Source organism: Solanum lycopersicum, chromosome 7 (genome assembly GCF_036512215.1).
Source record: "Solanum lycopersicum chromosome 7, SLM_r2.1".
NCBI lineage: Eukaryota > Viridiplantae > Streptophyta > Magnoliopsida > Solanales > Solanaceae > Solanum > Solanum lycopersicum.
In genome coordinates this window covers 13389901-13461989 of record NC_090806.1, presented here as the reverse complement: position 1 = coordinate 13461989, position 72089 = coordinate 13389901, and positions in this window count along the sequence as shown.

Below are 72089 nucleotides of genomic sequence, written 5' to 3'. Positions count from 1 at the left end.
ACTCTCGTTTTAGCCTATGTATGGGCTTTGTGATTTGATTTTATGTAAATCGAATTGTGATTGAATTATGTTTAAATTCTTATATCTACTGCATAGTATTTTTATTGATGGTGAAGTGTTGGTGAGTGATCCATTTGCATCAAGGTTTGAATGTTTGAATAAGATTAGCCTATAATGTGGTATTCACTGTCATCTCGACTCTATACTACATGAATGTAGGATTTTATTTGTGTAAATAACTAGTAGATACTGCCCTATATTGTATTTTGATGAATTATGAAGGTTGATAATTGATGATCAATGTAAGGGAGAATTTGTAAGTGATCTATTTTCCTTCACATTCTATGGATTGATGATGTAGTGTACTTGATATGATTTTGATCTTGTTATGATTAATGCATGATTTCGATTATGTTAGTGCACCTTTAGCTACTGCCATAGATAATGGCCCTTCCCTTCTACTTTTCTATAGAACTGTTAGTTAATGAAACCTTCTATGGAATTGTGTGGTATGGTCCACTTATGGTTGCGGTGTTTACTCAATTTTTATTAGATATATGATGTGATCATTTTCTTAAAGACAATTGTGTTATGAATATGTGATGGTGATGATCACCCAATGTGAAGTCTCATGCATAGCCTTCTATTCTAGTTGTGATCTAGGTTGTATGGCTATTGTATATGCATGTGTATATCTTTGTTAGGGATAGGTTTGGGTGTTGTCACTGATGAGTTTTGATAATTGATGTCTCCTTACCTATGTTCCTCCATATGAATGTGTGATTAGCTATGTTTAGGAGTCTTGAATGCAAGTATTGAAGTTAGCTCGTCTCCTATGCTAATATGTGTTGTGTGGTCTATGTTTGAGGCGCATTGTGGTCCTAAGTGGATGGATGCCTCAATGTGTTGTTGATAGACATTAGGTTATCATGTTGACCAATGTACACACACTCACTCTTCATGCATGCTTACAATTAGTATAGGTTCATGGTGACTAATGAAAGGGTATTCTCATATGCACCAATGTCTACTACTATGCATGTAAAGTATATGTATCTATAAAGTATCTAATGTATCATTAACTATGATTTCTTGAAAGGTGTATAGTATTGGCAAGAATATTGGGCCTTGTCTATGTATTGCAGATGTGTGCCTTGATAGGATAGTTCCTAGGTTTGGTTTTCTAGGTACATGAATGTTATGCATAATTATGTTAATGTATTAACATATGTGGTCTTAATGTGTTGTGTGAAAGGATTGCTGACATATATGTATACACATATATGTATGATGATGTTTTCAATCGTGGGGCGCTTGGAAGGTGTTCCCATGAGTACCCTAAACTAGATGGTGCTTGGATATGCCATGTTCATGTGAAAGGGTTTCTCACATGACTTAGTTGATGAACTCTCTTATATGACCTATGAGCTAAGCATATGAGGATTTAAATCTCCTAAGCCTACATTTTATAAAGTAATGATAATAATGACTTTTCAATAAAGGGAATTTAGCTTAGAACCGAGTAAACTTGAAATGAGGGGTGTCCCTTCCCATTGTAGCAAGGTGGGTCACCATAGTCCTCACGAGGTGGTTAGACTCCTAGACCAAAGGGCATAGAGTGATATTAGCTATCTTTTCACAAAATTTCATATATTTCCGACTTCTAAAAGTTAGTCGAATAGGCTAAGGTACACAAACATCCCTTTGAACCAACTTCCCGAATGTTATTGATGTTTTTGGACGTTTGTATTTTAAACCTTCTAAATGTCCTATATTTATTTTAAATGGACTTAGAAATAGTACTTAGACCTTATGACACTTATGTTAGGCGTTACAATATGTCTTGGATTTTCAAGGTGTTACATTATGCCCCTCTTAGGAACATTCGTCCCCGAATGATACTAAAAATTTTTTGAAGGAAAAAATAGACTCAAGACTAGCAACCCAACCAATTAACAATATCAAATAAACATAAATCATATCATTTCCACAAGGCAAATATTAAAACTAATATTACCACACTTAAGGCTCAACCACTTCATCATGAGGCATTTCCTTCTCACAACACTTATGAGCTCAACATACATTAAATGAGTCAATTAGCACAAATTTTAACTAAACAACATGCTATTTATCATTTCATAAAGAATCACCATATCAAAATGCACAACATAACTCAAAACAAGCAAAAATCAAAATTTCATGTTTTCAAAAGAAATACTATAGTAACCTCATTGAAGTTTTTCGAAACTGCAAATTGTGCAAATTTTCACTCAAAAATGAAGAAACTTCAATTTCTAGTAATATTTATACTATTAAAACGAATGAATAACCTTAATTCTCAAAAAAGATGAGGGTAACGGGACTTCATGTCGGCCTTGGCCTCCCATGTTGCACCCTCAACTAGATGATTTTTCCATAACAACTTAACGGAAACTACCTCTTTATTCCTCAACTTCTTGACTTGCCTATCAAAAATTTGAACCTGAACTTCCTCAAAAAAGAGGTTATCCTTGACTCCAAGATCGTCAATAAGAAGAATGGACTCGGGATCAACGATACACTTTTTCAACATAGAAACATGGAAAATCAGATGAACCGAAGCCAATTCAGTAGGAAGTTTCAATTAATAGGCAACCTTACCAACCCTTTATAAGATTTCACAGGGACCCACATAACGAGGACTCAATTTCCCCTACTTGCAAAATCTAACCACCCCTTTCCTTGGTGAAATTTCCAAATACACCTTATCACCTTCTTAAAACTCTAAATCCCTTCTCCAATGATCGGCATAAGACTTTTGCCGACTATAGGATGTTCGCAACCGATTCTTTATGATATGAACCTTTTCCAAAGTCTTATAAATCAACTCAGGACAAAGAAGTGATGGCTCACCCACTTCAAACCATCCAATAGGAGACACACACCTCCTACCATACTAGGCTTCATAGGGAGACATGGAAATGGATGATGAAAAATATTGTTGTAGGAAAACTCAACCAAAGGTAAATGTCTATCCCAATTCCCTTTAAAATCAATAATGCATGCCCTAAGCATATCTCAGAAGGTTTTGTATCATACGCTCCGCTTGACCATCTTTTTGGGGATGAAAAGCGGTGCTCAACTTCACCGTAGTACCTAAACCTTTATGGAACGACCTCCAAAATCTAGATGTATATTGTGAACCCCGATCCAATATGATGGATAACGGAATGCCATGGCGGTGCACAATCTCATCTAGGAAAATTCTTACATAATCCTTCGCCAAATAAGTAGACTTCACAGGAATAAAGTGAGCAGATTTAGTCAATCGCTCCAAAACCACCCATATAGAATCATATGACTTTTGAGTCCGAGTTAAACCTACCACAAAGTCCTTATTGGTGTCTTCCCCCTTCCAAGTACGAATTTAGATCTCTTGTAGTAAGCCACCCGACTTAAGGTGTTCGGACACTTAGCGACAAACATCGCTATGTCTCTTTTTAGACCTTCCCACCAATATATCTCCCTTTGGTCATGGTACATTTTCATCGACCCCAGATGAATTGAGTAGTAGGACCCATGTGCTTCTTCTAGGATCCGATCCCTCAACCTATCTACATTGGGAACACATAATCGCCCTTGGTACCTTAACACACCATTCCCCCTAAGGATAATGATTCATTCAACTTGCCGAGAACCGATTCTTTCAACTCCATCAATGCTAAATCAAGGTGTTGTTTGGACTTCACCTAGCCCACTAGAGATGACTCGGAGTTATGATGAACTATAGCACCCCCATCCGGATTACTCTCCAACCTCACCCTAAACCTAGCCAACCTATGTACTGCCCTTGCTAGGTCCTTCTTGGCTTCGTCAAGATGGATACACTTCCCATAGTCATAAGACATAGGGCATCCGTGAAAACATTGGCCTTTCTGGAGTGATAAAGGATATATCATAATCTTTCAACAACTCTAGCCACCTGCTTTGTCATATATTCAACTCCTTTTGGGTAAACACATATTGGAGACTCTTATGATCGGTAAAGACATTAACATGAACCCCATACAAGTAAATTTTCAAAAAAAACACCACGACTGCTAATTCAAGGTCATGAGTGGGGTAATTTCTCCTATGTACCTATAGTTTCCTAGAGGCGTAGGCTATCACCTTCTTCTGTTGCATAAGCATACACCATAAACCCACTCAGGATGCGTCACAATACACCACAAAACCCTTTGTAAACTCCTGTAAGGTCAACATCAGAGCGGAAGTAAGCCTATCTTTCAAAACTTGGAAGCTTTCTCACATGCCTCGAACCACTCAAACTTCTTACTTTTTTGAATCAGAGTTAGTCAAAGGGAATGCAATGTATGCGAAACCATGCACGCACCTCTGAACCCGCTAAACCCAAGAAACTCCTAATGTTAGTCGGAGTCTATGGTCTAGGATAGTTTGTGACCTCTTCCGTTTTACTTGGCTCTACCTCAACTCCCTCACTAGATATGATGTGCCCAAGAAATGTCACCGACCTCCACAAAAACTCGCACTTACTATATTTGGCATACAATTGATGTTCTTTAAGGATTTGCAATACTACCCTCAAATGACCCATATGATCATCCTCATTCTTTGAATATACCAAGATATCGTTAATGAAGACAATGACAAATGAATCTAGGTATTTTCTAAATACTCTATTCATTAGGTCCATAAATACCGCAGGAGCATTAGTGAGACATAAAGACATGACCAAGAACTCATAATGCCCATACCTAGCCCGAAAGGCTGTCTTAGGTATATCCTCCCCTCTCACTATAAGTTGATGATACCCCGAACTCAAGTCTATCATTGAAAAGTAACTCCCCCCTTGAAATTGGTCAAATAAGTCATCAATCTGAGGGAGAGGGTACTTATTCGTAGTGGTAACCTTGTCGAGTTGGCGGTAATCAATACACAGTCTCAAGGACCCATCTTTATTTTTCACGAACAAAATCGAAGCACCCCACGGAGAAATATTAGGCCTTATAAAACCCTTATATAGTAAATCCTTGAGTTGAGCTTTTAACTACTTCAACTTGGTCGGAGCTGTCCGATAAGGATTAATTGATATGGGATTTGTATCCGGTATCAAATCAATGCCAAAGTCAATTTGTCATTCGGGAGGAATACTGGGAAGGTCATTAGGAAAGACCTCCGGAAACTCACTCACTATGGGTACCAACTTGATGGGAGGGACTTCGGAGTCTAGATCCTTGAATCTTACTATATGATATAGACAACCTTTTGAGATCATTTTGCATTCTTTTAGAAAAGAAATAATGCGACCGATAGGAATAAAATTTCCCCTCTTCCACTCTACACCGGGTTCATTTTGGAAGTTAAACCCCACTACTCGTGTCCTACAATCAATGGATACAAAACATGCATGCAACCAATCCATACCCAATATAATATCCAAATCAAGCATATTGAGTTCTACTATATGAACATAAGAAACTCTATTGGGCAACATTATTGGATAATTTTCTATACACCATTTTGCAATAACTTACTTACCCACCGGAGTAGACTAAGGCATCAACTAAGGCATATAAATCAAGAGAGAAAACTTTCAACATACCGGTCACCACATTGGGAGAGGTCTATTGTTCACCCCTAGAGTGGAGAGCATAAAAGAGGTTCTTGTTTGGAGCATCAGTAGAACCACTTGCTTGAGCTTGACCACTACCCTTGTCTTGACTCTTCAAGTTTGGGAAATCTCTCATATTTTGACCACTCTTGGCACAACTAAAGCAATTATTCGTCCCCTTAAGGCAATCACCATGGTGCTTTACCACACATTCCATAAGTTGGCTTCTCATTTAGTACTTTTTCCCTTCTTGAATTTAGGTTAGACACCCTATCACCACTAGCCTTTTGGAATTTTGAAGGGATTTGATTAGAAACCCGCTTCTTAAATCTAGGCTTGTCTTGTATCTCAAGCCTATTCTTTGAAGAACCTCCATCAAATGACCTTTCTCTCTTAGCATCTCTACTTTTTCGCTTAGCTCTTACCTCCTCAACTCTTCTTTCATAAAACATAAGACGGAAAATGTTCATGTTGTCATGTAGCATGACGATTGGAACTCCTCTTGTAATTCCTCAAATACCCTTGTCATAAAATGGCTCATTTGGTCTCTAAGATCGGAGACCAAAGAAGGTTCATATTTGGAGAATATAATGAATTCCAAAGAGTACTCATGGACACTCTTTCCTCCTTGGCGAAGATTGGTGAACACCGTCACTTTATTCTCCCTCATCTCCCTAGGGAAGAAACAATCTAGAAAAGTTGCCCTAATGATCTCCCAAGTCAGCGGACCACCGCTCAACGAACTATTATCCACCATTAAACATAACAAGTTTGAGCCACATCCTTGATTGGTATGTGGACAACTCGACCTTCTCATTGAAGACACCCCCATAGCATATAGTATCTTTTAGACCTCATCGATAAATTCTTGGTGGTACTCAACAAACTTAGACCCATAGAAAGTAGGAGGGTTCTTTCGAGAGAAGTCCTTTAGATGGGAAGCCATAGTAGTGACTTGTTCATAAGGACGGGGAGTAATATCCCAATTGGATTTAGCCGTCATAGCTTGGGCATGAACCGTTTCGTTTGTGCTTTGGTAGTCATGGCTTGTGCCATTTGAGAAAGAACAGAAAATATCTCAGCCTCCGTCATAGGTGGAGGATTAGCTGAGGCTTGATCAACATTAGCATTTTCCTCAAGTTGAGGAACTTGGTCATCATGGGAAGGAGCTCCAGCATTTGCAACTTCCTCCTCAAGTCTTCGAGCCGCATTCCTTCTAGTGTTCATGCTTCCTATAAGTGCAACAATAGGATTAGATGCAAAAGCATTCCATAAGTAAACTCTATTGGCACGATATAAGATTTCCAAGAAAGAGAGAGATTCCTAAGCATCATATAGGTTCCTACTCCTAAGTGTGGCACTCTTAACAATTATGAATACAAACCTACATAGATGTGGTAGAGAGAGAGAGACATATCTCAACTATATTCAACCTCATGCTCTGATACCAAGTTTGTCACATCCGAGTTTACCCACTAAACAACCGCCATCGTCGTCATTTTCAAGGATTAAGACTAGCCTGTTGTCTCATGTCATTACATTCATAGGTTGAAAAATGCGGAAAAATTTAGAACTTTCATTATGACTACTTGGAGGTTTACATAGACCTCTACATACACATAATATATATTCATATCGAGTATACATAGACCGCTCGTATAGGAAAGTTATGTAGACTTCTACTTTTATTGCACATATATTTACGTAAATGTAGAAATAGTCTCAACGATTGTCTCATCTCATACAATCTAAACAATTATCACAATATGGGAATAACCCTTACATCAATTCAACAAGACCATGTATAGGTCATACGAAAATACAATATTCAATAAAAAGAAAGGAATGATAGAGACAATAAGCTCATAACAAAATCTAAAGCTAGAGGATGGCATTGTCCTCGAAAGTTAAGGACCTACCCTACATAGATGAAAGGAAGAATCCAATCCTTCAACAATGTCATCTTCCAAAACTCTTCAATGATCGAAATCTAAAATGTTTGGGAAAAAGGGAAGAAATTGGGGTTATTACTCTACATGTACTAAGTGTGGGATATTATGCACATACATAATCAAACATTCTAAAAGGGATATTTTTATCAAAACATGCCATTCTACCCCTTTAGGAACTTAATGCAAAGTCAAGTAAGTCATATCAACCAACCAAACATGCTTACTATATCAACAAGTAATAATTACCCCAACATTCTTTAAAACATGATTTACTATGACCCTAGTATCAAGGAATAATATAACAAGAATGAATAAGAGTCAAACATATCATAATAAGCAAGACAACTAATCACAAGTCCTTATCAAGTTAATGAGTGCAATGATCAAGCAACGGCCCATAACCTTACTCAATTAAGTATCCTCAACAAGAAAACATGACCAATGTCCAACTTTACATATCAAGGCATTTAGGTTTACATTTCATCATATATTAACATTATAACCCAAGGCATACTCATAAATGAGCTAATCAACATATAGTATCAACAAATTACCATGGTCATCATATATACATCATATATTATCATAACATAAACATATGTATGAATATCCTCCTAAGACTTCCCTCAAGGATAACTAGTGCAATGATTAGATACAATCCTATACCCCTACCTAGACTAAGCTAGACCCCTTAGGTTATCCAAGTTAGAGTTCAAGTCCTTTAATTCATTTTACTTTTTGAGAACATCTTTCCCTAACCGACATAGACTAAATGATCTAGTGTAGAAACCGGTGTCATAAAACCCTACACCGAAAAAGGTGGACTACTTGCCAAGGTAGTACCAAAACATGAAACATAGCAACTACGTGGATCCTCTAGCTAGTATTCCCAAGGGGGCTACATAGTTCAAGAACTAGGAGAATTAGTTGGGACCCTCTTTATGTGCCATGCATTATAGTCTCCAATCTCAAGAGTGATGTAGCGTTCCTACCTTCCCCATGTGGAAAGGGACACTCCTCAATCTAGTTCACTCGATGCTAAGCTAGAGTCCCTTTTTGAAATGTCTTTAAGCCTTTAATTATCAATCATAGCTTAATTTAGGCCATAGGGTCTACCCCTTATATAATCATCATCATCAATGCCTCTATAATAATTGCATGACTATAATTCCTTTCATCACAGTTCATATAAATAAGGTCAACACTTTAGCATTTCATAGCATATTAAGGCACATTGTTAGTTTTCACCGTCCTTTTATCACATACACCTTAATCAACCTCACAACATAGTAAAGACATTTCAATTCAACATCATACCACCTTATAACCCTAGTATAAGGTATACTCCAACGTAATATCATGACTTAGCAACAATTAATCATAATTGGAAAATAAAGATAGAGATTCTAAGACTTACCAAGTCTTCCTCATAGTATATCATCAAGGTCTTACCATCAACCCATAACTCAACCCAATTTGGGAGTAACATCATAACATAATGATAACCAATAAGATAACAAGTCCAATTGCATCTCTATAACACAGTTCAACTCTAGATCACAACTTGAGACAAGTTGCATAGGCCAATTTCACATTATAATTCATAACCTAAATCACATATCAAGAAATAGTATGATAGGCCTATAATTCATCTTAATTTAATCATAATAACACCATAGGATAGTAATCAAATTAACAACCAGCTTAATTGAATGATCACAATAAAATATAGGTCAAGATCAATACCTAGGGTTAGGGATGTAAGATCATAGTCTTCAATTAAGACCAAACCATAAAAATTACAATAAACAAGTTGAATGATATGTTAATCTACTCAATATAACCTAAATAAATCATCAACAAATCAATTCATAACTTCAATTTCGTAATTGAATGAAACCCATAAGAAAACTCAACTTTTGAAATCTATGAAGGAACCCTTTGAGGAAAGAGTCTCAAAAGTGAATAGAACCCATACCTTAACATTTGTAAAAAAAATTATGGTGTATGCATCCCTTTCCATCCCCAAAACCCTAATCCTTGCTAGTCTTCAATGGTGAGTTCATGTAGAGAGAGAAATTAGAGAGAATGAAGAGAGTTTATTTGAGAGTTGTCTTTAGGTTAATGAGGCTTAAGGGTATCTATAGTGGGACTTAATCAACATAATTAGTCTCCCTTTAACCCCTAATCAAACCACCTAACAACCAATATACTTAAATGAGACCAACATAAATTATGTAGGAAACTCAGCCCTCACAGACGAAACCCCGATCGACGGTCCGTCTATGAGTCGACGGACAGCCCCCCTCCATCCTGCACTCTGTCATCTTGGTTAGAGACTGTGCATGCAAGGGCTTCCTCCAATTGTCTAAGTGTGGGATGACGGTGGCATTAATACCCCGTCGATCCACACACGGACCGTAGCCTGCACCTCTGCAATCCATTGATGATCAGAGGTTGTGCAGGTGAAGGGACCTTCTCCACCAGCATAAGTGTCGGACGACGGTAGCATCTACGCCTCGTCTATGCACGCACGGGCTAACTTCTGTCAAATCGATGTACACTGCCAGGAAGTGTTACATCAAATTTTAAGGGTCCTCCTCAAGGGTCCTTGGTTGGTCCTTGGGGAGTCGTACGCAGACGTTTCAACAATGAAACCTTTCAAACACGTATTAGCTCCCTTTCCACCATTTTTGTACATTTACAACTCCTAAAAGTTAATCAAATAGGCTAAGGTACAATATCATCCATTTGAACTAACTTCCCGAGCGTTATGGACGTTCTTGAACGTTTTGGTTGTTAAACCTCCTAAACATATTAAATTCATTTAAAATGGAATTAGAAACAGTACTTAGTCCTCGTGACACCTATGTTAGGCTTACAATATGTCTTTGATTTTCAAGGAGTTACACCTCCATTGGAGATGAAGTTCAAGAACAGCTTGAAGGTTGGATTCCCATGGGTTATTCGTCAAGTTTCAGTGGTTTTCTTCTACAATGAGGTATAGTAATCTTTCATACTTAGTCAACCATACTTTTAAGGAGTTCCTTTTAATGTTTTTAATGCATGTTCAGGATCAAATCTCCAATCTTCCAATCTTGCCATGGGTTCTCTGTCAAAATGTTTCAAGGGCTTCCTTATGATGAATTAATGTTAATTAATTGATTATAACATGAATTTCAATCCAATTGCATGATGATAATGCATGTTCAGGATCAAATCTTCCAATCTTGCCATGGGTTCTTTGTCAAAATGTTTCAAGGGCTTCCTTATGATGAATTAATGTTAATTAATTGATTATAACATGAATTTCAATCCAATTGCATGATGAATCCATGCTCCTTCGAACTCTTGTTTTAGCCTATGTATGGACTTTGTTATTTGATATTATGTAAATTCTTATATCTACTGCCTAGTATGTGTATTGATTGTGAATTCTTGGTGAGTGATCCATATGCATCAAGGTTTGAAGGTTTAAAAAAGATTAGTCTATAATGTGGTATTCACTGTTATCTCTACTCTATAGTACATGAATATAGGATTTTGTTTGTGTAAATATACTTGTAGATACTTTCCTATATTGTATTTTGATGAATTATGAAGGTTGATAATTGATGATCAACGTAAGGGAGAATTTGTAAGTGATCCATTTTCCTTCACATTCTATGGATTGATGATTTAGTGTACTTCATATGATCTTGATCTTGTTATGATTAAGGCATGATAACGATTATGTTAGTGAACCTTTAGCTACTGCCCTATATATGAATTTATGATGAAATATGGGTATTGATGAATTATGGTCAAGGCCTTGATAATTTGGTAAGAATGGCCCTTTCCTTCTACTTTTCTATGATTTGTTAGTTGATAAAGCCTTCTATGGAATTGTGTGGTATGGTCCACTTATGGTGGCGGTGTTTACTCAATTGTTATTATGTATGTGATGTGATCATGGACTTAAAGGCAATTGTTTTATGAATATGTGATGGTGATGATCACCCAATGTGAAGTCTCATGCCTAGCCTTCTATTCTAGTTGTGATCTACGTTGTGTGAATATTGTATAAGCATGCGCATAACTATGTTAGGGATAGGTTTAGGTTCTGCCACTGATGAGTTTTGATAATGTTCCTGGACCTATGTACCTCTACATGAATGTGTGATTATCTATGTTTCGGACTCGTGAATGCAAGCATTGAAGTTAGCTTGTCTCCTATGCTAATATGCATTGTGTGGTCTATGTTTGAGGCGTATTGTGGTCCTAATAGGGTGGCTGCCTCAATGTGTTGTTGATATCAATTAGGTTATCATGTTAACCAATGTACACATACTCACTCTTCATGCATGCTTACAAGTAGTATAGGTTCATGGTGTCTAATGAGAGGGTATTCTCGTATGCACTAATGTCTACAACTATGCATGTAAAGTATATGTATCTATGAAGTATGTGATGTATCATTTACTAGCATTACTTGATAGGTGCAGTAGTATTGGCAAGCATATGGGGCCTTGCCTATGAATTGCACATGTGTGCCTTGATAGGATAGCTCCTAAGTTTGGTTTTCTAGGTACATGAATGTTAATGCATGATTATATTAATGTATCAACATGTGTGTTCTTAATGTGTTTTGTGAAAGGATTGATCACATATATGTATACACACACATGTATGATGATCTATTCAATCGAGGGGAGCTTGGAAGGTTTTTCCAAGAGTACCCTAAACTAGATTGTGGTTGGATGCTATGTCCATGTGAAAGGGTTTCTCACATGACTTAGGTTGATGAACTCTCATATATGACCTATGAGCTAAGCATATGAGTATTTAACTATCCTAAGCATATATTTTATAAAGTAATGATAATAATGACTTTTCAATTAAGGAACTTAGCTTAGCACCAAGTGAACTTGAAAATAAGGGGTGTCCCTTCCCATTGTAGGAAGGTCGGTCATATTAACCCTCACGAGGTGGTTAGCCTCTTAGACCAAAGGCCATAGAGTGATATTTCTGTAAGTGGATAATTACAACGCCTGAATTGGCATAAAGAGGGTTTCCAGATGTATGCTTGCCGCATAGGATCTAGCAAGTGATATCATTTAGTATGCTAGAATGGTGTTAATTTTATACTTTGGCTAAGTAGAGCAACATCATTAGTGAAAGGCTCTACAACAAAAAATTCCATGTTTAGCACCCATGGTCTTAAACTTAGTATGCTAGCATTAGAGTCGTCAATATTGGCTAGGCCCGTTGGGCCGGTCTGGCCTAACCCGAGATTTAATAGGGTTTGGCTTAGATTTTTGGTGCCCATTTAAGAAAAGGGCTTTTTAGCCCGGCCTGAATAAGCCTGCTCATTTGGGGGGCTTCAGAAATATCGGTAGGTCCGGCCCGTGGGCCAATAAAAATTAAATAAAAATATAATATAATATTAAAATTTAAAAATAAAGAGAGTCCAAACTCAAAACAATTAGTTTAATATTTCTATTTACATATTTATACTTTTAGTTGAAAAGAAAATTAATAAATATCAAGGAAAATGCATATGTACCCCCTAAAATATGACCAAAATCCCAGAAAAACACCTTAATTAAACAAAGGTACTATTTCCCCTTGAACTTTTTTTTTATTTTTGTAATTTATACACCTTTTGTCTTATGTGAAACTCTATGTGACTCCACGCAATTGAGGAGCATCAGAGATATTTGGATGCCACGTAAGCCAAAGAGGTACACAAAATTACAATAAAAAAAAGTTCAGGGGGGTAATACGACCTTAGTAAGGTGTGCCTTTGTGATTTCGGTCATAGTCTTGGGGTTACTTATGCATTTTCTCTAAATATTATAAAGATAATTTTATTTGTGAATTTGATTAACAAGAAGTGACATTAAGGTCTCATTTGTTTCCATTAAGATTAAGACGTTTGAATTTGAATACGCGCTTAAATATTAAGATGTGCATTAAGATCTAGATGTGTAAATCTGAATAAACATTTGAATATTAAAATATTATCTCTAAATCTGAACACTAAATTATTGGGACAGTTTGTTTTTAATATATGAATACACATATGAAATTAAACATTATATCAACAAAATATTATCAAAACCTTGTTAGTAAAATAGTTTTTTTCATATAAAATAATATTTTGAAATTTTTTTACCGTAACAAGGTAATATGATTTATCTTTTAAGAACTCAACATCAAGTTACATCATTAACATGAATTTTTTTTGCACTCAAAATACTTTGAGAATCTAATATAATGCAATTTAAAATAGTGTATATAGAGTAGTAAATATATAGTTTAGAAAAATATTTTATATTATTTTATTTTAGAAATTTATAATTGTTATTGATCAAATAACTAATACTTTCTTATTTTTTGAAACTGCGCTAAATATTATATCATGGGAGTGCTTATCAATTTCAATATATTAATTAATTTATGAAAGTAAATGATGTATATTAAGTTAATATGAATAAAGGAAATTATAATGGCAAGCATGTAATTAAATATTAATTAAATAAGAAAACAACTTTTATGAGTTGTGATTTAGTTAAATTAAGATAGGAGTTTTATTTTTTAGTCTGATAGTGTTAAGGGTGTGTAACTGATCTGATTCATTCAGATATATCCAGACACATTAAGAGGCTTATAAAAAATAATACAAACGAACATAATGAACTGAATCTGAATAATTATGATTCAGTTCTTAAAAACAAATACATGAGGCAAATCTGAATGATTAGGATTCAAAAACAAATGAGGCCTAACATAATGTAATATTGTTTTGTCGACATTTACGATAAAAATTTTAAATTATAATTTATAATTTAATTTAATATTTATAAAAAACTATAATTTTTTAAAAAGTGGGCTGGCCCGACAAGCTTGTAGCCCACGTACTTGTGGGCAAGGCTGACCATTTTCTGGCCCACACCAAAATGGGCTAGCCCAGCCTGACCCGTAAAATGTCAAAGCATGTATGAGTTAGCCCAGATGAGGTTGGCTAGCCCATTTTGACAGCTCTAGCTAGCATGTGTTTCTTTATGCATGACATTGTAGTCTTCTCTACTTGTTGTAAAAGAAACACATGGTATGAGTCTATATGAAGTGATCTATTCTTAAATTCATAATATTGGTCTTAATGATTATATGATGAAGATCTTGGTTGGCATGAATGTAGTTGTCTATGTTGCCTTGTTGATGTATGAAGGGAATGTTAAGGCTTGTGGTCTCATGATAAGTTTACCAAGTATGTGTGAGGTTACGGGTCCTCACATATTCATTAATGTAGTACACTTACATTGGTATTGTATGTAAGGTCTTATAATGTTCTATATGAAGTAGACTAGAGCTTACGGTAATGCTATTGTGAGTCTTAATGAAATGTGTCTTTGATGTACTATACTTCAATGTTGGTATGTGTTGGCTAATGTAGGATGTATGTATGATTTCTTTGTGGGCTTAAGGTGATGCATTGCACCAAGTATCACTCGAGGTTTACTAGGAAGGTTAATGAAATAAAGAAAAGAAGTTCGCTGTAAAGAATAGTTCAATTGTAAAAGAATCATGCTTATTGTAAAGTGGTGACTAAAATTCCTTAAATGTAATGTGTGATTTTATATGATGTTTAACCATTAAAATATGCCTATATGAAGTATGTAACTGGTATATTGCTTATTGTATCAAAGTTTTATGAAGTTTTAACCAAAAGGTGTGATGCATGGTGTCAAGTATAATGTCCCTTTTGAATGCATGTTTTAGCATGATTCACATACTTAGTGCATTCTAGTACTACCTCAATTCTTCTCTACCTTTTAACACAAAGTGTAGGTTATGAATGCTTAAAGGATGTCTTTAATTGTGAAGAGCTTCATTCCCAAGCTCAAGGAGAGGCTTCATTAAGTACAAGGATTTCCTAAGTCTTACATTACTGTAAAGTCTTGTAATATTATACTTATGATCTATGTTGTAAGGATCGTGTCCTAGATTATACTCTTATGATACCGAGTCTATGATAGAAAAAAAAGACTAGAGTCTTTAACTATGTATTATAATATTTTATATAATGGAAGTGATGTTCTAGAATATGAAGTGCTATGAAAGTTTTAAATATTCCTCTAAATTTACATATGATAATGTTATGAATGATGACTATGGACTTTTATAATACCACCAAGAGGTCAAGTACACCATATTACTTCTAGGGATGCTCCCCAGACGTGACATGTCTCTCAACATTGGATTCATTCACCCACGTGCCGAACATGTTTAGTTCAGCATAATTCATCCAAAAAGATTATGAAAGTTGATGTTCTTGACATGAATTCTTCAATTTGAATGTTGTTCTTGAATTGGGTTGAATTGTGGAGTTTCTGAGATATTTATGTTGTGTTCTAGAGCCGTTTTGAGTTATGTTCTTGAGTACATATGCCTAGTATTGAAATCTAAAATAAATGAGGAAAATATTTGAGTTTAGGCGAATTGGGGCTGGAAAATGAAGAAGGAAGAAAAGTCAAACAAGGAACAGGTACTAGGCCCGTGACATGGACCTATTCCCTCGGTGAACAAAAATCTACTCCGCGTCGCAGAGAGAAAGTGAACTCGTTTATCTCCAAAATAAATTTTACGAGCTTTTACTAAGAAACATCTTCGCGACAGGGACTTGTTCTAAGTCAGTGATTTCGTAACTTTTCTCATGTTTAGCTATCTAGAATATTCCTAAACATCAAGAGATCTTTCCAAATACAAATCATAAACCTTGAATCCGTATTCAATTTAAGGATGAGTTAAGAATCAAGTCAAGAGCAGTTATGATCAAAGTCAATAGTCAAGTTACGATAAGTTCTTAAAATTTTCAAAAGTATTTACCAAATGTATAACTTTGTGTTAAGACTTAAAGTCCAAGTTTAGTTAAGAGTACAGAGTAAATTGTCACGCCCCAAGAGTATACCCTAGAAATAATGGTATTCTCAAGTCGTGACATTGAGTATTCAACTTCACGGAGGTCATGTACAAACCTTTTTGACATCATTCATTGCATATGCATATATGAAAAGTAGTGCGGAATTAAAACTTTTAACAACATAGAACCATAATTCCAAAACATCTTTATAGAAAACATAGGAAATACTAAGTCTCTTTATCGCCATCTTAGAAACAACAATATCATGGGTCACGGCCCATACATAAACAAAATAGCATTAACAATATCTAATACATTGTCGTTAACAAGTAAATAAAAGCATGACTATGCCGCGAATCAATTGAGGACATACCCCAACTTGCTTTAATGAATGCTAATATCAAAGCTTCACTTCAGTGGCTCCTCTCAATTGCAACCTACACCTTTAGAGATAAGACAAAATATATGGAATTAGTATTTGAATGCACCAAGTATGGTGTAATGCAGTAAAATCATGCTACAAGGACATATGTATAAAACAAACTCGTTTTGGAAAAAACCTCATAATAAACATATAAAGTCCTACTAATGATTATCCTAAGACCCACCTGAGCGAGATATGAAGCGGCCGCGCATACAACCCCTTAACACACACCTAAGGGATCCTCAAGACTACCTAAGACAAGATTATTCCCATTTAATCGATTAACTCCTTACATAGAATTACTCTAAGACTCACTCAAGTAAAACATGAAGACACTACCCATACTCCCTCTTCAAGTCTACCTAAGCAATCCTCAAAACTACTCTAGATATGTATCTTTTTATTAACATGTATTAACTTAAGTCTAACATGTTCATTAAGCCATTTAAAAGAAATTCCACAACTAAGGACTTCACATAATGGTCTTGGAGAAGACCTAGTGAACCTACACCCTAACATTTGAAAGCCTACTTGTGCCATGTCTAGATAGCGTCCCATTCAAATACGAAAATTTTGTATAACTTATACAACACTAGAATGTTTCCCACATTATGAGAAATAGAAATTAACTGACATAGACTATACTAGCTAAGCATGGAATTCGAAGTCCCCTACCAAGATGGAGGGTGTTCTACTTTCCAAGGGTAGAACTAGGACACATCCCATGTAGGCACATGATTAAGGAATATCAAGGGTTTCTTGTACTCTAGTCTCAACTTAAGTAGAGTCACTCCCGGAGCAAACTCACTCGGTGATATCCTTAGTTATCATAGAGTAATTCAATCACAAGGGCATATGAAAAGGTACCATATAATAGTCATAACCAAATCATAATACACCTTACCTAGGATGGGTCCACTAGGGCTGCAACTCAATGGTCAAATAGCATAGCTTGATAAATTTCTTAAAGATGGTTTCATGCCATTCAAACAAACTTATCCCTAGGTCCATCATTCACACAAGAAGGATACCATGACTTTCAACTTCAAGGATATCATAACCTTCTTTCAAGATTGAAGGTTCCAAGTAAATGACTCTCTTAACCATGTTCAAGGTCATATTTCAATCACACATCACATTCATGACAAAGGTGATTTAGCCTACTAAGTCAAGAGGTCATATTCACATTCTTCATGCATAAAGTAAAAGGACATAGGTCTACCAAAAGAAGACACAAATCATCATCTTATCACATGTACAATATCAATCATGCAGAACATAAGGATAACTAAGTCTACTACAAGTCACCCCATCCACTCTTGTAGAAACATCACCATAATACATTACAAGACTCCTATAGTCAATTAGGAAGACTCATACTTTAACATTAAGTATACACACATAAGGACACAACCATAGTCTATCATCATCACCTATAACCAATTAAGAGTAAACATTCTTTCACTTTATTCATACACATATACAACATAAGCCTTCACAATGATTACCTATACAAGCTATATAAAAAGATAACATAACAATTCATAAAGTAATGCCGACAAGACCACATTCTTCACAATTATATCACATAAGCACCGCCACCATAAGTGAACCATACCAATAAACAAAATTCAATAGCTATGCTACACAATATCGAAGAAATTAGGTCAATATACCACCATTCCATCAACAACATCTCCAATCATTAGCTAATCCAACCAATTCGATATACAACATCTCTTACTAATAGCCATAATCACCAATTCAAACCAACAAACAAACTATACAAATATTCAACATAACAAAATATGGAATTCATCAAATTAAGGATGTCTATATACAATTCTATTATAATTCATACATATATAAGTAGCCCAATGCAATCTTTTTAAGAATTCCATACAATAGAGACATGATCAAATCACTTATAATGTATCCAAAACTAGGATTTGATGATTTGCATGGGTTAATAGAAATTTTTATTAAAAAATCATTCAATTAACATCTATTATATCATAAATCACTTATTCAAATCATTTTATGCAAGAACCCATGACTACATATAAAAATCAGAGATTTCATCTTTTGAGAAGTCTTAGAAAAGACTTTTGAAGTTTGGATATTTGGAGAAGAAGATTAAATGATGAACATCATACCTTAATTGATGAAAATCAACTAAAATGATAAAGAATTTAATGGAGAAATCAAGCTCCAATCTCCCACCTTGCTTAAAGCTCCAATAGAGTTCTAGAGAATTCTATTTGGGGTCTTGGTGTTTTGATTATAAAAATGAACTTAACTTTGGGTTCTATACATATAAAAAAACATAAAATACCAAAGTAACCACCGATTTTTTTTTAGAAAGTTAGGGGAAATTCCCAAAAAGCCATTAGCTTGGCCAAGACGCTTGAAGAAAACTTGCAGGTTACAATTGATGGACCAAAAAACTTCTCTCAAATCCAAAAACGAGTTGTGCTTCCACTCCGTCGTTTGATTCAGAGACTCTGAAAATGGGTATTAAGCTCCAGCCACTAAGTATAAGTCTACTCCCGATCGACGTGGCGTCGATGGACCTACTGTCCATCGATTGGCTTAGTTGGTTGGGACTGTTTGGAAAGTTTTTACCCACAAGTTCGGTCCTCCTCAAGGACCCTTAAGGTGGTCCTTGGGGAGTCATTGTAAGACATCTAAAATGAGTTAGGATGTATAGATCCTCACTTATCCCTATAAGCTTGTTAAAATGTCAATTAACTGTTTTAAAGTATGCATGTGTGATTTGAAGTCATCTCAAAATCAAATGTCAAGGGACGATCAAGAAGTTGGACGACTAGTCATCAAGATACCTTTGACATTTTCATGTGATTATATGTGTGTCATTGGCTTATGAAGTCATTACATGAGTGATAATGATGTTAATAGGCACTATGTTGAGTTTCATGAAGTTTATAGGTTAAACATCAAAGAACGTCCAAGACATTCGAAAGTTAGCCCTTGAGACGTGTGAGCTTAGCCTCTCAGGAAACAGTTGTAGTCACAAACGAGCGGACAACATGATGGCTCATCGACCAGACGATGCCTCGTCGTCTTTACCCGTCGATGCAACCTGCAACTTCAATGCTTGTACGCTACTTCATTAAGGGGTGAATTAGAAATTCACCCCATGTGCTAACCTGACCCTAATTGGTTTATTTGGTTATTTTTGGGTATATTTAAGTGATAAAAACGTGACAACCCCATTCCTAATTCAATTCATAAAAATTAGACTTCCCTCCCAAACCAAACTCTCTCTAGAACCTCCATTGAAGGTGAAGCTCAAGAATAACTTAGAGATTGGATTCCCATGGGATTCTTCACCAAGTTTTAGAGGTATTCATCTATATTAAGGTATGTTTATTCTTCATCTCTAGTTAATCTTCTATCTAGATAGTTCCTTTTAAAGTTCTCAAAGAAGTTTCATGATCAAATTGTGTATTCATTAATCTAGCCATGGATTCTTTCTCATGATGAATTGATGATAATGTATTTATTTTAACGTGGAATTCAATCCAATTGCTTGATGAATCCATTCTTCCTTCAAACTATCATTTTAGCCTAGTATGGACTTTGTGATCTTGAATTGATGTTGATCGAATTATGATTCTACCATGTTGAATTGCTTATACCTATTGCATACAATGTAATGTGATGATGAATTATGTGATATTGGATCAATGTGGATTGTTCCTTGAAGACTTGATCTCTACTTCCTATATTTTGTTAATATATGGCATTCACTGTAATATCTACTCTACAATGCATGATTGTGGGATTCATTTGTGTAGGGATAGTTGTATCTATTGACTTACTTGTATGTTATTGATTAACTGTAGGTATGACTCCTTAATAATCAAAACAAACAATTGTTTGTAAGGATTGGTTTACATTTTCTTAGCCTATAGATTTACGATGCTATGTACATGATGTGATCTAAGTTCTAGGGTAGGTAGAGCAGGACTTAGACTTGGTTATTATGTCTTTAGCTACTTCCCTAGGTTTTTATTATTAACATATCATAAATGTTGATCATGATGATCAAAGCAAAGAACATTAGTAAGTGATCTCTGTCTCTCTACTCTCTAATGTGTTGTTGATGTAGTGTACTTGTTAGTAGCATGATCTTGTAGTGTCTTATGAATGGTTTATTTTATGATTAAAGTACATTTAAATACTTCCCTATAAATTAATTGTTGATGAAAAAGGTGCATTGATCAATGATGATCAAATATTGATGAATTGATAAGAATGATGTGATCAAGGCCTTGAAGGCAGTAGCATTATGAATGTGTGATGGTGATAACCACCCAATGTGTAGCCTATATCTAGTTTCCTATTCTAGCTATAATATAGTTGTATGGATAATATTATGAGAATTTAAATGGTTATGTAATCATTATGTATATGTGTTGCTTATGACAAGGTCCTATAATATTTTAAGTGTTATGTGAAGTAAAAGTTAATATAGGTGCATAATGCCTAGATCTTATGAGAATTTAAATGGTTATGTAAGCATTATGAATGTTGATTATGATGATCAAAGAAAGGAATACTAGTAAGTGATCAATGTCTCTCTACTTACTAATGTGTTGTTTATGTAGTGTACTTGTTGTAGCATGATCTTGTAGTGGCTTATACATGGTATCTTTTATTATTAAAGTACATTTCTCTACTTTCCTTTAAATGAATTGTTGATGAAAAAGTTTCATTAATTAATGATGATTAAAGGTTGATGAATTGGTAATAATTGCTTTTCTTGTCTACTTTCTTATAATATTGCTAGTTGATGAATCTTTGTATGGCATTGTGTGGTATGGTCCACTTAGGTTGGAGATGCTTACTTTATTGAAAATTTATATATTTGATATGAACATGTCCTTGAAGTCACTTATACTATGAATGTGTGTTGGTGATGAATCACGCTATGTGAAGTTATTGCCTAGTTTCCTATTCTTTTTATTACCTAGGTTATATTGCTAATCTTATGTGCATATAAATGGTTATTTAAGTTTATGTATACGTGCTGCCTATGATGAAACCTAATAATTATATATGTGAAGTAAAGTTAATATAGGTGCATAAGGACTATAGCTTACTGTAATGATATAGTATATCTTGAATAAATGTGTCTTTTGCTATGTTATAAATTCTATGATGTTGTGTGATGTATCATGCACTAGGATGACTTGAAAGGTGTACTAGTATAGGGAAGGGTATGGGACCTTGTCTATGCATTGCACATATGTACCTTGATAGGATAGTTCCTAGGTTGGTCTTCTAAGCACATGAATAGTAATTTATAAACATGTTATGAATAAGACTTATATGCTGTGATGTTAAGTATATGAGATGATGAAGTATGAATGTGCATAGTGTCTTGGTGTGTTAATATGAAAGGATTACCCATATAGTTATACCTATATACTTATTCATTGATGTATGAACATGTGTGTCCATAATGTATTATGTGAAAGGATTGCTCACATATAAGTTTACACACACATGTTTGATGATCTAGTCAATGGAGGGTCCTTCAAAGGTGTGCTCAAGTTTACCCTAAATAAGTTAAGTGCTTGAATATGCTATGTCCATGTGAAAGGGTTTCTCATATGATTAAGGTTTATGAACCCTCATCTATGACCTATGAGCTAAGCATATGAAGAGTCAATTTCTGAAGGCCTACATTTTATAAGTAATGTTAATAAAGGTTTTTGAATAAAGGGAACTTAGTTTAGAAGCGAGTGAACTTTAAAATAGAGGTATTGTCTTCCCTTGGAGGAATATTAACTTATGTTTCCATATGAGGTGTTTACTTCCCTTTGAGGAAGATTCTTTCATGGATTATGATGAGATGAGGCTCCTATGCTCATGGGTACGGAGATTGTCCAATCCATATCTCTTAGTTCCTTGAGTTGTGATTGCATAGGATCTAGCAAATTATTTCACTTAGCATGCTAGCATATGTGAATGTTCTACTTTGGATAAGTAGAGCACCCTCCCTTGGTGTAAGGCTCCACAACACCAAATTTCATGTAGCACCCATGGTCTTAGTGTCGGTTAAGGCTATAGTTTCCCTAAATTAAAATAGACAATGAAAGTAAAGGACACTAACTAGGATAACCTATGGGTAGTTACTTAGTGTAGGTGTGAGTATGGGACTTCACCTATGCATTGCACAAGTGTCTCTTGAGGCAAGTCCTACGAAGGGTTCTAATTTATATGACTATGTTTATGTTCCTAATTCATGATTTGTAGTATTTATCTACTTGTTATGAAGATGTGCATGGTATGAGTCCTAATTGATCTACATGATGTTGTCTCTTCTTTTATGCATTATGTGGGTCTTATTGATATGTGATAAAGGTCTTCCCTTTTTTGTATGAAGTTTGTCTTCACTTACTATGTTGATGTATGAATTTGATGTTAAGGCTTGTGGTCTCATGATAGGTTTAGTAATTATGTGTGAGGTTATAAGGCTTCACATGTACATTGCACTAATAGGCTTAGATAGGTATTATGAGTAAGGTCTTATAATATTCAATGTAAAGTCAAATAAGTATATGTGCAAATTGAATAGAGTTCACTGTAATGTCACTTAGGTCTTGACTTAAATGTCTCTATGATGTATTATACATCTATGATAGTATGTGTTGGATTGTGTAGATTGTATGTATGACTTCCTTGTGGCCTTAAAGTGATCCATTGCACCAAGTATTACTAGAGGGTTACTTGGTGCAATAAGGAATTAGGAAGAAAAAATTCACTGTAAAATGAATGTAGTTCAGTTTTAAGGGAAAATCAAGTTATTGCAAAGTGATAAAAAATATTTTAAATTCTATGTGTGTTTTTATGTGCTATTATGACTATGATATATGTTGATATGAAGTTTGTAAATGATATAATTCTTAATGTATAAAGGTTTTATGAAGATTTTCTCAAAAAGGCATGAAATATGATTTCAAGAAAAATAACCCTTTTAAATGCATGTTTTTGCATGGTTGTCATACTTAGTGCATTCTTTTACTAACTCTATTCTTCTTTTCCTTGTTACACAAAGTGTAGGTTATGGATGCTTAAAGGATGTCTGTATGATTGAGGAGCTTGTTATGTGTTTCCCAAGATCAAGCAAACGGAATCCTTAAGATTCAAGGATAACCTATGTCAAGTTATGTTTGAACTCTTGTAATTATATACTTATGATTATGTTGTAAGGGTTGTTTCCCTAATTTACTCTTATAGTGTTGAGTTTTGGATGGCAAAAAGAGACTAGAGTCTAAATATGTACTTATGATATTTTATATATATGAAGTGAATTTTCTATCATATGATGTGCTATGAAAAATTTTAAATTTTCGGCTAATTTATCTATGACAATTAGTTGAATGATAACTATGGGCTTGTATACGACCTCCGAGAGGTCAAGTACGCCATGTTACTTCTAGGGCGTGCTCCAGTAGATTCTCGATCATCGATGGTGAGACGTGACACGATAGACTTTCCCTTTTTTATCATGCACATGCCGTGCCATAAAACTTAACTCTATTAGATCTCTCTCCATGTTTTCCTGTAAGGTAGTCTTTTAGATATGATTTATTGGATGAGATGATATCTCTATGCTTGAGGAAGAAAAGGTGAGTTTTGATGCTTATGTTGGTTTTATGGTTTCATGGGTATGTGTGAAGGTGAATTTGACTTGCTTTGATGATGTCTTGACAATAATGGCTATGTGAAATATGAGAAATGAAATGTTATGTTGAGAATTATATTCCATGATATATATATATATATGTGTGTGTGTGTGTGTGTGTGTGTGTATTAGAGTTAAAGTATAATTGTATTTCTAAATACATAGAGTTGACATCCAAGTACAACATGTTACTTTTAATGGGTTCTCCTAAGTCGTGACAGTCATTCCTAGACGTTTCAAACCCAAATATACTCGTCTCGGTTTTAGGAACCTCTCCCATCAATCTGAACCAAAATGAACACGAAAGAAATGCAAAGGCATACTTAAACACACACGCACGTCTCAAGGCTAACTTTCGAACGTCTTTGGACTTTTGACCTTCAAAATCTTCCAAAATTTAAACACTGCCTATGAACACTATAATTAATCATTTTAAGACCTTATAACATAATTACACATATGTTAGGCTCTTGTTTCACTTAATTCATTTTAGAGGTGTTACATTCTCCCCCACTTGGACAATATTTGTCCTCGAATGACAATAACACTCTTTGGGAACTATCACGAGATAAAGATTCAATACTAACAGCTCAAAATCATACCACTCTATACAAAATACACATTAATAGGAGAAACACCAATTTCCACATAATCAAGAGACTCAAAACACGACAAGAAAGTACGAACAACCTCTATAACTCATCATGCAATAAGATTGACATTCTTCATACCATATAAGAAAAAATTCCTTCTCCAAATATTATCATGCCCATATACATCATTTATAAACTCATTATAATCTTTTCTCAAGACAACACACTTTAGCAAGAATTTCAAGTACTTCACTGTAATGCATGCTCAAATTTTTTTAAGAATGCATCTTTAATGAATTTATTATGAAGACATGACAATATTAGAGAAAAATCATATAAAGTATTTTTACAGCATAAACATAACCTCATAAAATAAACAATGCAAGGAGATCAATGAAATTAATTTTACACTAGACACCTAAACAAAATGAAATATGCAACATGCTACTATAACATTCTATCTCTAAAGCTTGAATATATTAGAAGAGAAGACACGACAATCTAAAACCCAACTACTCAACATACTCCCCCACTTAGAAGGAACCCATCACAACTAAAGAGAGAAACTATAACTTACCGGCATCATCACCCGATTTTGTCTTAGCTTGGAGAACATAAAAGTGATTTCTCGCTTGAGCAGCACCAACCAGAACACTTGGAGGATCTTTCTTGGACTCTCTTCCTCTATCCGCAATAGTATGACAATCGCTCACTTTATGACCATCCTTACCCCAACCAAAGCAACCAGCAGTACCGGGTATACATTTCTCAAAGTGCTTCTTCCCACGCCAAGCACAAGTAGGCTTAACAGCTTGAGAACTCATTCCACCCTCAATCTTGACCTTGGAAGTACTAAGCCCTTCTTGATTTGAAGCCCTCTTCTTAAACCTAGGTTGGTTTTGCTCATCGGATTTACCCCTCATAAAATTCCTTGTAATCCCACTAAGTTTGGACTACTCAATGGATTGAGCATAAACCATAAGTCTAGACAAGTTAATGTCACCATGGAGCATGGTTGTATGACACTGTTCTTTCACAAGGTCGGCAATACCGGTCACAAACCTACTCATATCTGTTGGTTAGAAACCATGATGGATCAAACCTATATAACAAGGTGAACTTCAATTAATACTCTTAAACACTCATATTTCTTTGCCTAAGGTTAATGAACTCCTCAACCTTAACCTCCCTCCTTACCTGGGGAAAATACTTTCCTAAGAAGGCTTCCTTAAAATCATCCCATTCTATAGGACCCGACTCAACTGGCCTATTGACTTTCCATTAAGTGTACCATACTTTACAAACTTCCATCAATTGGTACAAAGAAAACTCCGCCTTCTCCCCAGAAGTTACCCCCATAACACTCAACAACTTATACACACCACCAAGAAACTATTGGGGATCCTCTCCCACCTCAGAGCATTGAAAGATAGGAGGATTCATTCTCACAATGTCCTCAACCTAGAGTTCATAGTAATCTCTAAAGCATTCAGCCTAGGCTCAATACCTCTATTCACATGAGTTGTCATGACTCGAGATAAAACAAGTACAACCTCTCTAATCTCCGCATTAGTCATGTCTAAGGGAACCATCAGAACCTCATTACCTCCATGCACAAAGGGACTTAATCAACTTAGGGAGGAACTTAGACTCCTTGAAGAACTTGAAATCCTTGGGGAACTCTCTCATTCACTTCTTTTCTTCCAACCTTCTTGCGTCCATCCTTCTAGTAGTAGTATCCTAAAAAATAGGAGAGAAGAGATTCAAAATAGACACTTATAACTTCAACTCTATGGCACGATGCAAGAGTGATGAAGAAAGTGAAACTCTATCGTCTTGTAGCCTCTCGCTCATAGATGTGTCACGACTCTCACCGATAAATAAGACTCTACCAGATGTGGCTTTAATGAGACTTTGGATTCCTAAAGACTACTCCATAACCTTATGCTCTGATACCAGGCTTGTCACGCCCTAAGAGTATACCCTAGAAGGAATGGAATTTTCATGTTTCCATACGACGTATTCGACCTCTAAAGATATTATACAAGCCATTTGACATCATTCATTGCATATGTATATATTCAAGGTAGTGCAGAATTAAAACGATAAACAACATAGAACCATAATTCCAAAAACATCTTTATAGAAAACATAGGAAATACTAAGTCTCTTTGTCTCCATCTTAGACACACAAATATGTTGGGTCACGGATAATACATCAACAAAATAGCATTAACCAGGTCTAATAAAATGTCTTTAACGAAAGATCTTACAACTTCTCTTGACTTATATATATATATATATATATATATATATAAGATTCTACTCAAAATCAACATAATTGAATGAATTAAACTCAAGAAACGTCAACAACAAGAACCTACAAGATTTCAAATGAATTTTATCAAGAACTCATATGAATTGCTTCCAAAATAATAGAACTTCGCTGAATTGGATCATGATTGGCACGTGGGTGAACTAATCCAATGCTATTTGATCACACATACCTTGTAGGATTTGATTCATTGGCGAAATCCATAATCAAACTTGAATGTTCTTGATGAATCTTGACTCTTCTTTCTCCTTTCTCCTCTTCTCTCTTTTCACTAAACCCCTAGTGTGAACTTCAACTTTTCTATGCTTATATAGTTCTGATTATACCCCAAATAAAATCCTAAAAATTAATTAAAATAATAGTATAATGAAAATACTAAAATACCCTTTCAAAATCTGTTTAAGACTTCTCTTATTTATACAACCTATCTTTAAATGGGTATGTCTTACTCATACTAACTTGAAATTATGCAAACTAGGTGGGATTGGAAAGATAATTCCAATAGGTTCACTTCGGTATCTAAAATCACACCTAACTCATCCTTAGTTATGAGTTATTATTGTTTGAACTTGAACAAGACCCTATGTAAACATTAAACTTACAAATTTCCTAATTTTTAATTCTTTCCTAAAATGACTATTTCAGATTCCAACTCTTTCCAATTCTTAATAGAGAGATTTTACTATGTGATGCATTTGAAAAATACGAGCTACGGAACGAATTGGAAGCACTAGTTGAGAGGATCTTAATACTTTGGTATGCAGGAGGAGATTTTGATGTTATTAGATTGCGAATTAAAAACAAGTGCGATTTGATTTTACTCAAGATGAAGTTTTGGAGTTTAAGCACTGTATTAATAGTTGTGTTATAAATGAGTGAGATTTTCAGGCATAAAATTCACATGGTATATGTTTAAGAGGTTGGATATATTTTTTGGTACTCACGATTTCACAAATATCTTTCCTACTATAAGGTTCATCACCTACATAGACAATGATCATACCATTCCCCTTATATGTATCATGCATCTCAGCGAAGAAGTGATAATCAGACTTTTCAATTTTTTAAAAATGTTGAAAAAACATCAAAACTATAAAAAGATAATAGATGAAATTGGCATTTTGATTTTGAATGGAACTTGTTCAAAGTTTTTCAGGCTAAAATCAAGAAGATGAAAGAGGTTCTAGAAAAGTGAAGAAAAGATACATTTAGAGACAATTAAAACAAGTTGCAACTCTAGAAGATGAAATTAGGGTGAAGGAATGTCAGACTGAGATAATTATAAGCCCAATAACAAAGAACTGTTGAGTAGCTGAATAGGGATAAAATTTGGGTCAAAATTATCTTGTATAATGACTTAAATTTTTTTGGCTAGGCCAACCATAAACGAAATATGTTTCAGGTACGGTTTAAGGCTATCCAACATTCAAATTTTGAGGTGAAATTTTGAGGCTTGGTTGATACATTCTTGTAGTCAAAACATTAAAACATTCAAATTTGGGTAAGTAAAACTTTCAAAATTGAACATGACGTGAAAGTTGGGTATCAAGATGTAAAAAAAAGATTTTATATTGTAAAAATTGTCTCTTTCATAGTTAAGGTTCTTAGTTTTGTCGATCCCAATATAGTGAGAGGAATCTCGCAATAGCAGAGTGTGCAGAACGTTATCGCTAGGCTAATTGTCACTATAGCAAAAAAGTTGGGACACTATAGCGAGTGAATCCGGTTTCAACGTAAAAATTGACTCAAAATTCCTATTTTCTTCCCTTTGAGTTCTTGGAATAAGAAAAGGCAATTTGAGGCAGTTAGAACCAATTTTCCATAGATCTTGTCTATAAAGGTAAGAATTTTACTCACCAACCTTGTTAATTAATTCTTAAGTCATGAAATCTAGGATATTGTTATTGGGGGAAAGTTTTAACATGATCCCATGGTGTGAAGGAGCTCTAATTTGGGGAAGATGATTATGCTTTCGTTGGAATAATGATTTTTTAATAATTTGGACAAATTCACTGGCCATTAGTGATTAATTATTGTGTTTATATTGTTTGTTTTAGACCAAAATAAGTCAAGGAACTTTACAATGGAAAGCTTAGTTTGTTTAGAAGTTCCAAGAGGTAAATTTAGTTATAACATAAAATAGATAGCTTGTCACTCTCCAAGTCTACACCCTGGAGGGACTAGCACTCGAGAACTATTATTGGCCCCAAGCAAACTGTTGTTCTGGATTACTTACTCAACCGAAGACTTTTAAGCATAGAGAAGAGAAACCAAACTCAATTTAATTCAACTTTCCCAAAACTAAACTCATAATGTTTTAGAAATAAACATTTAACATAGCCAAAATGCTAACTCAAGTCAAAATATAAGCCAATAAAATGAAAATAACAAATGAACCAACATCTAATTGTCTATCTATGAAACCTATAAACAACTTAGATTGATATCAGGATAAGACCCACGACATTCTAATGAACCAACTAATACTGAAAACAATAAAAAAGAAAGGGGTCTTCCAGAAGCAAGAAGGTCCACCAATAAACTCTGGAGTTCATCTAGAATTAACGATGCGCTGGATGTTGATACTGATTACCTATGTATGCATCATTAAAAAATGAAGTGCAAATGGCATGAATGCATTGAATGCACGAGTATGCGAGGGGAACTCAGAAATAAGACATCAGCTTGAAAGGAAATCAAGAACTTATATCGCTTAACTGAACTCATTTCAAAATAAAGCAGTAGTGTAAATGCAATATAATGAAAGACTTTTTAAATATGGATGTCAACTGTGTGTATTTGGAAATACAATAAAACTTTATGTGTATAAAAAGATACAATATAACTCGAAAATGTATATAAAAATACATAAAATCTGTGTATATAAGGATACAAATAAGTATGTGGAAGTTTCTCTAACAGACAATATCACTTAAGAGCTATTGTAATGATACAAATATTTGCCTCACGCTACCATAGTCGTCCTATACCTTTCCGAGGTAATTGAACCTGATACTAAGTGGATCCACTAGTCTATTCTAAAAAACACTATGAAATCATCTAAAAAGTATGATTCTTTTCTACCCATGATAGCTACGTGGTTTATGGGTCCTTAGAGTTGTCTAAAATCTCCCCCACATCAGTTCTCAATACTACTATCAAAATATTATACTAGTTCTTATGTTTAAAAAAATACTTGTTTTTGTGATTTCAGATAATTGCTCAAAACTTGTCTCAAGGGATATCTTGAAATTCAAAGTTTCCTCTCTTGCTTGGTTGCATCTTTTCTAAAAATTAGCTTGAAGGCTCTTTGGAAATCAAGGTATCCTTTTTCTTTTTTAAATGTGAAAAGATTTTCAAACTCTTTGGGAATGCATAGTCCCCGTATAATTTTTAAGCAATTAACTTCAATCTTTACTGTTTAATTTTGGAAGCTCTAAGAACCTCTCTTGACTTGACTCTTACTTCTCTTAAACTTTCGTCTTAAAATTCCTTACATTAAATTATGGATTCAAGGTTCATGATCTCATGTTTCTAGATGATTTCATGATGTTTTAGAGTTTTGGAGTCAGATACAAAACATAGGTACGTCACTAAGCAACTAGTGCCGAAAGATAAGGGAGAAATAGGAAGAACTAGCGCCAATCTCTGGCACTCTAAGAGGTGTGGGGTGCCAGAGCCCAAACTTGAGAACTGAAGTTGGGGCGGTCTATCTAGAACGTCACCCTAGAGCCTAAACTTTATATACTAAAGTGGGGCAATCTTGCTGGTGCGGCACCTCAAACCCCTTCCTAAAAGACTCGACTCTTTTCCCTCATTTTCAACTCTAAACCCCCTAATTTCACTTAGTTCTTCCCCAAACAGTTAAAATCAACTATATCCTCAATACATAAGATTCTACTCGAAATCACACTAAACTTAAGAAACTTCAACAACAAGAACCTACAAGATTTCAAATGAATTTCATCAAGAACTCGCAAGAATTACTTTCGAAACAATACAATTTTGTTTAATTGAATCCTAATTAGCGTATGGGTGAGCTAATACAATGCTATGTGATCTCACATACCTCATAGGATTTGAATCTGTCATGCCCCGAGCCTACACCCTAGGTGTGGCCTACACTCGAAGTCCATTGTTGCTCAGCAAGTGAACCATTATTCTGGCTTACTTAACTCGCTGAATACTTAAATAATTAAGAAAAGATTTGAAATGCTAAACAACTTAACTCCCTCAAACTAATCTCATAATGTTTTAAAAATAAACATTTAACTGCGCCAAAGTTTCTACTCAAATATGAACATAAGCCAATAAAAATATAATAATGAATGAATAATATGTGACTGACAATCTATGAAGCCTCAAAAACTAATATGGATGTCAGGATAGGACCCCGGATCATCCTACAAATGAAATACTGAAAACAACTGAAAGCAACAAAAGGAGTCCTCTGGAATGCAACAAAGCTCACCAACTAAATTTGGAATGCTCAACTAGATCAGCAGTGCGCTAGATTCCGATCCTCATTACTTGCTTGTGCATCATGATACAATGCAGTCCAATAGGCATCAATAAATTAAATATACAAGTATGTGAGTAGGAATGATAAAACAACATGGGCTTGAAAAGATTCTAAAACAAACACTTACCTATGTTCTTCTCAACTCAAGAATACTTAAATGAACTCATTTCATTGTAAAGCAATTTTAAAAAAGTGCAATATTAAGAAAAGGAAAATTGTTTGAAAAATAATGTCAACTCAAAATCAAAAATTCATAAGAGACATACCATGATTTCTACAAAATTCGACATATGCAATGCATGAATAGTGTCACATACCCCCATTCATACTATGCAGAACCCCTTGAGGAACAACACAAATATTTTTGTGGGAGTTTGTCTAATCGGCAACAATCACATGATTTATATAGTGATGGTCAAAATTATTAGACCCATGCTTCCCGGTCATTCTACACCTTGCTGGAGTATAGAACCTGAACTACTAAGTGGATGCACTAGTCTATTGTGCAAAGGATTCATCTAAAAAGTATGACTTATTTCTACCAATGATGGCTACATTGTTTATGGATACTTGATTTAAGATGAACTCACATCCCCATATTGATGCTAATCCAAAAAATATACTAGTTATTTTATGTTTTAAAAACATATTGCTTTCTCTAATTTGAGATCAGTTCTGAAGAACATAGCTCAAAGGCTATCTTGGAAATCAAAGTTTGCCCTCTTGCTTCATTTAGAAAGCGATTACTCTTTTTTGAAAACTATCCTGAAGGTTGTTTAGAAATCTCAGTTTCCGTTCTTATTTAAATGTAAAAACATTTTAAGACTCTTCGGGAATACATAATCCCCATATACTTTGAAGAAATTAACTCCATGATTTATGTAACACCTCTAAAATGAATTATATGAGGCTAAAGCATAAAATATATTTCATGAGGTTATAAGGTATTAAGTGGTTAATTATAGTATTTAGAGGAAGTTTTTAATGTTTGGAAGAGTTTGGAGATCAAACATCCTACAATATCCAATATGTTCAAATGTTAGCCTTAAGACGTGCTTGTGTGTTCTAGTGTGTCTTTGCACGTTTTACATATTTTTTGTGGTTCAAATTGATGGAGAGGTTCCTAAAACCTATAATACTGTATTTTGGTTGAAGATGTCTGGGAACGACTCCCTAAGGACCACCTAAGGGTCCCTGCGGAGGACTAACTTATGGGTCAAAACAGTCCCAACCAACGAAGCAAATCGACCGAAATTAAGTCTATCAACGCCCAGTCGATTGGTGCATAGTCCCATACTTAGTGGTGGGAGCTTAATACCCATTTGCAGATTCTCTAAATTAAACGACAGAGTGCCAGCATAGCCTGTCGGTTGATCTAAGGGACATCGTCTGGCCCATCGATTGACACCTGTAAGTATTCTTCAGTTGTCTCAGCTAAGTTAAGGGATTTTTTGAAATCTCAAGTGTTCTTAAAATTAAATAGGTGGTTACTTAAGGGATTTTTTGGTATTTTAAGTGCTTTTATATGTCAAGAATCCAAATTTAATTTCATTTTTCAAATTAAAATCCCAAGACCCCAAATAGAGTAGTTCTCTAGAGCTCCAATGGAGCTTGAAGCAAGGTGGGAGATTGGAGCTATATTTCTCCATCAATTCTTCATAGTTTAAGTGGATTTTCATCAATCAATGTATGGTGTTCATAATTGAATCTCTTTCTTCAAGGAGCCAAACTTCAAAAAGTATAACTAAAACTTCTCAAAAGATGAAATCTCCTACTTTGATATCTAGTCATGGTTTCTTGCATAAAATAATTTGAATCAGTGATTTATGATATAATTGATGTTAGTTGACTTATTCTTTAATCAAACTCATATGAACCCATGTAAGTCATGAAATTCTAATTTTGACTATATTATGGGTGATTTGATCATATCTCTATTGTATTGAATTCTTATGCAGATTGTATTGGTATATTGATATATGTATGAATAATAATAGAATTGTATATATTGTGCCTTAATTTTATGAATTCTATATTGAATTATTTTGAATCTTTGTATAGTTTGATTATTGGTTTGAATTGGTGATTATGGCTATTGGTAAGACCCTTTTGTATATTCAATTGGTGGATTGGCTAAGGATTAGAGATGTTGTTTATGGAATGTTGGTATGTTGACCTAAATTCTTCTATACAGTGTAGTGTAGGTATTAAATTGTGTTGATTTGTATGGTCCACTTATGGTTGTGGTGCTTATGTGCAAGAATTGTAAAGAATGTGGCCTTGTCAGCATTACTTTATGAATTATGAAGTTATCTTTCTGTATAGCATGTATAGGTGATCATTGTGAACGCCTATGTGGTATATGTGTATGAATGAAGTGAAATCATATTTACTATTAATTGGTTATACGAGATCATGATAGACTACAGTGGTGTCCTTCTGTGTGTATAATTGATGTTGAAGTATGAGTCTTCCTAAAGTACTATATGAGTCTTGCGATGGACTATGTTGATATTTCTATAGAATTTGATAGGGTGACTAGTAGTAGACTTAGTCAACCCTATGTGCTACTTGAATGAAATTGTACATGTGATAAGACGATGATGTGTATCTTATTTTGGTAGACCTATGTCCATCTAATTGATATACAAAGAATGTGAATATGAACTCTCTACTTAGTAGTCTAAGGAACCTTTGTCATGAATGTGTATGTGTGATTGAAATATGACTTTAAACATGGTTACGAGGGTCGCTTATTTGAATCTTTCAAACTAGAATGAGATTTACGATATCCTTAAAGTTGAAAGTCGTGGTATCCTTCTTGTGTGAATGATGGACTTAGGGATAGGTTGGATGGAATGGAATGAAACCATCTGTAAGAAATTCATTGAGCTATCCCATTTGACCATAGAATGGTAACCTTAGTGGACCCATCCTTGATAAGGTGTATTATTATTTTGTTATGACTACTATATGGTACCTTTTCATATGCCCTTGTGATTGAATTACTCTATGAGAACTAAGTCTAGCACCAATTGAGTATGCTTGGGGAGTGATTCTACTTAAGTTGATAATAGTGTGCAAAAGAAACCTTTGATATTCCTTAACCATGTGCCTACACCAGATGTGTCCTAGTTCTACCCTTGGCAAGTAGAACACCCTCAATCCGAGTAGGGTACACTCCATATTCCATGCGTTGCTAGTATGGTCTATGTCGATTAATTCCTATTATAATCATGTGGGATACATTCTAGTGTTGGATAAGTTCTACAACGTTTAGGTTGTGGAATGGGATACTATCTACACATGACAAGAGTAGGCTTTTAAGATGTAAGAGTGTAGGTTCCCTAGGTCTTCTCCAAGACCTTTATGTGAAGTTTTTAACAGTTGAATGTCTCTTAAATGGATTAATGAACATGATAGACTTAAATTAATGCATGTGAACAAAAATATACTTATCTAGAGTAGCTTTGAGGATTGCTTATGTTGTCTTGAAGAGGGCGTATGGGCAATATCTTCATGTTTTACTTGAGTGAGTCTTAGAGTAATTCTATGTAAGGAGTTAATTGATAAAATGAGAATAATCTTGCCTTAGGTAGTCTTGAGGATCACTTAGGTGTGTGTGAAGGGGTTGTATGGGCGGCTGCTTCATATATCGCTGAGGTGGGTCTTAGGATAATATTTTATTGAGAGAGTTATATGTTTATGTGGTTTGAAGTGATGTTGAAGCTACATTGTGGAATGTGTCTTATATGTGTATATGCTGAATTAAAGTAATTTCTTATAGTTATGTTACAAGATTTTCTCCAAAAAGAGCATGTTCATGTGCATTGATTATCGATAGTTGAATGAAGTAACAATTAAGAACAAATATACTCTACCTATAATTGATGATTTGTTTGATCAGTTACAGAATCTAAGTCTTTTTCAAAGATTGACTTGAGGTCAGGTTATCACCCGAGTGAGGGTAAAAGACAAAGTTATTCCCAAGACAGCTTTTCAGACATGCTATGATCATTTTAAATTTTTAGTCATGTCATTCGAGCTAAAAAATTCACCAACAACTTTTATGGATTTGATGAACATGGTCTTCAAGTTGTTCTATATGTGTTCATGATAGTATTTATAGACGACATTTTGGTGTATTCATGATCGGAAGATGACCATGTTAATCACTTGTGACAGATTTTACAAATTCTTCGTGATCGTAAGTGATATGCTAAGTTCTCTAAATATGAATAGTTTATCGATAACTATCCTTATTTGTCAAATTTTAGGTTTTTATTAGTTAATTTTAATTATTTTTTTCCATAGCCGATTGAATACATTCAAATACCTATTTTTATTTGATTTCTGCTAAATTGATGTCATTAGTCATGTTTATATATATATATATATATATATATATATATATATATATATATTCATTTTATTCGTTATATTTGTTAATGTTAATTTTTATATTTTACATAATATAAAAAATCATTTAAACATTACAAGCTAATTTTGCATGTGGAGATTGATCAATAATTTTATGCCACAATTCGAAGCCCGCACGTTTGGGCCCATTGCATTTTTTTATATATACAAGTTTAGATAATGTCAAAAAATGGAGGGGGGTTTCAATTTTCAGATATTTTTTAATTTTTCTATAGTTTATTATCTTTCTCCTGCAAATTTCCGACCAGTAAGCACCAAAATGCAACTCCACTGGTCAACCCGCTCCTTTTCTTTCCTCTCCCCTCTTCACTGCCTATTCTCCTCTACAACAGACAAATTCACGAGCTAACATCAAACAACCTCCGCTCTACCACCACCAAAACCCATAATCCTTTCTCCCTCACTTTCCTGCTTCCTCTTCTTCATAGACAAGAAAGCCACTATAACCAGCACATAAATGACCTCCGTGTCCAATAAAAATAATTTCGAAATAACAGAAGAATACTAGAACATCACACACAAAAATCGAGTAAGACCTACCACTAAACAGCCAGAACCATGCCGAAAAATACCACCAAAACAGCCTCACCAGATCTTCACCGAACCACCAAAACCACTTCACTTTTCTCCTTTTCCGGTGAAATAGTGACCGAAAACGACCCAGAACCCAACCCCAAAAGGCTATTCCCTTCCACTCTTCCCCTTTCACGATTTTCCTTCATTTTTAGGTGTTGAGTTCCAAGCTTCGACGAAGCAGCTAGCGAGCTCAAAGCTCGCATAATAAAGAAACCTCGCATCACCACGAGCTCCGACGAACGAAGCGGATGGAACCAAACACAATTGTTACCATCTCTTTTTCCAAGTTTCAATTGAACTCCAGCAAACAAGTTTTTTTCATATTTTTATATTTTAATATTTTTTTTGAAGTTCTCTGTGTTTTAGATCTGCCCTGAGGGGTCTAAACTCCGACCATTGTTGTTTTCCAGCGCCATTACGTTTTATCCGGTGAATGCTACTAATTTGGCTTTGCTTTCTTTTTATATATTGTTGATGTTTTATTCTCTATGTTGGTTATTATTATTTACTTTAATTCTTAAAATTAATATGTATATTGTATTATCATGTTCCAGAAAATTAGAATTCTCTAATCTTATTATGCTTCTTGTTAAGTTAAGAGTTGATTTTATTTTGTTGCATCGTAGTATTTTCTGTTAATTTCATATCTATTGTATTTTATCTACATTTATTTTTTAGTTTTTCCTTTTATTTTGTTTGCATATGACTTCTCTTAAGTTATTACAGAGACTTGTTACGTTCATTTTAATTTTAAGCTTTTAAACTAGTTACTTTTTCTATCTTTATCATTTTATTATTTTTATTGTACTACTTCTTTTGTTGTGTTGATATTATTCATATATTGCACGCTATTTCATATTATACTTGATTATCCGTATATAATTGTTGATGTTAGGATGTTGCAATTATTTCCTATTTTATGTTATTTGTTTTATACAATTTGATGCTTGGGAAAAATGATAAAGTGGTCAAATGAAAAAATTCTCTATCGGCTTTGTAGGCCTCTCCATTTTAAAAGATGGAAAATTTAGTTAATTTTATATTATTTACTTGTTAAAATGGACAATGAAAAAATCTCTCCGTCGGTTTTTGAGGTCTTTCCATTATTAAAGATGAAAATTTAGTTTAAGGTTATATATTGCGTTGTTAAAATGCTCGATGAAGAAATTACCGTAAATTTTCAACGCCTCCTATGTTAATAAGATGAATTATTATTTTTAAGTGAGTATTGAGTTATTCATTTTCATTTAATATTATTTAGTACTAACAGTTTTACTAAGTCTCTTTACAAGTACCGGGATGTACTTCTCGTTGTGGTTATTCAAATTATGTTCGAATTTTATTCATTATTCTGTATATATCAATGTTAGGCAAATCTTAGGCCGTTTTTAATATTATTTGTTTTATTTTGTTACTTGTTATATTACATATTTATATTACTCGCATATTTTTAGTATCTTGTCCTTAATTTGAAAAAAATTAATTAAGTCGGGAACCATTGTTGTGGATTTCGAATGATGTCTAACTCCTTCCCTTTGGAATAACTTGAACCTCTTACCTTGAATAAAATTTGTTTCGTAGACTCTCTTTTAAGTTAATGGTTTCCTAGTTTTCCTAATAAAATTAGGTGGCGACTCCCGTTTCCTTTAACCGTTAACTCCTTTTAAAATTCATTTTAATTAATTTATTGTTTAATTGAGTCACCGCGACGTTGCTCCCATTTAAAGGATGTCAACAGAATGACGACTCCGCTGCGGAATATAGAGGTTCTAACCAATACAAATTCACTATTTTCAAATTGAGGAACATTTTCTTTCATTCTGTTATACCTATATTTTTTATTTTTTTGTAATTACATGTATATTGTACCTATTTCTCATATGTTATTCATTTTATTGTATGCATACAATGATTGCATTTCATAACATCTTTCGAAATGTATGTGTAGTATATTAGAGGAAGGTTTGCAGAACTGCAGTCACACTTTTTATACTCAAACTTTTTGCGGATTGATCGACAATTTATTGATTCGTCATGCGTCAAATGGTTGTCGTGAATTCCAACCTATGTTGTTCACTTGGGTTCCCGGTCTCTCAAAGCCACTCTTAGTCAACTAGGATAGAGCTAAATCAAATCCCAAATTTAGCGCATTTACATAAGAAAACTCAAACACCCAAGGCGTGTTGGGTCAATTAGAAAGATCACCTTGAGTCCATAATGGCCTTAAGCCTAAACAGACGATCATAATTGTGTGTAGTTTGAATGATGTATACATCATTTGCCAAATTGTTGTCCATGGTAGTTTAGGGTTTATTTTAATAACTTAGTTTAGTCAAGTTAGGATCTTCACAAGCAATTATTTCATCTAAAAGGTGTTGACACTAGACGATGACAAAAATTTCAAGAGAAAGTACCTTTCACAAAGGCTTAGAATAGGATGGTACCCTGCGTGGGATTGAATATTTGTATTTCTTCCCCTTACTATGTAATTCTATTTCATTCATTCATAAAATTTGTACTAAGTGTTTTTGGAACTATGGAATGTTGTCAAGTGGCATAATACATCCTTCAGATTGATAGGCCCACCTTTGGCATATAAAAGGTCACGTATTTGTATAGGACGTGCAATAACTGTTTGTATGTTATATGATACAATTGAACTCGTTTTTAATAAAAATAGTGCTTATGTGTTTAATTAATTATTTGTCTGGTATTTTGCATTATCCATTGTACAGAGGGAACTAACACTCTTACCTTTTGAATTGTTCCTCTTTAAAGCGACATCTACACTCTTACCTTTTGGGTTGTTCTTCTATAATGCGAAAAGTTCATTTATGTCAGAATTCAAAAGTCATTGTTCGTCCGAAGTTGCATCAATAAAACGAGGACTAGAGACTTTGTATTTTACAAGACATCATTATCAAGTCAAAAAGATAAATCAGGGGAGTCCTTAACTACGAAGTTACATTGCTTTATTTTATTTTGTTTTATTATTATGGTCTTGCTTTCAAACATATCTATTATTTTTCATGAAAACTATTCCCGACGATAGTCGGCGATGGTCATAACAATGCCTGGAACTTGTGAAAAATTGGGAGGAGATAAAATTCTAAGAAAACATCCAAACGGGTACAATGAGTCGTTACTGTAGAAATTTGTAGGTTACATTTGATAGACAATATAGAAATTGACGATCAATAGGCTGTAAAACATATTGGTCCCGGAAAAAAAGAAGCTAAAAAAAACACTTCATGATTACAAATTGTAGTGGAGCTAGACCTAGGAATTTCTTTCAATTTGTCAAAATCTTTAAATTTTTATATGACATATCTCAACGAACTAGGCAAACCTAATTCTTATTTTGGTGAGATATGTAGGCAACTCTTCTTGGGTTCGGTATTATTTTTTCCAAAAGTTAAAACATAAAATAAAATAGTTTGTGCATATTTTCAAGTGATATCTGAACGAACAACGCGAACCTAATTCTCATTTTGGTGGGATACGTAGGTAACCCTTCTTGGGTTCGATATTATTTTTTCCAAAAGTAAAAACATAAAAAAATAGTTTGTGATATTTTCCAAGTCATATCTGAACGAATTACGCGTATATGATTCTCATTTTATTGAGATACATAGGTAACCCTTCTTGGGTTCGGTATCCACTCTCTCAATAATCATAATAAAAAAAGTATAATAGAATACTTGTGTGCATATTTTCAAAACCTTATCCGCACGATCTGTGCGAACCTGATTCTTATTTCGGTGAGATACGTAGGCTACTCTTCTTGAGTTCTGTATTCATTCTTTTGAATTAAAAAAAATTCAAATGATTTGTGCATATTTTCAGAGGTATAAATGCATGAACTATGCTCACCTGATTCTCATCTCGATGAGATACGTAGGCAGCCCTTCTTGAGTTCGGAATTCATTATTTCAAAAAAAAATTGTGTATATATCATAATAGTCATGTCGTTGACTTAGTTGGACCAATGTAGTTAGGATCATGTGAAAATAATCTATATGATGGAAATGATTGAATTTGTTGTAAACCGTAGATTGTTTTGGTACCTCTAATTTATACTTTTATGATGCTTGAAAATTCTCTTGCGCATTCAAGATAAGAATAAATCAAATCTTATGTTTCTTGTGTATTATGAGGTGAGCTTTTAGACCAAAATTAAACTGTATCGCAATATTATCTAGAACTTGACTTGAATGTCATCGAGGCAAAATACTGAGTAATATTTCCTTTGAGAAAGAATTGTAGGCCCTTTTTGATCCGATTACGCCGTTTAAATCCTACCAAATGACATAAATCTCTAGTTTTCCCTTTTAGAACCTGTAACCTTTCTTTGAACAACCACTTTTTAGCCATTACCTTTTCGAGTGCTTACATGCACTATCACTCTCTTAGCCCAACTTTCTTGAGTGCACCGAGAATATGCAAATTATAAGAGAAGATCCATGTTTGAAATTTCCAAAAGAAAAGATATGGACTCTCCCACAGTTAAGGAATCAACAGACTTCTAAAAGTAAGAAAGGAAGAAAGAAAAGGTGAAAAAAAATAAAGAAAGACAAAAATACCCTTACAAGGTCAATGAAAGGCGGGAAGGAAAATACTCCAACAAAAAAAGGGAGAAAAATTTATAAGAAAGGATTGAAATAAAAGTAAAGGTCCAAGAAATAAGGACTCAAAAGAAGTCAAAAGAAAGGAGGTGAAAAAAAAAAGAGAAGAAGGGAAAATCTTCAAAAAATGAGAACTCAAAAGAAAACAAAACAAAGGGATTAAAAAGAGGAAAAAGGGAAAACCTCCAAAGAAAAATAAGAATTCAAAAGAAGTCGAAAGGGGGGAGGCCAACAAAGAGAATCTGAGCACAAATTTTGTGTGACGCTCTAGGCGGAATTAAGTCTGTTTATCTAAAATAGTATCATACCCATCCCTAAGCCTACGTTATAACCTTATGACAAGTCATGCATGATCTCATTCCAGATGTTCTCACATTATTGGAGATTTACATAAGGATCAAGCATATGATATCATAGTTGTGTGCATTGAACGTTCTTCTGAGTGTGAGTGCACTTTGAAAAATGTCCTATAATCAAATATTTCAAATATATGTGAAATAGGACCAACCTTTGTCGTGAGGGCACTTGAAACATGAGGATTGATACAATTCAAAATATGTGTTTGAAGTAAGATGAACGAATCTTATTGATACTTAAGTATGTTTGAGGTACCTCTTGAAGCTGTAGGAATTACCTTGAATTCAATCTAAATTAGAATAAGAAAAAAAAAAGAGACTGAGAGATTTAACTGCAATCCTAACTTTTGGTGCCAATTGTAGTCAATATTTGACTGTCTCATCGCGTTCTTTATTTTTTGAAAAGAAAATAAAAACAAAAAAAAGATGGTGAGCACCCACTCTTCAATATTTTAAACCTTTTTCTGAGTCTTTCCATTGATAAAAAATTTTGCCTTTTTGAGTTGTTTAGTGTAAAAAGTTTCATTAGGTTAATCTTGATGTGTTAGAGTCCTATTTTACATTATGGGGTTATCCGTCCCAAAAGTGTGACATGTCTTTTTTTTCTTCTAGGTTTTGAATATCACATGGAATATTATTTTCCTATTTTATCATGTTCATATTGTGCATTTTTTACTGATGATCTTGTCTTAAATTTTGTGCATCATTCATCATCTACAGAATTGGAACTACATTTGACCTGATCTTGATTCGTGGCTCAACGAGATATGTTGGCGCCACTATAGCTCGGTCATATATATATATATACTCATTTTATTCATATTATTTGTTAATGTTCATTTTTATATATTACATAATCTAAAAAATCATTTGAACTTAATGGGTTAATTTTGCATACGGATATTGATCAATAATTTTAGGCCACAATTCCAAGAGCTCACATTTCGGCTCATTGCATTTTTTCTATCTATGTTTACCTTTAGGTAAAAAAAATGGAGGGGGTTTAAATTTTCAGATATTTTTTTATTTTTCTATTGTTTGTTATCTTTCTCTGGCGAACTTTCGCCGGAACTCCGACTAGTTACCACCAAAATGTGACCCCACTGGTCAACCCGCTCCTTTTATTTCCTATCCACTCTTCACTACCTATTCTCTTCTCATACAGACAAATTCATGAGCTAACAGCAAACAAACCCCGCTCTACCACCACCAAAACCCATAATCCTTTCTCCATCACTTTCCTGCTTACTCTTCTTCATACACCAAAAAGCCATTATGACCATCACATAAATGACCTCCATGTCTACCAGAAACAATTTCGAAATCACTGGAGAATTCTACAATAGCTCACACACAACCACCGAGTTAGATCTACCACTAAACAGCCAGAACCATGCCAGAATTACCACCGAAACAGCCACACCAGATCTTAACCAAACTAGCAAAACCCCTTTGTTTTTCTCCTTTTCCGATGAAAAAGTCACCGAGTACGACCCCAGAACCCAACCCCAAATGGACATTCCCTTCCCTACTTCCCCTTTAACGATTTTCCCTCATTTTTAGGTGTTGAGTCCTAAGCTTTGACGAAGCAGCCAACAAGCTCGAACCTCACACAATAAAGCACCTCGCATCACCACAAGCTCCGAAGAACGAAGCGGATGGAACCAAACACCATTCTTACCATCTCTTTTTCCAAACATCAATAGAACTCCAGCAAACATGTTTCTTTATATTTTTTTCTTTAAATATTTTTTTCTTCATGTCTGCATTTTAGATTTGCCTGGAGGGGTCTAAACTCCGATTGTTGTTGTTTTCCAGTGATATTATGTTATATCCGGTGAATGCTACTGATTTGGCTTTGCTTTAATTTTTTATACTGTTGATGTTTTATTCTCTTTGCTGGTTATTATTATTTAGTAATTGTTGAAATTAATTTGTATATTGTATTATCATGTTCCAGAAAATTAGAATTCTCTAATCTTATTATGTTTCTTGTTAAGTTAGAGTTGATTATATTTTGTTGCATTGTAGTATTTTCTGTTAATTACATATCTATTGTATTTTATCTACATTTATTTTTACTTGGGAAATTTTTCCTTATTATTTTGTTTGCATATGACTTCTTTTAAGTATTATTGAGATTTATTACGTGCATTTTTTTTAAGCTCTTAAACTAGTTACTTTTTCGATATTTATCATTTGATTATTTTTATTGTACTACTTCTTTTTATGTGTTGATATTATTCATATAATGCACGCTATATTATATTGTACTTGATTAGCCGTATATAATTGTTGATGTTAGGATGTTAAAATTATTTTCTATTATATCTTATTTGTTTTATACAGTTTGATGTTTAGAAAAATGTTTAAAGTTGCCAATGAAAAAACTCTCAGTCGGTTTTGGAGGCCTCTCCATTTTAAAAGACGAAAAATTAGTTAAGTTTACATTATTTACTTGTTAAAATGACCATGATAAAATTTCTCCGCCGGTTTTCGAGTCCTTCCCATTATTAAAGACAGAAATTTAGATTAAGGTTATACATTGCATTAGTTAAAATGACCGATGAATAAATTAACGTCGATTTTCAAGGCCTCCCATGTTAATAAAGACAGATTTTTATTTTTAAGTTAGTAGGCGAGTTATTAATTTTTATTTATATTTATTTAGTACTAACACTTTTACTAAGTGTCTTTACAAGTACAAGGATTTGCTTCTCGTTGTGGTTATTCAAATTAAGTTCGAATTATACTTTTTATTCATTATTTTGTATATATCAATGTTAGGCAAACCTTAGGTCGTTTTTAATATTATTTGTTTTATTTTATTACTTGTGTATATTGCATATTTCAATTACTTGCATATTATTAGTATCTCCTCCTTAATTTGAAAAAAATGAACTCAGTCGGAAACCATAGTTGTGGATTACGAAGGATGCCTAACTCCTTCCCTTCAGAATAACTGGAACCCCTTACCTTGAATCAAATTCTTTCTCTAGACTCTCTTTTAAGTTAATTAATCGGTTTCCTAGTTTTTCTAAAAAATTAGGTGTCGACTCCCTTTTCCTTTTCCATTCGATCCCTTTTAAAATTCGTTTTAACTAATTTATTTTTTATTGAATCACCGAGACGTTGCTCCAATTCAAAGGATGTCAACCGGTTTCTCATAAGGTGTTGACTTCCCTTGGAGGAACATTCATCTATGGTTCCACATGAGGCGTTGAATTTCCTTAAGGAAGATTCGCCCATGGTTTCTCATGAGATGAGCCTCCAATGCTAAAGTGCGTGTAGAGGGTTATGTATATCTCCAAGTTCCATAACTATGCTTGCCACATTGGATCTAGTAAGTGATTTCACTCAGTATTCTAGAAAGTGTTAATGTTCTACCTTGGTTAGGTAAGAACACCTTCCACTTACTTAAGACTCTATAATACCAAATTCCATGTAGCCCCAATGGACTTAGTGTTGGTTAAGCATATAGTTTCCCTAAAGTAAAATGGACAATAAAAGTAAAGTAAGGACCCTTTGCTTAGTGTAGGTGGGGGCATGAGACTTCACCTATGCATTTAATAAGTGTCTCTTGAGGGAAGTCCTAGAAAGGTGTTCTAATGCATGTTATATGTTCCTTATGCATGAATTTATGGTATTTGTCCACTTGTTGTGAAGAAATGCAGTGTATGAGACTTTATAAATTCGTGTTTTGTATATGCATAATGTTGGTCTTCATGACTACATAAGGAAGGTCTTGTTGACATAAATGAAGTTGTCTTCACTTGCTATATTGATGTATAAATTGGATATTAAGGTTTTTGGTCTCATGATAGGTTTACTGAGTATATGTGATGTTATGGGGCTTCACATGTACATTGCACTAGTAGCCTTAGATTTGATTGTGAGTAAGGTCTTATAATGTTCTATGTGAATGATGTTAGCATATGTGCAAGTAAACTATGGTTCTCTGTAATGTCACTAAGGTCTTAACTTAAATATGTCTATGATCTATTATACTTCTATGATAGTATGTGTTCGCTTATGTTAGATTGTACGTATAATTTCCTTATGGACTTAAGATGATGCATTGAACCAAGTATCACTAGAGGGGTACTTGGGAAGTTAAGAAATGAAAAGGAATGAATAAGTTACTGTAAAGTGACTCCAAATGTGACTTAAATTCTAGGTGTGATTTTATATGATATTTGGCCTTTGAGTATGCCGATATGAAGTATGTAAATGACATAATGATTATTGTATAAAAGTTTTATTATGATTTTCTAAAAAAGGCATGAAGTAAGATTTAAAAAAATGTCCCTTTTAAATGCATGTTTTTTCATGGTTTTCATACTTAGTGCATTCTTGTACTAACTCCATTTTTTTTACCTTTTTACACAAACTTTAGGTTATGGATGATTGAAAGGATGTCTATATGTTGAGGAGCTTGTTATGTGTTTCCCAAGCTCAAGCAAAAGGAATCCTTAAGATTCAAGGATATCCTATGTCAACTTATGATTTACTTTGAAGTCTTGTAAATTTCATAGTGATGTATTATGTTATGAGGATCGTCTCCCTAATGTACTCTCATGATGTTGAGTCTACTATGGCACAAAGAGACAAGATTCTAAGTATGTACTGATGATAGTTTATATATATGAAGTGAAGTTTCTAGAATATGATGTGCCATGAAAAGTTATATTTTCCCCTAATTTACCTATTAAATGTGATGAATGATAATTATGGGCTTGTATAAGACCTCCGAGAGGTAAAGTATGCCATGTTACTTCTAGCGGCTGCTCCCTGGTCGTGACAAAGGAATTAGAGCATGAGATTTATGAAGTGGTTTTAAGTTCCAAAAGTATCATATTGCCACATCTAGTGGAGTCGCGATCATCGGTGGTCAGTCGCGACACATATATGAGCGAGAGGCTATAGGACGATATAGTTTCTCTTCTTCATCATTATCATGTCGTGCCATAGAACTTAACTCTATAAGATCTCTCTCTATGTTTTCTTGTCTGGTAGTCTTTTAAATGTGATTTCTTGGATGAGATGGTATCTCTATATTTGAGGGTGAAAAGGTGAATTTTGATGCTTATGTTGGTTTTATGGTTTGATGAGTACTTGTTAAGGTGAATTTGGCATGCTTTGGTCATGTGATGCCAATTATGGCTATGTATGTGAAATATGTGAAATGATATGTTATGTTGATATGATGTCCTTTGTAGCTATATATGAGAGCTATGTGAAATGACATGTTATGTTGAGAAATGTATGTCATGATATGGGTAAAGCATGTTAGAAGTAATTATAGTTAAAATGAGTCTTGTTTTGGATTGACATACTACTATATGACTTTGCATAATGGTACACTAATCTTATGATCTAAGTTTAAAATGCTTAGTGACTACCTATGGAAGCATGCTGTCGTAAGTATATGTATTATGGTTCAAATGTTCTCTTTGGTTATACGTATGAACCTTCATGATTGTTTTACATGGATTGGAGTCTTTTGGTATAGGCTTGGTCCTAGAAGTAAAGGTAGTCTGCTTACTTTGTAGGGTGATAATGTAGGTTTGATTGACATAGAAGGTACCTTACTGTAAAGTAGAAAGAAAAGAACGAGACCTTATAGCTAAGTCTCCTCTATTTATTTCCCTAATGTTGTATAACCATGGTATCTATTTTATTGAATAAAAACCTAATGTGGTTGAATATCATGACATAACTTGATGATTAGGGATAATTTTCGTAGATGATAAGGTTTAGATGCCTTGGTGTTCCTATGTTGACTTACTGTAATTTCCTTCTAAAGTGGTAATCCTTTTTAAGTGATGAAAATGAAGGTTGATAAGTTAAGATCCTCTTGAGGTTGATTAAAGCTGCTATTAATTGTGTATACCCTAAGTGGGGGATAGTGATGTGATAAATAAGGTTGTAGATATTTCTAACTTTACCTTCTATGTTTGTTTGAGCTCGAGATTAATGACTTTCTAATAGCTTGTTCATGATAGGAGTCTTACATGAAGGAATGAGTTTCATGTTCTCCATATTCTATATATGTCTTAATTGACACTATGTTAAGCATATTTTGATGATTTTAAGCATGTTTTGAAGATTCTAAATTTGCATCAAAAAGTATTTTTGACTAAGTTCACGTTATCTTATGTTGATTGTGTATCTTGATATACTAATTTTACATTTAACTTCATTAGTTAACATAAGAAGCATGTTTGAAGTCACCCTTAATGTGTAATCTTTAGCCTTATAAGGAGAAACTAAGCCTCTTTAAAATGAAAAATGATTAGTCTCTTGAAAATTGTGTGACTTTTAATTTTGAAAGCATGATTTTTAGGCTCATTCTTGAAAAGTCAAAGCATGTTTAGCTATTTTCCTTGTGTGTGCCTATAAATTGTAAGACTTTTCCTAAATGATGCATATTTATGAAAGATACTGTTAGTCTAGAAATGTGAACTTTGTGAAATGACTTCCTATTGTTGTGACGTGTATGGTGTGAATTACAATGTTGACTTCATTAGGAAGAAATAATGAGCATGCTATTGTTAAAAGTTGAGAAATTCTCATTTTACAGTAAAGTTGACTTTTCTGCCTTTTTTGAGTAAGGACTCGTGAGATATGTAATTGTGTTGAGAGGAAGGAAAATCCTCCATGGACACAAATAAGAATGGTATGATTGAGTATGACCTCATGTCACTAGGTCTAACTAATAAAGATCCTTGTTGATTCAATTGATTCAAGTCTGTGTGCATTGAATTATGTGTGCCTCATTAGTCTCTTGACTGTTCTTGTAATCTGCCTATGTGTGATCTTAAATGATGAGCTCTTAATATAATGAAGTCTAATGACCATGTCTATGATTAGGAGAAGAATATTAATCTTATGAACATGATAAGAGCCTCTGTGTTTAATGCATTAAAGAGTGAGTAAATAAAGGTTTTGCTTGCTTGTGTTGTATTGAGTGCTAAATGGTTTAAAGTTGTGTTCCTTGTATGTTTGGTGCATTAACTTCTATATGATGTTGTTATGAATGTTTTAAGCTTCGGTATGATTCATTAAAGTTCTTGTTGTGATTAAAGTTTTCTAAGTGTCATTCGAGGACGAATGTTCCCAAGTGGAGATATTGTATAACCCGCAAAATGAGTTAGGGTGTCTAGAGCCTCACTTGTGTCTTGTTAACATGTTAATTAAGTGTTTTAGAGTATGTATGGGTGATTTGAAGTCATTTTGGAAGTCAAATATCAAGGGATGACCAAGACATTCGACGACTAGTCACCAAGAGGCTTTAGGTGTTTTCATGTGTTTATATGTGTGTCATAGGCTTTTGAAGTCCTTATAGGATTAAAAATTATGTTAACAGGAAGTATGTTGAGTATCATCAATTTTACAGGTGCAAATTCCAAGATCCTCCAAGACATTTGATGTGTGTGTCTTGAGTGTACCTAGCATGTTTGGACTTGTTGCGATTATTTGTTTTGGGTCAAACTGATGGGGATGTTCCTTGAAATGTTAAGTTATATATTGTTTTGGAAACTCCAGTGTAAGACTTCCCAAGGGCCCCGCAAGAGACCCTCAATGAGAACCCAAAGGCTATCGAGACACTTCCTTGGCAATGTCAATCGACGGAGCCAAAGGACGCCTGATCAGTCAACCAATGCCCCATCGATGGAGAGGTATCGATGGACATCCTGGTGAAGTCTCAAGGCAATTGTTAATCCCCATAAACAAAACGACAGCCTGTAGTACAGTCCGTCGATGGACCTACTGGGCGTCATTTGTGGCCGTCGATGCAGACTTCAGGAAGTGCCATGCATATTGTTTTAATTATGGGTTGAATGGGAAATTCATACCACGTGCTAATATGACCCTAGTTGATTTGTTTGTCTATTTTTAGGTGTACTTAATTGATCAACAACGTTACAACCCTATTACCAATTGAAATAACAAAAAAAATTAGACTTCCCTCCCAAACCAAACTATCTCTAATACCTTCATTGAAGGAGAAGCTCAAGAGTTGCTTTGGATTTACATGGAATTTTTAGAGGTTTTATCATATATTAAGGTTTGGTGGTCCTTCATCTCTAGTTAATCTTCCATCTAGAGACTTCCTTTCAATGTTTTCAATGCAAGTTCATGATCACATCTCTTTTTCTTCAATCTAGCCATGGGTTTTTTATGAAAATATTTTCAAAGGATTAATCATGATGAATTGATGATAACGTATTGATTTTAAATTAGAATTTAATCCAATTGCATAATGAACCCATGCTCCCTTTAAACTATCTGTTTAGCCTAAGTATGGGCTTTGTGATCTTGAATTGATGTTGGTCGAATTATGATTCTAACATGTTCAATTGCTTATACCTACTTCCTACATAGTAATGTGATATTGGATCAATGTTGATTGATTCTTGAAGACTTGATCTCTACTTCTTATATTTTGTTAATATATGACATTCACTGTAGCATTAACTCTATAATGCATGAATGTGGGATTCGATTGTGTAGGGATAATTGTATCTACTGTCTGACTTGTATTTTAATGATAAATTGTGGGTATGCATCTTAACGATAAAAACAATGGAGTCTTCATAAAGATTGATTTACATTCTCTTACCCTATAGATTTACAATGCTATGTACATGATGTGATCTAAGTTCCTGGGTAGGTGAAGCATGATTTTGGCTTGGTTATTATGTCTTTGGCTACAGCCCTAGATTTTTATTGTTGACAGTTTTTGAATGCTGATTATGATGATCAAAGAAAGGAATACCAGTAAGTGATCGATGTCTCTCTACTCACTAATGTGTTGTTTATGTAGTGTACTTGTTAATAGCATGATCTTGTAGTGGCTTATACATGGTATCTTTTATTATTAAAGTACATTTCTCTACTTTCCTTTATATAAATTGTTGATGAAAAAGTTTTATTTATTAATGATGATTAAAGGTTGATGAATTGGTAATAATCGCTTTTCTTATCTACTTTATTATAATATTGCTAGTTGATGAAGATTTGTATGGCATTGTGTGGTATGGTCCACTTAGGGTGGACATGCTTACTTTATTGACAATTTATATATTTGATATGAACATGTCCTTGAAGTCACTTATACTATGAATGTGTGTTGGTGATGAATCACCCTATGTGAAGTTATTGCCTAGTTTCCTATTCTTTTTATTATCTAGGTGATACGCTCAAACTTACTTCTCAAATGAGAAGTAAAGCGGTCGTGTCAAGTAAATAACCCAACTAGTGAGGTTGGGATCGTTCCCACGAGGAAAATAGTCTAGACTTAACCTCAACCTATTATTACTATCGTTTGATCAATAACTTCCTTGGAAAGTAAAATATAAAAAGGGGGTTCTATCTCTAACTAAGTGAAAATAAACAACGAACTTGAAAGAGACACTTAACATCTTTTAATGTTGGGTTTTAATCAATTAATCAAAGTAACTAGGGTTACGTGTTCCCCACAGGTTCATAACTTGATAACTCTAACTATAACAATTCTTTCCTAGTATCTTGCATGCAAAGTGATAAGTTATGTATTTCTAAATCCTTGGTCCAGCATCTAGAAAATCTCACTCCGCACCTTGGTCCGGCTACGTGTGTTTCTATCCTAACCCTTATCCTTACCTCATATTAAGCATCGTATTCGATATTTGACTAAGTTATTACTTTGTACCAATCAATACTAGCCTATTAGATAGTATGCACTAAATCTATGTTAATAATTCTTTTCCTATTATCTACCTCCTTGGTCCGGCAAGTAGCATTAAGGCGAGTTCTAACGTTGGCCATCCGTTAAAAAGACTTCTAAACGAAAGAATTATAATACATGCAAGACACTATTCTAGAATTGTTCTTTTAATTAGGGTTTATCTCACTATTCGCCTAGGGTTCCCACAACCCTAGTAATGGATTTTAGTTACTCATAGCCTTAAACACAATATTCAAATATATTAAATAAGAATTCATGAACTTACTTCAATGAGAAAGAATTAAGTCCAAAAATTTACTTGATTAATCACCAAAATCACTTGTAAGAATCTCCAAATCAAAACACTAATACACAGAGTCTAATAATATGATGTCTAATCTAGCAGAGTCTAACCTCAAAAACGAGGTTTTTCGAACTATTTATAAAAAATAAAAACCTAATTAAACAAGGATTCTAATTGCTTGAAATCTGCCAAAACGCGGCTGGGTCGACGGACCTCGCGACGGACCGTCGTGGTCACGACGGACCGTCATGGAATCCGTCGTCCCATACTTAGCAATTTCTTCTGCTGCTCTCTTCATTCCCCTCAATGGCAAGCATGACGGACCGTCATAGGCACAACGGTCCGTCGAGGGTCTTCGTTTCAAAACACTTCAACTCTTGGAATCTAGGTACTGGGATCACTTCTCTGAACTTCATGACGAACCTGCAGGACGGATCGTCGTAGCCACGACGGACCGTCACAAGCTACGTAACCCTATACTTGGTCAGACTTCCCCATTTTCCTTCAGCAGCTTCTCTACGCTGCCACCTACGGATCGTCACAAGCACGACGGACCGTCATCAGCTTCGTAGGTGGTCTCTTCTGCATTTCTTCGCTCAAAATTTCCGCATTCAACTTTGGACAGATTTCCTGCAAAACAAAGAGAAACTCATATAAAAACTAGCACAAAAAGACTTTCGGACACACTAAAATTAAGGAAAAAGTATTAATTATACCGTGAAACCACGGTATATCAACACCCTCAACATAAATTCGTTGTTTGTCCTCAAGCAACGCACTATGACTCACTACACAATCTTTGTACAATAGTATTCATGTTTTATCCTTTGCAATCATTTGGCTATCAATCCCGATTAATCTCATCAAATCTATGAATGCTATCACTATTAGGCTTGAATTTTGTTGGATTAGAACATGACAAAGACTCACCATGCACTAACACCTATCCTCTTTAATTTCTCATCGAGGTGCTAACAATTCCGGTATTGCAACTAGTGTCCTCACTTAAAAACAAAATCCTCATTTTTCACACAATGATTTCAGTTTGAGTATAAGGATTACTTTTCAACACTCGCTCTCAGAAGAAAGTCACACTCATTCATACCTATTGCCATAAGCTTGCCCTTATTTTCACTGCCTTAAGTTCGCTATACAACCCTTAGGATCACGATAGGACTTTCTTAGCTTGTAACATAGGCTCAGAGTCAGGTAGGGTATATTTATGTATACTTTAGTGACTTTTTGACCTCCTTGACATATCCGCTAAACCTTCCACTTTCGATCACTTTATCTCGCCCAGTTTTTCCCATTCTTTCACCTTGCTATTTTCCCTTCTTTCTTCATTTGTGTAAGTGACTTTTTTTCTTTTTTTCTCTTTTTTTTCAACGAGTTCTTGAGTCACTTTACTTTTGTTCTTTCTCTCTCTTTGTTCTTTCAACCCCACTTTCCAGAGAATTCCTCAAAACAGCCACCCTCAACTCATGGCTTTGCCATGAGTCAAGGTACACAATACCCAAAGTTGGGTCAGGGCCATAACGTTGTTTATGCATTAGCCACCCTCAACTTATGCTTTTGGCATAAGCTGAGGTGCACATGTCCAAGGAGGGACCAGGGCCAACATATTGTTCCCAAAAAAGATCAGTTGGGGTGAAAAAGAAAGGTCTAATTTTAAGCTCAGATTATTTGGATCAAAGAAGGATAACTTTCATTTGGTTTCTTTTATTTAGGCTAGAAATGAGCTATCTTGAATAAGGGCCTATGATCCTTTCCTAATTATCTGTTACAGCTTGCTTTTAGCAGCACTAACCAGACAAGTTCTAGCTAAGTACCAATAGTAGACTATTCAAATTTCCTCACACTCACTTGACATCTCATCACTATACTAGATTATTAGACACCTAGTTCGAATTAAAGACTTAGGGTAATGCAATGGTGTAATTCTATTTCATGCTTAGAGCCACACAATTATCAGTTACTATGCATAGTCATGCAACATTTTCCAGTTTTCTCAGGATATCATTTTAGCCATCATGATTCAGAGTTAAACTATGTACAAAAGATATAAACATGCCGGTTCAACAGAAAAAGTAATTAGTCTTTTGGGGAAAAAGAACACAGGCAAGAAAACCCCAAAAGAAGATAGTGAGTTAGGCTACTCAGACTTCACCCTAACACTCACTTTCCATTTACCCCATCCCCAACAAAAAGCATGCAGTTGTCCCCAATGCATAAAAAAAATCTAAATATTAGAGTTGTAGGTAAATCAAACCTGTGTCGAAAAGCATCGACGATCAGCAAGATGGTGGGTCTGGTTCCCCGGAACCCACGTCCTCTGCAATCTGGACACCCTCAGTGGTGTCCTCAGCATCAACCGCACCATCAGTAGTGCCTCCTGCTGTCTCTACAGTGCGGGAGCTAGACGCCCCAACCGCTAATTGTGATGCTCTGATCTGGTGCGCCTCCTCCTCAGCAAGTGAGGCTCTCCTCGCAGCCTCCATCTCTCGGTGCTCCTTCTTCCTTGCTCGCGCCTCATCCTCTTCTCGACCCCTACGCCTCTTGGCACTCTCTCGAGGGGGAGGTGGTGGAATTTCTGAAGTAGTAAACAGGGCTGCCAGCACGGTGTCCTCAGCAGGCTCGACAAAAGGAGCCTCAGACTCCGACACCCTCGCCTCTAGGATCGTGTCGATGTCTGCACGAAGACTATCGAATGCAGCCTGAAGAGTCGACACATCCACCGGAGGGGCTGGTCGGGCAAACACTCTCAACTCAAAGGCGTCCAGGCGCTGGTTAACCTCAGCAATCTTCCGCTCTGTAAATTGCTGCATTTTCCGCTCTAGACGCTCTTCAGACTCAGTGATCGACTTCTGCATCCACGGCTAGATATGACGCAGAAGAGTGGCAATTTGTGCCTCTAGTTTTTGGATCCTAGAAAGCGGGACCAGTGCCGGTAGAGGGGCTGTGCGAGAGGAGCTCGGGGTTGTGCTATTACCCGGGATAGACTCGACCGGAGTAGTGTCAGTGGACGCTTGTGTAGCTGTGCGGGCCTAGGCTACCGTATCCGCAAGATAATCAGCAAGTGGGGGCAGCTCTGGATGGGGCCCTCTACGTGGAGCCAACTCATTGGCCTCGTCTTTGATGAGGTCGACGTCAACAGTGCCCTGCGGGGTCTTCAGCTGATCTATGTGCCATATGGGCACACTTGCGGACCTGCAAAGGGCAAAGATCATACACGGGAAGGGGTAGGTAGTAGTGACCTTGAATGCCCTCTCGTGCATGACTGCTTGGAGAAGCCATGCGAAGTCTACCTCGAATCTGGCTATCATCGCCGCCATCAACACTGCTCGATCGCAGGTAACGATGTTATCAGCAGCTGTGGGGGAGAGGCAGTAACGGACAAGCAGCCACAAGAACTTTGCTATGAACGTGAGGTTGGCCTTCTTGATGCCCCCTTCGGCTCAGTGACCCAATCGGCACCCTCTCCATCTACTGACAGGTGCAGGGCCATCCACCTCTTGGTGGTCTCTCTCAGTGCTGGCTCGTGCAAGAACTGCCCATCCTTTACTATCTGCCAGCGGTAGTCAAACTCGGCAGTGATGGGGATCCGAGTAGCATCTGCATTCTCGCTGTATAGAAACCGACGGATGGCTGGCAGGGAAATGTCAACCTGCACGCCCCAGACTCGAACCTGCTCCAGTAGGGCCTGTTTAGCGGGAGCAGCCCGCCTATCAATCTGTGATCGGAGAGTCCCTACGTAGGATGCGTAGAACTCTCGGACCATTTCCTCGCTGTATCGTCTCAAAGAACGTGCTGTCCACTCTAAGCGATGCCTGGTAAACAGGTTGTGGATCTCCGGCATTGTTGGGAGACTCTCTTTAAGTACCCGCCGCTCCAAGGTGAGTGTCCGAGTAATTACTCCTTTATCAGTCAGGAACTTGGCGTCAGAGTAAACTTGATTTGGCCATCGACACACCACCGGTTTGGCTGGTTAGAGGCTGGGGTGGGGACATGAGATGGTGCACCGGATGTAGAGTCTGAACTGTCAGCCTCATCAAACAAGGCCGACGCTGCAGCAGTGGCGGGTGCGGGAACCTCAACAGAGCTTGAAGCTTCCTCGGACCATGATACTCCTAAGGAGCCAGACGCTCCTTCCTCATTTGTGGCTTACCCAGAGGGTTTGTCGGTCAGTGTGCGCTCCTCATCAGACTAGGAGGTAGTGACTATGCCGGACGCCACCGTATTGGGTGTGGCTCTAGGAGCACGTGCAGCACGGGAAGGTGCGGAAGTGCCTGGGGGCACATACTTAGGGTCCCGCTCATCATAAGAGTCGATGATCAAGCGTACAGACGGGGCAACAGACTTTGATGGTCTGCGTGCGTAGGTTCGGTCTTGCTTGGGAGCCATAGTAGGTAGTACCTGCAAAGGATTACTATTAGTACGAGTAGTGGCAAACTAGACAAGCGAAACCATACGATATAAAACAGTGAAAATAATATGTAAATAATGTATAAACAGTGACACACGACGGGCCTGGTGCCGGCTCGTCGTGACTATGACGGACCGTCGTGAGGTCCGTCGTGGTGTACTTACACTCTGTATAAATAGAGAACCCTGAAAGAGGGTGTCTGACTAGCATGACGGTGTGTGCAGGACGGACTGTCACAGTTACGACGGTCCGTTGTAGATGTCCGTCGTAGGACACTTGGGAAAAAAATGGAGACCCTTAGGAGAGTGGTCTTTGACTGTTATGACGGTCATGCAGGACGGACTGTCGTGGGTACGACGGTCCGTCACAAGTGTCTGTTGAAGGACACTTGGAAAAAAATGGAGACCCTTAGGAGAGGGGTCGCTGACCGGTATGACGGTCATGCAAGACGGATCGTCGTGGGTACGACGGTCCGTCAAATGTGTCCGTTGAAGGACACTTGGAAAAAAATGAGAGACCCCTGGAAACAGGGTCTCTGTCTAGCATGACGGTTATGTAGGACGGACCGTCGCGAGGACGACGATCCGTCACATGTGTCTAGTAGGACAGGGGTGCTAGGGCTTTTGCAACGGACCCTAAGACAGTCCGTCGTGGCTACGACGGTCCGTCATCGGGGTCTCGTTCTGAATGACAGAGACAGAACTATAGGTACCCTAAGCAACCCCGATGAACCCACATCAACCTTTCAGTGTTTTGGACCTACATGTGTCTACCCCAACTACCTGGGAAACTAGCAATGCAAAAGCACCTATGTCTAGGGTGGTAAACATGGTAATTTCGAGCATTTGTAACCTAGGTCAGGCAGAATCGTATAAAGTAAACAAAATACTATGAGGAACTAAGGTTAATGCTAACTAGTAACAAAAATACAAGATAAATGAGCATAAATTAGAGACACATAACTTATAAATGGAGAAAAATAGATGCAAAAGTACTCGGTGGCAAGGTAGACACTCACATCAGCAGTTTCCAGTAGTAGATAACACTTTAGGGCGTTGGAGACTTGTGAGAGGGCAATGATGGTGGGAGGGAATGGGGAAGTTGAAAATAGAGAGTAATGGGAGAAATAAGAGAGTAATGGGGTGAAATATGGAGGGGTGGGGAGTTTAAACGGTCTGATTTTGGAAAAAGGGTCCAGCCAGGTCGGGTCGGGTAGACCTCATTAATCACGCGACGGTTCCCCGACGACGGTCCGTCGTAGTTGTGACAACCCGTCATTGGTTCTGTCGTGCGTGCCCTAGTTTCAAAACAACAGAACAAACGTACCTAGTACGACGAATGTATACGACGGTCCGTCACAGGTGCAACGGTCCGTCGATGTGTCCATCAGTGACTGCTGTAGAGTAATTTTTTGCAGAATTCCCTGGTGATGTGCCTGTAAATTTAAAACCCATTAATAGAAAAATGCTACCATTACTAAAAAGACGATAAGTATTGGGTTGCCTCCCAACAAGCGCCTGATTTAATGTCGCGGCACGACTGGGGACACTCGATTACTCAGACTTCATCAAGATGGTATGCCTCTATCACTTCATTTTCCAATTCAGCATGCCCGAAATAGATTTTTATGCGCTGTCCATTCACCTTGAACCGCACACCCTCCTTAGTTTCCAACTCAACTGCTCCATGAGGGAATAGTTGGGTAACCAAGTAAGGACCAGTCCATTTGGACTTGAGCTTGCCCGGAAATAAGCGCAACGTGGAATTGAATAAAAGCACCAAATCCCCGACCATAAATTCTCGCTTTTCAATTTTGTTGTCATGGTACTTCTTCATCTTTTCTTTGTATAGTGCTGAGCTCTCATAGGATTTTAGGTGAAATTCATCGAGTTCATTCAACCCATTTAACTGTTGCTCTGCAGCTTCACTCCAATCCATTTTTATCTTCTTCATAGCCCACATAGCTTTATGCTCTAACTCAACCGGAAGATGACAAGCTTTACCATATACAAGTTGGTATGGAGACATTCCTATGGGAGTCTTATATGCTGTCCGGTAGGCCCAAAGAGCATCATCAAGCCTCCTTGACCAATCCGTTCTACTAGCATTCACTGTTTTTGACAATATCTATTTTATTTCCCGATTCGACACTTCAACTTGCCCACTAGTTTGACGGTGGTAAGGAGTGGCCACATTATGGCGAATCCCGTATTTCTCCAATAACCCCTTGAACAATCTATTGCAGAAGTGGGAGCCCCCATCACTAATAATGGCCCTTGGGGTGCCAAAACGAGAGAATATATTCTTTTTCAAGAATGCAGTGACACTCTTCCCTTCATTGTTTGCGAGGGCTATGGCTTCGACCCATTTAGATACATAATCGAATGCTACTAGAATGTACTTCATTCCATGAGAACTCACAAAAGGGCCCATAAAGTCAATACCCCAAACATCAAATAACTCAATCACAAGAATGGGGTTTAGAGGGAGCTCTTGCTTTCTTGAAATACCACCATCTCGTTGACATTTGTCACATGCTTTAGCAAACCCATGAGCATCTTGATGAAGAGTTGGCCAATAGTAACCACATTGTAATATCTTGTGAGCGGTTCGGATACCAACTGTGATGTCCGCCAACAGGTGAAGAATGGCATGCCTCCAACACACTCAACATTTCATATTCTGGCACACAACACCGAATAAGCTCGTCGGCACAACTCCTATACAAGTATGGTTCATCCCAAAAGAACTTCTTCACATCGTACATGAACTTTTTCCTTTGATGAAAGGACAAGTCTGATGGAACTATATCACTAGCCAGATAGTTCGCAAAATCTGCGAACCATGGAATCAAGTCTTGTGAAGCAGCCAATACATGTTCATCGGGGAAAGTATCATCAATGTCAGTCTTATCCCCTAACTCTCTCATAGCTTCATCCTCTAGATGAGACAAGTGATCAAAAACTTGATTTTCCGTGCCTTTTCTATCCAGCACTTCAAAGTCAAATTCTTGCAGCAGTAATACCCAACGAATCAGCCTAGGTTTCACATCCTTCTTCGCCATCAAATATCTCAATGCTGAATGGTCAGTATGCACTATAACTCTAGTACCTAGCAAATAGGAGCGAAATTTCTCAAAAGCAAAGACTACTGCAAGGAGTTCTTGCTCAGTCACTGTGTAGTTCTTCTGAGCTTCATTTAGGGATTTACTAGCATAGTAAATTGGGTGAAGGATTTTGTTTCTTCTCTGTCCCATACTACACCAATAGCCACCCCAGTAGCATCGCACATTACCTCAAATGGACTGTTCCAATTCGGAGAAATAATGATAGGCGCAGACACTAACTTTTCTTTTAGCTCACCGAATACTTTAAGATAGGATTCATCAAAAAAAAATTTACATTCTTCCTCCACCAATTTGCACAATCGGTGTGAAATCCTTGAAAAGTCTTTGATGAATCTCTGGTAAAAACCTGCATGCCCAAGAAAGCTTCTCACACCTTTCACAGAGATCGGCGGGGGAAGTCTCTCTATTACCTCAACTTTAGCTCGATCAACCTCTATGACCTTTTCTGAAATGCGATGACCCAACACAATACCCTCTTTCACCATGAAATGACACTTTTACCAGTTTAGTACCAAATTGCAGTCTTCACATCTCTTAAGAACGTCAGATAAATTGGTCAAACACCGCTCGAATGAATCACCAACCACAAAAAAATCATCCATAGAAACTTCTATAGTATCCTCCACCATGTCAGAAAATATTGACATCATACATCTCTGAAAGGTTGCGGGTGCATTGCACAACCCAAACGACATTCTTCTGAACGCAAAGGTCCCATATGGACAAGTGAAAGTGGTTTTCTCTTGATGTTCTGGTGCAATAGAAATCTGATTATACCCCGAATACCTATCAAGAAAACAATACCACCCTTTTCCGGCAAGTCTATCCAACATCTGATCCATGAAGGGCATAGGAAAATGGTCTTTTTCAGTCCATGAGTTCAGTTTACGCTAATCCATACACACCCTCTATCCAGTAACCGGTCACATTGGAACAAGTTCATTCTTTTCGTTGGGGAACACAGTCATTCCCCCCTTTTAGGTACACACTGAATCGGGCATACCCAACTACTATCGGTGATTGGATAGATTACTCTTGAATCCAACCACTTGATGATTTCCTTCTTCACAACCTCTTGCATAGGAGGATTCAAGCGTCTCTGGTGCTCAATACTCGGCTTATGATCAGGCATGAGTTGGATTTTATGAGAGCAAATACTAGGAGGGATCCCAATAATGTCCGCAATGGTCCACCCAATAGCTCTTTTGAACCTTTTTAGTACCTTCACCAAACTCTGAACCTGTTGTTCATCCAGGTTTGATGCAATGATTACCGGCAAAGTGTCACCATTTCCTAAGAATTCATACCTAAGATGAGGTGGGAGAGCTTTTAATTAAACTTTTGGAGCCTCCTCTATCGATGGTTTCGCTGGTGGGGACTCGCGATTTTTCATATCAAGCTCAAATTTCTTCGATTTAAACCGAACATCACCTTGGTCAAGAGCCGCGACTAATGACTCATATTCTTCAATGCAATCGCTATCAAAGTTCATTATCACTGCCGCTAGTGCTTCGACACCTAGACATTCTTCTATTTGTGTCTCAGATGTATCACCCATGTTGTAGGATATAGCAGATACTGATTGGAGCTCACCACTCTGCCTCATGGACCTACAAATATTAAAGGTCACTTCCTCATTGTTCAACCAAAATTTCATCTACCCCTTTTCCATGTCTACTAAGGCTCTTCCCGTAGCTAGGAATGGCCTCCCAAGGATAATAGCCACTTCAAAATCAACCTCACAATCAAGAATAACAAAATCAGCCGGAAAGATGAATGACTCCACTTTTACTAGCACATCATGAAGTATCTCGATGGGCCGTTTTACTGTTCGATCAGCCATCAGTAGCCGCATCGCAGTGGGATTTGGGTCACCCAAACCCAACTTCTTGTAAATCGAGAGAGGCATGAGATTTATGCTTGCCCCGAGATCACATAATGCTTTCACAAAATGTAATAGCCCGATTGTACAAGGAATAGTTAACGCACCCGGATCTTCTTCTTTTTGGACCAGAGATCTTGTAGCAATAGCACTACAATGCTACATTCTATCATCATCCTCAAAAGTAACCGATCTTTTCTTTGTGACCATATCTTTCATAAACTTGGCGAAACTGGGAATTTGTTCTAAAGCTTCTACCAAAGGGACATTGATAGAAAGCTGCTTCAACATTGTTATAAAACGCCGATATTTGCCATCCTCGGTCTTTTTCACTAATCTTTGAGGAAATGGGGGTGGTGGCCTAGGCATAGGAGTTACCTTTTTACGCACTTCAGCATCTTTTGCAATGTTATCCTCTAAATTAGCATCAAAATTTACCACTTTATCAGTATCTTTTGTCACCCTATTCTCATTAGATGGCATAGGTGGGTCAATGGTTTGCTTGCCACCGCGAGTAGTAATTGCCATACAATGTCCATCATTTTTCGGATTTTGGACAGTGTTTCTAGGAAGAGTGTCCGGTTGCGGTGTGTTCACAGTTGCAGATAATTGGGCCAATTGTAACTCAAGTTGCTTAATCGATATTGCATATGTATCAACTTTTTGCCCAATACCCGCTAAATCATTCCTCAACTCTTTATTGTGCTCATCACTAGCATCGAACCTCCACATGATTTTATGCAACATATCCTCAACTCGCGACATACTACCTCCACCATCCCTAGGAGTAACTTCACGACTTAGAGGAGGAACATAGGGTCCATTTTTGTCGTTTCTATTACCATAGTTACCCCTGTTGAAGTTGTTGTCGCGATTGTAGTTTCCATCTCGGACATAATGACCCTCACGATTGTAGTTACCATAGTTCCGACCTTGGTTCCCTTAACCTTGGCGCCAATTCTCCTGATTAGAGCCCTTGGCACTTGGTCGGAAACCCCCCATCTGTTCATTTACTGCATAGGAATCCTCCTCATAATAACACTCATCATTTGGAGGTGGTGGTTTAGCCAAGTAGTTGACTGCATTAATCATTTCTACACCCCCAGTGACATGTTTTAGTACCAACCCAAGATCAGTTCTCATCTGAGCCATTTCTTCCCGAATCTCATCTATGGCTGGGTTGTGAGTGGACTGCACTGCAGAGGTGTTTCTCCCTGTATCAGACATCCTAGTATTCCAAGCTTAGTTGTTTCGGGAGATTTTCTCTAATTTCTCAGCAATCTCAGCATAAGGGCATTCTCCATAAGATCCACCTGCTATAGTGTCCAACACCGCTTTATTGTTATCATCCTGTCCCCGATAGAAGTATTCCTTCAGTGACTCATCAACTATACGTTGATTTGGAGCACTTCTCAAGAATGAGGTGAATCTATCCCAAGAACTACTAACTGACTCTCCTGGTAGTGCCACAAAGTTGTTCACTCTGTCTTTGTGGTTTAATTTCTTCGAGACCGGATAGTAGCGTGCTAAGAAGACATCCCGTAGTTGGTTCCAAGTGAAGATGGAGTTGTATGGGAGCTCAGTGAACCACACAGCAGCCTCTCCCGTCAGTGAGAGAGGAAACACTCTGAGACCTATTACATCTAGATCCAAATCAGGCCTCCCCACACAACTTTTACACACTGCCCTTACCTTAGCTATATGGGCATGTGGATCCTCAGAAGGTAGCCCAGAAAACAAACCCTAGGAAGTGAGCATTTGCATCAGGCTACTAGTTACCACAAAAGTGTGGCCTATGGGTAGAGGGGGCAAGACAAGTGGCCAATCCGAGTCTGCTATGTTATCATACCCTCTGTAGTATGCTTGGGGCCGTGGAACAGGATTTTGTCCCCTCTGTTGATGTTCACCCGGAGTGTCGGGTAACATCTGACCATGAACATCCACTGGATCTGGGATGTTCTGGTTTGGATCCTCATCATTTATTCCCAAGTTTCGATTCATGTTGCGCAGTGTACGCTCTAAGTCATGATCGTAGGGAAACAATGCTTCTCTTCCTCTCCGTGTATTTGGCATACAAGGAGGATAGTTCTGAAAGAAAATCAAAAACAATAAAACAAAGTAAAATCAAGAAAATATCAACTAAACTATAGTAATAAGTTCAAGTTAATCTAAAAGCTAAAATCCCCGGCAGCGGCGCCAAAATTTGATACTCTCAAACTTACTTCTCAAATGAGAAGTAAAGCGGTCGTGTCAAGTAAATAACCCAACTAGTGAGGTTGGGATCGTTCTCACGAGGAAAATAGTCTAGGCTTAACCTCAACCTATTATTACTATCGGATGGTCAATAACTTCCTTGAAAAGTAAAATATAAAAAGGGGGTTCTATCTCTAACTAAGTGAAAATAAACAACGAACTTGAAAGAGACACTTAACAGCTTTTAATGCTGGGTTTTAATCAATTAATCAAAGTAACTAGGGTTACGTGTTCCCCACAGGTTCATAACTTGATAACTCTAACTATAACAATTCTTTCGTAGTATCTTGCATGCAAAGTGATAAGTTATGTATTTCTAAATCCTTGGTCTGGTATCTAGAAAATCTCACTCCGCACCTTGGTCCGGCTACGTGTGTTGCTATCCTAACCCTTATCCTTACCTCATATTAAGCATCGTATTTGATATTTGACTAAGTTATTACCTCGTACCAATCAATACTAGCCTATTAGATAGTATCCACTAAATCTATGTTAATAATTCTTTTCCTATTATCTACCTCCTTGGTCCGGAAAGTAGCATTAAGGCGAGTTCTAATGTTGGCCATCCGTTAAAAAGACTTCTAAACAAAAGAATTATTAATACATGCAAGACACTATTCTAGAATTGTTCTTTTAATTAGGGTTTATCTCATTATTCGCCTATGGTTCCCACAACCCTAGTTATGGAGTTTAGTTACTCATAGCCATAAACACAATATTAAAATATATTAAATAAGAATTCATGTACTTACTTCAATGAGAAAGAATAGTCTGAAAATTTGCTTGATTAATCACCAAAAATCACTTGTAAGAATCTCCAAATCAAAACACTAATACACAGAGTCTAATAATATGATGTCTAATCTAGCAGAGTCTAACCTCAAAAACGAGGTTTTTTGAATTATTTATAAAAAATAAAAACCTAATTAAACAAGGATTCTAATTGCTGGAAATCTTCCAAAACACGACTGGGTCGACGGACCGTCGTGGTCACGACGGACCGTCATGGACTCCGTCGTCCCATACTTAGCAATTTCTTCTACTGCTCTCTTCATTCCCCTCAACGGCAGGCATTACAGACCGTCATAGGCACAACGGTCCGTCGAGGGTCTTCATTTCAAAACACTTCAACTCTTGGAATCTGGGTACTGGGATCACTACTCTGAACTTCACGACGAACCTGCAGGACGGACCGTCGTAGCCACGACAAACCGTCACAAGCTATGTAACCCCACACTTGGTTAGACTTCCCCATTTTCCTTCAGCAGCTTCTCTACACTGCCACCTATGGATCGTCACAAGCACGACGGACCGTGATCAGCTCCGTAGGTGGTCTCTTCTGCATTTCTTCACTCAAAATCTCCGCATTCAACTTTGGACTGATTTCCTGTAAAACAAAGAGAAACTCATATAAAAACTAGCACAAAAAGACTTTCGGACACACTAAACTTAAGGAAAAAGTATTAATTATACCATGAAACCACGGTATATCACTAGGTTGTATTGCTAATGTTATGTGCATATAAATGGTTATTTAAGTTTATGTATATGTGCTGCCTATGATGAAACCTAATAATTATATATGTGAAGTAAAGTTAATATAGGTGAATAAGGACTATAACTTACTATAATGATATAGTATATCTTGAATAAATGTGTCTTTTGCTATGTTATAAATTCTATGATGTTGTGTGATGTATCATTCACTAGTTTTACTTGATAGGGGTAATAGTATGGGCATGTGTATCGGACCTTGTCTATGCATTCCACAAGTGTACCTTGATAGGATAGTTCCTAGTTTGGTCTTCTAAGTACATGCATAGGAATGTATGAACATGTTATGAATATGACTTATATGCTAAGTGTTAAGCATATGATATGATGAAGTATGAATGTGCATAGTATTGGTGTGTTTATATGAAAGATTTTCTCATATAGTTATACCTATATACTGATGCATTTATGTATGAACATGTGTGGCCTTAATGTGTTCTGTGAAAGGTTTGCTAAAATATAAGTACACACACATGTATGATAATTAGTCTATGGAGGGGCCTTGAATGGTGTGATCATGTGTACCCTAAACTAGATAGGTGCTTACCTATGTTATGTCTATGTAAAAGGGTTTGTCACATGATATAGGTAGTCAATCTTCTAAAGCCTACTTTTTATAAGTATTGTTAATAAGACTTATTTATAAAGGGGAACTTAGCTTAGCGACGAGTGAACTTGACAGTTAGAGGTGTTGGCTTTCCTTGGATTAAGATTCATGATTGGTTTCTCATAAGGTGTTGACTTCTCTTGGAGAACATTCACCGATGGTTCCACATGAGGTATTGAATTTCCTTGAGGAAGATTCACCCATGGTTTCTCATGAGATGAGTCGCCAATGCTAATGAGCATGTAGAGGGTTATGTGTATCTCCAAGTTCCATTACTATGCTTGCCACATAGGATATATAAAGTGATTTTACTTAGTAAGCTAGTATGTGTTAATGTTCAACCTTGGCAAGTTAAGAACACCTTCCATTGATGTAAGGCTCTACAACACCAAATTCCATGTAGCACTCATGGTCTTAGTGTCCGTTAAGGCTATTTTTATCCTAAAGTAAAATGGACAATTGAAGTAACGCAATAACCTTAACTAGGATAACCTAAGAGTAGTTTCTTAGTGTAGGCGGGGACATGGGACTTCACTTATGTATGGCACTAGCGGCTTTTGAGGGAAGTCCTAAGAAGGTGTTCTAATACATGTGTCTATGAATATGTTCCTAATGCATGACTATGTGATATTTGTATACTTGTTGTGATGAAATGCATGGTATGAACCTTTAGGATGTGGTCTTGTTGTTTATTCATGATGCCGGTCTTAATGAATACATGAGAAAGGTCTTATTGACATAGATGAAGTTGTCTTCACTTTCTATGTTGATGTATAAATTGGATGTTAAGGCTTGTGTTGTCATGTAGGTTTACTAAGTATGTGTGAGGTTATTGGGTTTCACATGTACATTGCACTAGTAGACTTAGGTTGGGATTGTCATTAAGATCTTATAATTTTCTATGTGAATGAAGTAAGCATTTGTGAAAGTAAACTATGGTTCACTGTAATTTCACTAAGGTCTTGACTTAAATGTGTCTATGATGTATTATACTCCTATCATAGTATGTGTTCAGTTATATAGATTGTATGTATAATTTCCTGATCTCCTAAAGGTGATGCATTGCACCAACTATCACTAGAGGGGTACTTTGGAACTTAAGAAATTAAAAGGAAGGAAGCGCAGAAGGAAGCTTACTGTAAAGTGTAAATCAGTTACTATAAAGTTACCCCAAAATTTGACTTAATTCTAGGTGTGACTTTTTATGTTGTTTGGCCTTTGAATATACCTATATGAAGTATTTTAATGATATAATGCTTATTGTATAAATATTTTATGGATATGTTTTCAACAAAACATGAAGTATGATTTCAAGAAAAATGTCCCTTTTAAATTCATGTTTTTGCATGGTTGTCATACTTAGTGCATTCTTGTACTAACTACATTCTTCTTTACCTTTTTACACAAAGTGTAGGTTATGGATTCTTGAAAGGATGTCTATATTGTGAGGAGCTTGTTATGTGTTTCCTAAGCTCCAGGAAAAGGAATCCTTAAGATTCAAGGATGTACTATGTCAACTTATGGTTTACTAGTAAAGTCTTGTAAATTCAATAGTTATGTAATGGTCTAGGCAAATTCGTTACCGCGTCGGTTTTCCTTTGATCAATATGAACCCCTTTACTAGAGATGATATGACCAAGAAGCACCATCGACCTCAACAAAACTCACAGTTTCTACACTTGGAAAATAGTTGATTCTCCTTAAGCACTTGTAACACCACTATTAAAATGTCATGTGTTCACCCTCATTTTTCGAATATACGAAGATTTTATCAATGAACATAATGACAAATGAATCTAGGTAACTTTGAAATACCCTATTCATGAAGTCCATAAACACCGCTGGGGACTAAGTGAGACCAAAGGACATTACTAAGTACTCATAGTGAACATATCTAGCCCGAAATGCAGTTTTTCGTATATCCTCACCTCTCACCCTAAGTTGGTGATACCCTGATCTTATATAAATCTTAGAAAAGTAACTTTCCCCTTGTAGCTGATCAAGTCGTCAATCCGAGAGAGATGATACTTGTTATTTGTAGTTACTTTATTATGTTGGCGATGATCAATGCACATTCTAAGGGACATATCCTTCTTCTTCAAAAACAACACCGGAGCAACCCATGTAGAAATACTAGGCCTAATGAAGCCTTTGTCTAGTAAGTCTTTGAGTTGAGCTTTCAACTCTTTCAATTCAGCTGGAACCATCCAATAAGGAGGAATTGAAATTGGGTTGGCATCTTGTAGCAAGTAAATACAAAAATCAATTTCCCGTTTGGGATTGACTTCGAGAAGTTCATTAGGAAAGACCTTCGGAAATACCCTAATTATGTGGAATAACTCAATCAAACGAATTTCGGAGTCTAAGTCTTTGACTCTTTCAATATGCTATAAACAACCTTTTGAGATCATGTTGCAAGCCTTTACCCAACAAATGATACGACCTCTAAGAATAGAATTCCCCCTTCTACTCTAAAATGGGTTCATTTGGAAAATTGAACTTGAAAATTCTTGTTCTACAATCAATATAGGAAAAGATCATGCAACAAATACATCACCAAAATTACATCAAAATCAATCATATAAAGTTCTACTAGTTCAACATGATTAACTCTATTGGGTAACATTATAGGATAATTTCTTTATACCCTCTATACAACCACACTCACCTACCAGGTTAGTTACCGTGAAAGCTTCATTTAGAATATCGGGCAAAATATCAAACTTCCTAGATATGAAGGGAGTAACGAAGGATAATGTGGCACCTGCATCAAGTAAAAAATACACAACAATAGAGAAGTCTTATAACATAACGTTCACCACATTGGGAGAACTCTCTTGTTCACCCGTAGAGAAAAGTGCATAAAAGTGATTCTTCTTTGGAGCATCCACATTAACCACTAGCTTGAGCTTTCCTGCTACCTTTGTCTTGCCCCTTCACATTAGGGAACTCCCTAACCTTGTGGCCTCTCCTACAACACACAAAACAAGTGTCTTTCCCAACAAGGCAATCACCATAATGCTTCTTTCCATACTTTCCACATGTTGGCTTCTTTCTAGGTGAGCTAGTACCTTTTCCCTTTTTAGAATTAAGGCTAGACACCCTATCATCATGAGCATTGGGAAATTTCGTAGGTACTTGACTAGAAAACCCATTCTTGAAAACAAGTAGGCAACTTAATAGATTAAAGTGATATATATATATATATATAAGCGGCTAAAATTAAATTGATGGAAAGATTTTTTGCCACATGTCACCATACGAAAGGTCACTTAATTTGGATGTGACGGCATTAATATATTCAAGACACTTAAATAATTTGTGGAAATCATTTCCTTCTGGGTTTTTATTTCCTAATATGTCTTGAACTCAATCATTTTATTTAGTGTATTATATCAATAAATAAGACATGAAAAATTATATTTTGGGAAGCCAAGAAACAAGATGGAAGACATAATAGAAATTTTCTTCTAGCTTTAGAGCTTTGTAAGAGCTGGCCTGGAGGCCGGAGAATTATGGTTTATTCATTATTCTCCAATATTATTTATTTGTAGTCGTGGTTAATAAAAGATAGTTTATCTATTGTTCTTAACTTATAATGACTAACACAAGAATATCTATTTAAATAAATTTTGATTGTGTTTTGAGATAATGAGTAGCTAAACTCCACAACTAGGTTTGTGGGAACCATGAGCAATTAAAAAAGTATTAATAGTAATTAAGCAATTCTCAAATATGTTTTTGCATGTATTGATAATTTTTTCCTTTAGAAGTCTTTTACCGGTGGCCAATGTTAGAACGCTCCGTGTTGCTACTTGTTGGACCAAGGACGTAGTCAATAGGAAAAGAATTATCAACATAGATTTAGTGAGATACAATCTAATAGTCTAGTTTCGGTTGGTGCTAAGTAATAACTAAGACATACATCGATTATGATGTATAATATAAGGTAATGGTAAGGGTTAGTAAATTATATACACGTAGACGAACCAAGGTACGGGGTGAAATTCTCTAGTTGTCAGACTAAGGAATTAGAGATACCTAACTTATCACTTTGCATGTATTACACTAGGAAAGAATTGCTATTACTAGGATTACCGCGTTATGAGCTTATGGGGGAACACATCCCTTGTTATTTTTTATTAATTTGGATATAAATAAATGCTTAGTTCAAAGATATTTTTTTATATTATTTATTTCAATTTAAAACCCCCAGTTTTTATATAACAACTCTCAAGTTAAATATTTGATATTAATAGTTTTCTTCCTTATTCTTAGTGGGATCGAACCCGACTTATAGTTTTATAAATATATTGCATAAAATCGTTTATATTTCTTTTCAAGAAATATATTTGAACGTTATCAAAGCCTACTCTTAGAGAATCACCTTCATAAGACTTGACCTTCTTGGCCTCCCTACTCTTTCTCCTTAACCTAGTTTCTTCCACTTGTTGAGAATGAACCATTAGACGGGATATATTCATATTATCATGAAACATACCCGAAGGACATTCTTCCACAAGTCATCAGTCACTCCTATAAGAAAACAACTCATCTAATCCCCTGGGTTTGAAACAAAGGATGGAGCATACTTGGAGAATTTAGTGAATTTAAAGGTATAGGCAGGTACACTCATACCTCCTTGACGAAGTTGATGAATTCTTCCAAATTAGCTTTTCTAATCTCTTTAGGAAAGAACCTAACAAGGAAAGCTTTCTTGAAGATCTCCTTAGTCATCGGACCACCTCTGAGTGCCCTATTATCCTACCATTGCACATACCAAGTTTGTACCACATCTTTGAGTTGATAAGCCGCCAACTCGGCCTACTCAATTGAGGTCAAACACATAGCATAAAGAATCTTATAGAACTCGTCCAGTAAATATTGATGTTTCTCATCCGACCTGGACCCATAGAACATAGGTGGATTCATTCTTGTAAAGTCTCTCAAACGCGAGGCCATAGTGTTAGCATGTTGAGGTACTCGATATTCAACATCCCTATTAATTTGTGACATCATATATTTAACTTTAGAAGTGAAAGAATTAGCTTGAGAGGTCATGTCTTGAGATAAAGTGAGAAAGGATGCCCTTATATCTCCATCGATGAGACTTAGGTTAAATAGATACTAACATGTTTGTTATTATGTTATAAGGTAGTAAATAGGTTTATTATGTGATAACGAGGCAGTCTCTAAGAGATTAGGTGAATTTGATGTCAAACGTCAAGGGACGACTAAGATGTTCGACGACTAAGTCACCTATGTGCCTCATATATGGATTTATGTGTATATGTTTGATTAATGGGGTTTTAAATTCCTTAAATGAGTTATTATATCATAGATAGTCAGTGTGTCGAGGTTCGTGAATTTTGGAGGTCAAACGTCCAAGAACATCCATAAAGTTCGAAAGTGTTGCCTTGAAATGACCTTGTGTGTCTAAGAATGTTTCGTCAAGTTTTATATGTTTGTTTTAGATGAAATTCATTCGAGAGGTACTAAAAAATTGTATACAATCATGTTTGGGTTGTTAGTGTCCAGGAAAAGATCTCCAAGGACCAACCAAGGGTCCTTGAGGAAGGACCCAAAATTTTTGCCAAGGGGCTTCCCAAGACAGCCCAAATCCACAGAGACAGTCGATGCCTAGTGGGTCAATCGACGCCCCATTGGTACGGTATCTTCAATTCGGACATATTCTTGGGAGGGAGGATACAAACGTTAAGTATCTGAAGAAATAAATGGAAGGACACGACGGTCTGTTTATGGACAAACGACCCTTCGTCTACCAACAGATTGTGGACTGCCTCCGTGCGTGCAGTTCACTGTAGGTTGATGGGTGAAGTTGTAATTTCACCCAACTTCCAAATAAGAGTATTAGAGGTTCTTTAGGGGTATTTTAAACATGTATATAAGTGTTTAATACTTTGAAGATTTCATTCTTCCAAATCAAAACCCTTAATCCCTTTTAACTCTGTCTAAAACTCCATTGTAGTTAAAACTCAAGGAAGGGATTTGCGTGAAGAATTCAGTGGATATTCTTAATCAAAGTGAATAATTTTCTTCATCAAGGTGTTTATTTTGATGCTTTATACTCTTTTCTTAAGGGATCCCAATTCTTAAGATGTTTTCTAAAGTGTTCAAAGTTGAATTGTCCAATTTCATGATTCT